At 54.0% G+C, this 68,889-nt stretch overlaps 2 protein-coding genes and 1 long non-coding RNA gene across 6 annotated transcripts in view; 2 read left to right on the top strand and 1 right to left on the bottom strand.

Moving 5' to 3' along the window:
* The window catches only part of LOC143651573 (uncharacterized), an 11,932-nt gene extending 5,454 nt beyond the window's left edge, over positions 1–6,478 (top strand). For both annotated transcript variants that reach the window (XR_013160048.1, XR_013160047.1), the window contains exons 2-3: positions 5,606–5,685; positions 5,789–6,478. This is a non-coding gene — a long non-coding RNA (uncharacterized LOC143651573). The remainder of the gene's footprint in view (positions 1–5,605; positions 5,686–5,788) is intronic.
* A 21,861-nt stretch (positions 6,479–28,339) lies between these two features.
* Positions 28,340–41,492, top strand: C12H15orf39 (chromosome 12 C15orf39 homolog). Of its 3 annotated transcripts, none has more exons than XM_077123747.1 (3): positions 28,340–28,506; positions 32,803–35,628; positions 37,937–41,492. In XM_077123747.1, the coding sequence occupies exons 2-3, from the start codon at positions 32,853–32,855 to the stop codon at positions 38,302–38,304; spliced, it is 3,144 nt and encodes a 1,047-aa protein (XP_076979862.1). In that variant the 5' UTR covers positions 28,340–28,506; positions 32,803–32,852; the 3' UTR covers positions 38,305–41,492. The 3 variants fall into 3 exon arrangements, 2 of the variants coding, with proteins under 2 accessions (XP_076979862.1, XP_076979863.1); XM_077123748.1 differs by lacking the exon at positions 28,340–28,506 and adding an exon at positions 28,829–28,870; XR_013160547.1 differs by lacking the exon at positions 28,340–28,506 and having other exon boundaries at positions 35,522–35,680; positions 37,937–38,050.
* Positions 41,493–47,082: 5,590 nt separating this feature from the next.
* On the bottom strand, positions 47,083–49,014 carry LOC143651572 (uncharacterized). The gene is made up of 4 exons (XM_077122354.1): positions 48,790–49,014; positions 48,342–48,448; positions 48,008–48,113; positions 47,083–47,456 (listed from the first exon to the last, which is right to left on the bottom strand). The coding sequence occupies exons 1-3, from the start codon at positions 48,995–48,997 to the stop codon at positions 48,033–48,035; spliced, it is 396 nt and encodes a 131-aa protein (XP_076978469.1). The 5' UTR covers positions 48,998–49,014; the 3' UTR covers positions 47,083–47,456; positions 48,008–48,032.
* Between the last annotated feature and the right edge of the window lie 19,875 nt (positions 49,015–68,889).

The raw sequence follows: 68,889 nt of genomic DNA, 5'->3' as shown, positions 1-68,889 counted from the left end.
ATTTACCTCTAGTCTATGTCCAAATTCCTTCTCCTTATAAGGACATCAGTCATACTGGATTAGGGCCCACCTAATGCAGTTTGGCCTCATCTTAACTAATAAAATCTAGAAAGAGCCTATTTACAAATAAGCTCACGCTCATAGGCATGGGAGTTAGGACTTAAACCTGCCTTTCTGGGGGACACAATTCAATCCATAATACAGAGTTAATTGAGGAACTTGTCCAAGGCACTGAGAACAGGTGTGGAGCTGGGATTTGCGCCTAGTCTTACCCACAGCTCAACCTGTGAGTCTGGGCTCGGCCACAGGCACTGTGAGGCCTGGCCCCATTTAGGAACCATTTAGGTGGTTCCTAAATGATTCTGGAACCACCGGCTGTGTAACTTGGCCTCAGTTTCCCCATCTTCACAGTGGGGTGGTGAGGGTCCTCCCGGCACTGACAGTCCTTAATCACAAAGCACTACGTGCTGGGGACTGGCAAGGAAGCCACCAGCTTGGGTGCGACCTGTCTCCAGGTCAGCAGAGGGAATGTCACACCCCAGGGAGATGTCATGGGCTGCAGAGGCAAGGGCTGTGGGCTGAAGTCCTGAAACCACCTCTGCCACGGCCTTTCCCTGGGCCTTTAGGCCAGTTACTTGCCAACGCTGGGTCTCAGTGCCCTCAGCTCACATATAAAATGAGCACTGCCATCCAGAAGATCAGAGGAGAGAGTGTAAAAGGTAGTGTACACTCACAGGGTAAAGTGTATGACTGCATGAATTGTGTCTCTCAGGTCCCAGTGATATGGTGACCAGGGCATCTTAGCAGCATCAATGTCTGAGAACTGCCTAATTTGCATATTTATCAGAAGTAACAGCCAGATTCCTGGGGGTTGTGGAGCCAACATATACACTAATCTTTTCAAGATCAATACCTACAGTTTAGCTCATTGGCATATCGCCAATCATAGTGAAGAAACGAATGGCAGCACCCCCAGGGGAACCAGTTGCACAAAGACTTATACACTGTAAAGTATAAGAACCTTGAGCTTTCTTACCTTGAGGTACCTTCTTCCATCAGCACCCCTAAAGTCTGAGTAAAGGGCAAGTCTCTGGCAGGAGGCTCTGGGTATTGCTCTGGACAGAGCCTTAAGATCAGATGTGAATCATTTAGGCAGCTGCCAACCCTGGGGACAGTGAGCACATACACACAAGCCAGGAGACAGTAGATCACCGCAGCGTCTCCTACAGTGTAAGCTACTACAGCCTTTTACTCCTGTTCGAAGGAATGTATATGTGGGTGCGTTTCGGTTTGCTAAAGCTGCTGAATGCAATATACCAGAAATGGGTCAGCTTTTTCAATAGAGTTTTATTAGGTTACAAATTTACAGTCCTAAAACCATGAAAATGTCCAAATTAAGGCATCAAGAGGAGGGTACCTTCCCTGAGGAAAGGCTGCTGGCATCCGGGATTCCTCTGTCACATGGGAAGGCACATGGCGACATTTGCTGGTCCTTTGCTCCTGATTCTGGTTTCAATGGCTGTCTCCAAATGTCTCTGGGTGTTTCTCTCTCTCCTCCAAAGGCTTTTCTCTGGATTTCATCTCTTAGCTTCTTTGAGCTCTCTGAGTCTCATCTATCTTTTATCCTCTCATAAAAGACACCAGCAAGGTGATTAAGACTCATCTTGAATGGGCTGGGTCCCATCTCCATGGAAACAACCTAATCAAAAGGTCCCACTCACAATAGGTCTGCACCCACAAGACTGGAATAAAAGAACCTGGCCTTTTCTGGGGTACATAACAGATTCAAATGAGTGCAGGGTAGATTCATAGAAACTTTTGTCTAAATAGATTGAATAATTCTATAGCGGCTACTTTTATGTTGAGTAGTCTTATAATAAATATCAGTAATTTGGAAATGCCACCCAGAGCTTGATGCCAGGATTAAGTTGCTGACCCTCTATTTGGGAGATGCAAGCCCAGGGCAGTGAGGGTGAAGAGGAACGGAAGTCAGGTAAGGAAGGACATCATGTGAGGAGAGGCCAGGTGCCTCCCTGCTGGCGGCAGCTTCACAACAAGTCTTGGGGGGCCAGACAGCTCACCCACTGGGCATGTTCCTTTGCACGGGGTGTGTGCAGGAGGCTTGCAAGGAGGCACCACACCTTGGAGTAGCCCAAGGAGAGAGGAAGGAGGGAGAACTTATCTGCCATGTTCCTTCCCATCTCCTGTTCCCCAGTGATCAGGTTTCACCCTAGGGGAGCTAACTCACCCTTACTTTGGGTTTCATTACCAAGCAACTCAGCGAACAGATCCAGGCCTTTTGCTGAGGTGTTTTCTCCAGTTCTAAAAGTGGACGAGTGCCCACAGTGCTGGTGGAGTGCCAACCTAGAGATGAAAAGCACATTGCCGAGGGGACCTGAGCAGGCACAGTAGCTCTGCGTCCCCAGTTGGTTTCCATCCCTTCGCTGGTTTCCGCAAATAGCTTTGAAGCCGATGAAATGAGTGTGATGAGTTCGCTGATGGTTGACACGCCCAGGTCTCCTCATCTGTGAAATGAGGGAGCTGACTGAAGGATGCCCCCTCCCAGCAGCCTTTTCCCCAGTTCTGACTGTTTCTAGGGGAGGAAGGACAGCAGGGGCGTAGCACAGCCCACTCCCCCTCCACTGTCCAGGGACACACACACACACCCACGCAGCTCTCAGCACAGCACACAAGAGTGAAAAGCTCTTGTTCAATTCACATTCCCCGGTACCCCCTACCATGTAACAGGGACACAGAAGTAAACTAGACCCTGTCTCTACTGCTCAGTTGCTCACAATAAAAATAGTAGTAGGAGCCACCCTTAACGGCCCTCTTTTATTAAGGCCCCGCTTTGTGTCTGACATGTATGCATATATATCTACACGTACGTCCTGTTTAATCCTCACCACTCCCTTGAAAGTATGCATCACTTTCCCATTTCACAGATAGGGAAACTGCAGCTCAAATATGCCCTGGGGTTTGCCCAAGATCACCAAGCAGTACCAAGAGCCTAGTTTTAACTCAACCAGTCCAGGGTTTAAATTTCTGTAAGGAAACCAATTGAAGAACATGCCAGGAGGGGCGCCCACTGTTCTTTCATCTGGCGGGTTTTATCAATATGCTAGAAGGTGGTTTGTGTGCAGCACAAACGCACAGCTCAGGCCAAGACTCCTGTCTGGGTATTTGCATGTGCAGGTGAGCGGTCCCCTGGGACAGCGATGTCCCCCTCCCCTTTCTGCAGTACATCCCGAGAGCCCACTGAGGAGCTGGCCTCCCAGCAGGGGGGTCTCTCACCTGGACAGAGCTTGGGGACATGCACAGTGGGGGACTGAAGTTGTGTCAACAGGCTGTGGTGTCCTCTCATCCGTGGCCCACACTCTGCAGCCCTCCGGCCTGATGAGACGCCCCCCTACCCCCACCCCACCGCCGCAGCCAGCCTAGCACATCTGGCCACGCCTAGGAAACGGCCCTCTCGAGCCCATTCCAGCCTGGCGTGGGCTTCGTGCGGTGAGAATGGTCCCTTTCAAATTCCCTTTACTGGAAAATTGATGCCTGGGACACCACGGTCATTCCCCTCAAGGGAACAAACAACCATGCTTGATAAGCGGAAGTAGTTTTTAAGCCAGAACGCTACTGCTCTAAATTTGCTAAAACTGGGTCAATATTTGACTTCAATCCCCAAGACAAATATCAGCAAGGGGGAAACTTCTGCAGTTGTGGGTGCAAAATGAGGACGGACTCCATGTTGAACAGATGGACAAGGAATCGGGTGTTTGAAATTGTTATTTTTTACTTGTTTGGAAGCAGAAGAAAAATCTTCGGAAAGCACTGTTACAAAAAAGAAAGGAGAAAGAGAGAGGAAGGAAGGAAGGAAAGAAGAAAGAAAAACAAGGCCCAGTGCAAATGGAAAATGGAAGAGATGATGCAGATGGTTGACAGTAAATGTTCTATATCATGGCTATATTTTTTTGTTTAACAAGTTTTTGCCAGCTTGTCCTGTTCTGTGGCTGCCACCCCAGGTGGGGCAGAGAGGGAAATTTCTCTCTGAGGAGGGAAGTTTGTGAGATTCTTTGGCCTGTAAGCCATTCTTCTCTCACTTGGTTCCCACATACATTCGGGGTAGGCTGTATGGGCCCGTCCTGCCTCCTTGTTTCCCTGGGACAGGTTCTTCACTGTCCTCTCCTCTCCCTTACCTCTAACACCTGGGCCCTACCTGGCCTCCTCACCCCCACCCTGTGACCATTGCCACCCTCCATCCCCGAGAGGGCCTGAGCACGGGTCTGGGGAGGGCCAGAGCCGAGTGTGTGTCCCCCACGGTGTCAGGGTAAGGTATGGTACTGGCCGCCCCACACTGGCCTGCCTAGGTCCCTCCACGTCCAGTGCAGTGACTCTGCAAGGACGAGCCTCTCCCCATGCTCATCCCGGTACCCAGTGCATCCTGGCTTGGAAGTTGGGAGGTGGGCTGGGATGCGGGCCTGTGGGAAGGGAAGAAGCCTGGCTTGACCTCCTGGGCCATCTATCTGGTGGTTGGCAGAAGGGAAACCTGACAGTGTGCCGAGACTCAGGGTTTGGCCCGGGGCACCTGTGAGGGTCTGCACTAGCCTTGTTAGAATCCCCAGGCCCAGGGAGCATGACATTAAATAACAAATACAAAAGCACCAGGACAAATCGAGAGACAGTTTGCCGAAAAAAGGAAAAAGCTCTTCTGCTTTTTTAAAAAGAGACCCTGCAATTTCATTTTTTGCACTGGGCTCTACAAATTCTGTAACCAAGCCTGCAGGGAGAGTTGGGATTCTGCCAGCTCTCTCTGGCTCCCAGTCCCATGTTCAGTGATGCCAGGTAGCTTGAAATGGTCATGGTAAGAGTGTTCACGGCACAGAAATTGGGCAAATGCTACAGAACAGGATTTTTTTGTCGTTAAGATCTGGTTGTTAAATATTTACCAGCATGCCATTGCAAGGAGAATTCAATCATTGTTGGAAACCTCTTGTTATTTTTACTGTGTAAACCAAGAAGGCCCAAACTATGAGAGGAGCAGTGCAGGGTGATGGAAGGAAAACTAAGTGCCAGGCCTTGTTTCAGGCGTGAGGGTACAGGCTCACAGCGGCGACAAGACTCACCACAGCCCAGCTGCCCAGCTACCATGTGAACCCAAAATCCTGGCTCCTCTCCCAGCAAGTGGACAGAAGGGTGTTTTAAGCCACATGTCCCCTGTCTCTGGACAGTGTCCAGCGTAGGGTTCTGAACCTCAGGAAGGACCTGGGGAGAGGAGGGTCAGGTGGAACAGGCAAGAAGGACCGAGAGCACCCGATCCTGCACCTTTGTCCTCTCCCAGGATCTTCCCAGCCTGAGGCAGAAGCCTAGGCAAATGGGCCGCAGGACAGGATGTTCCAGCTACTCACACAGGCAGCAGCCACAACTAGATCAGAGGCACAAATATTTACTGAGCCCGGGGGGGCCTCCCAGACATGCTGGCAGGGTTGGGGGAGCAAACGTGTGGGGCCTCTCCCTCTGGGTTCAGGGAATCCTGGGGACGGAGAAGCACGCGGTAACTCAGCCTCTTTCTCACCATTGTCTGTGCGCTCACACCCTCACACCTTCCCAGCCACAGGCGCAATGGGGAGCTGACCCTCACTTCGCACAGAAGGAAATTGAGGCCTACTGCTGGAAGGGACCATGCTGAAGGTCAGAGGGCTGGGGAACGGGAGAACCAGAAGCGGGAGGCAGGGCTGGAGTCCCTGCCCCCAATGCTGATGGTCTAAGATTGTACGTCTTGTCTGCCGCTCAGCTCTGGAGGATGTCCGTGGACCCACGCTGGCCTCGATAAAGTCGCTGCTCCTTTCCTGGCCCCTGAGCCCTCTTCTTTGGCCAGATCTCCTGTACTTGGACTTCCTACAGCTCCCCTGAGCTGTTAGCTTCCCAGGGGTCCCGCCCCTGTCTTCCTACCTCACAGCCCTCTCCAAATCCTGCCCTTCCTGTTTCCTACCTCAAGCCTGCCCTTTCATCCAGGAAGCCATCCTGGACTGCTCCTGCTCAGAGGCTTCTCGCCCTCTCAGGAGTGGGAGCTGGAGAGACTGGGAAGCAGGGGCCAGGGGCCTAGTTGCAGTTCTGTCACCAGCTCCCTGGGGGAGCTCTGTCTGGGCCTCACCTGTCCTTAGCCTGCCTGCCTCGGCAGAGAACTGAGAACATCCCCTAAAAGCCTGAATGGGAAAGCCATGGCAGGGACACAAGCAGGCTGCTGGGGTTCTTGTCACCATCAGCATTGCCACAACCTTGGGCTTAGTTCAAACTCTTTGTCTTCCAGCCACTCACCGGCTTCACTCCCACTGGGGCATGGAGGCCTGTGGCTGGCCTGAGAGCTCAGCTGGGGTAGTTTTTGTAAGCACTGGCACCCCTGATTTCCCCCACCGGCCTCAGTAGGTCCCACGCCTGTGTGTCCGGTGGGAAAGGGCCCTGGGCTGGGAAGGACAGTAGAAGCAGGAAGGGAGCTCCCATGGAATCTGATTCTGGGTAATGCTGGTTTGTTTGTTAAGCAGACTTTTGGGGGTCCAAAGAAATGCCCCCACAGTACCAAAATCAGACTGTCCTAGCAATCCATCCTACAGAAACTCCAAGAGGACACTGAGACCCAGAGTGATGCCGTGGCTTGCCACTACCGCGGTGCTGATGCCAGGATAGGAGAGCTCTTGTCTTGAAGTTGCGTGGGTATAGCAAGCTTCGGGTTTCCATTAGTTCGAATGCGATTTTGAGTTGCTTTGGGGGCTCCGATACAAATCTTGGGAGCTCAGGCCCCTTCAAAGTCACCCCTTGACACCGCCACTGCTCCGAATTTTAGACCGTCTAGGAGAGAAACAAGACCAGCCCCCGAGGGCGCCAAGCGACCCCCTGGCGCTCTGACCGGAGCCTTTGGAAACTCAATGCCCACCGAGCACAGAGCAGAGAGCTCCCGGGGGTAGGTAGGGGGAGGGCTCCGTGAGGGCGGGGCGCGCGGGGCGGGGCCTAGGAGGCCGTGGCTCCGCCCCCGCGGTCTCCCCAGCTCACGCTCAGGTAAACAAGCGGCCGGCGGCGCCTAGGGGCTTTTCCTGCAATCCCGGCCCGGAGTTACATCACGGATCCCGGGAGCTTCCCGCCCCGGCGGCCAGGTCCCGGGCGGCTCTCGCCCGCCCGCCGTCTGTGTCCGAAGAGCAGAGGGCTGGCGAGGCGCCGGGCGGGGAGGCCTCCACGTTTTCTCCCTAGGACCCCGGGAGTTCAGCCCATTAGGGCACCTCAGTTTCCCCACCTGTGAAACGAAGGAGCTGTAGTAGGGTCCCGTTCATCTCAGCTAAGAGAAAGAAGAGAGGTATCCTGAGGCCAGGGCGAGGGGCGGCGAGGGCGCGGTCCCTGAGATGCGCTGTGACTAACAGCTGGACTTTGTATTTTCAGTAGGTGCAGGCAAAACCCTGCACAGACTCTCCCCTCGAGGGAGGGACCCTTGGCGACCACTCACCCAGCAGCCCCAGAGGAGGGGCAGCCTGGTAGAATCCTAGTGTCCCCCTCCCCCCGACATGCTGCGGGTCTTCAGTCCAATTAATCTACCCTCTGGGTGCAATGGAAAAAGAAAGAAAGAAAAAAAAAGTCCCTGCCTGCTACCTTCACAGCGAGGTTGTGCTAGCACTTTGGAAAAGGTACTGGGTTGCACAACCCGGAGGGAGATGTCTGCTCAGCATCAGCAGCTTCTATCTCGGAGTCCAAAACAGTCATCCTGAAAAGATTGCCTGAGGAGGTAGTGAGCATGCCAGTTGGGGAACATTCAAGCACAGTCTGGGCAGAATCCAGTTGAGAAGGCACTGGAGAGACGCCTGTGGGATCTGCAGGGACCAGCTGGTCCTGGGACTCAGCAATTTGATGATTCTAGCATGCTAGATCTGTGCTGTTCAATACGTAGCCCCTGGACATGAGCCCTTGAAATGTGATTAGTCCAAATTGATATGTGCAGTAAGTGCAAAATACACACAGGATTTCAAAGACTTGGCATGAAACAAAAGACTGTAAAATGTCTAATAAGTCTGTATGTCGATTACGTATTGACATGAGAATATTTTGGATAATTGAGTTAGATGAAATATATTATTACATAATTTCATGTGGCTACCAAACCTTTAAAATAACATGTGCCTTATATTTTTATTGGACTGCACTGCTTAAATGTCAGATGACCTTGTACCTTTGGGTTTTTACCAGGTAACATCAACACGTCTCTAACTGAATGCTCTGTGTCGCGTCCCAAGCAGCTTGGACAGGCAGGGATGGAGGAGCAGGAGGCCCAGTGCCAGCACTCAGGGAGCTGCCAAGCCCCACTTGGTTCTGCCCCAGCTCCTGCAGTGCTGCCTTCATATCTCTGCAGGGCAGTCAGGCCAGCAGAAAGCTGGGCAGAGTTTTCTGGGGCCTGCCAGGGCTGTGGGAACCCAGGGAAGGAGATTTTTGGGCCAAGGGTTCAGAGGACAGTGTGTCCAGTGGCCAGGAACCATGGCAGGCCCTTGAGAGCCATTCCCATGGCCCGGACCACAGACCAGCGTTTCAGCTGCCCAGTCCCAGGCCTCACTGCCCAGCACCTCCCACCCATCTCTTAGTGGTGGCAGAGCCCTCTGCCAGCCCTGCCTGCACCACCTGGCTGAGGGTTGAGCAGGCTCCCCGGCTTTCCTCTCCTCTCTGTCACCCCCTCCCCCCCAGCCTCCACTCCTTCTCCTGTCTGGTTGAAAGGTTTTCAGGGATACAGGGTGGAATCTGGGAAAGAAAAATACCCCCGGCTTCAGAGAAACAAACAAACAAACTTCTGTGGCTGGTATTTCTGATTAACAGTCCACCCTGCAATTGGGAGAGACAGTCCTGGTTGGTATGACCGAGGTTTAACCCATGCAGCTAAGAGGAATGTGACAGCTTTACAGCCTGGTAAAACTGACCAGACCTGTATGTAGTAACGCAACCTTATCTAACATTCCTTTTTCTTCCTATGTAAATGCACATGTGAAAATACCTAACATGCTCATATGTTTTGTGTGCATGTGTGTGCCAGGCACAGTGCTAGGAACTTACATATAAACTCATTGAGTCCTCACAACAACCCTATAAGATAAGGACTATTACTTCCCATGTTTCACGGGTGAGAAAATGAAGACACAGAGAAGTTAAGTAAACTTGCGTAAGGTCACACAGCTAGAAGGTGGTAGAGCTGGGATCAAAACCCAAATGGTTGAACTTCAGTGTTTGTGCTCCAAATCATTACACTGCTTCTCTCAGGAGGCTGGAGGAATCCATTGTGTTTTGTTTTCCTTTACTGGTTCTCTTGCTAACCAGCTAACCTGTGACACAGTTTGTGACACATGCTAACGATCCAAAATGTGTCTGCAGTGGCTTTATCACATCAAAAATGACAGTGGCAAAGTGCTCGAACTCATGGGGAAGAAATAAAAAATCCCAGAAGAATAAACCTACTATTGTTTTTCTATTTGTCTTTGTGGGTGGCAAGAGAAGACTGTCCAAGAAGTAGGTGTAGCTTAAAAACTCACCTGCAGCTCCAGGTTGAGGCCTGGGTTGTTAGGTGTCCAGGTTGTGTGAGTCACTTGGGTGGGTTCAGCAATGAGAGATATATCTGATCTGCAGGGGTGGGGAACTAAATTGCTACTGATGAGTATGAAAGAACAAACATTTCAGATAAGGGAGAGAGAGGAACCTAAGATGGCAGCAAACTGTGCTCTCAGTGGGGTCTGGCAGGATAGGAAACAGCTGATTTTTTTTTTTTTTTTTTTTAAGAAAAGATGTTCATCGTTTAATGATACTTGTTTCTTGTGCTGACCTGGGATGTCACTTCTGACTTTGAATCAGAGCCTAACATCCCAGCTACTGGGTACCAGTGGGTGTTGAGGGGTAAGGAGCCAGGGGGCATCTAGCCTGGAGAGGACTCAGCCTGAGGCCACAGTCACAGGGCAGGTTGCTGTGAGGGAAACTAGCACCAGCTGCAGGAAGAAACATGAGCCTCCCCAAGATCCTTGGAGTTATTGAAGCGACCCTGGGTTCCTGCCAGTCGTAGGTCAGGCGATGCACAAAAGGTGTCCCACCAAAGGGGGTGAATCGTGCCTGAAAGGCATCCTGGCGCAAGGCTCTGGTTGCCCAGGGAGGTGTCTTGCAGCAGCCACTTGGGTTGCATGCACAGGGTGGCCCCAAACTGCTGCTCTGGACCCTCTTGAGTCACAGAAAGCCCCCTGGGGCCTCTCAGGGCCTTCATCCTGACTTCTGACAGCCTCCCACCTCAATCTGGTGCCACCCTAGGCGGATCTCCTCTGGGCAGCTTCCTTCCTCAGGTGCATCCAGTCATGAGACCTCAAAGGCATAGAGAGTACCTGCTGTGAATCCAGAGACTTCCGACGGGGGGTGCTGAGTTATATGCTATGAGCAGTTCAGCCCCTGAGCTTAATAATAATGGACTTAAAAAAATATTTTAGAAGGATTCATTAATGTATCCATCCATTCTTTCCTATTATTTAAAGGCATTGGTTTTCTAACTTAGTTGTCACAATGTACTATAGCAGTAGCCTTTTAAATGTAGCCTTACCACAGTAAGCAAGCAGTGAAGTGGAGCTCTTAGTCTCACAGAGCAATATGCAAATGGGAAGTCTGCACCCAGGTATGAATAAGCTTTCATCCATCACCCTAGACTTGGAGGCACCGTGCCCAGGTGTCACAGAAGATTTAAATTCTAAAGGAAGTAGTAAAATACCTGTGATAAGGAACTAATAAAGTTCTCCAGACCCCTGTTACTTGTTCCCAGGGTGATTATCTTTCTTTGTCTCTAACATATATAAAAGCCAATTGAAAAATCACTACCTGGAAGCAGATTTGGGAAGTTTCCCCTGGCCCTCCCACCAGCATAAATAAACCTCTTTTTTCCTCCTCAACCCCTTCAGGTTGTCTGCACATTTAAGCTGGGCTGAGCAACAAGCCCAGATCTGGGGGTGGGCGAGGTGGGGGGTGGGCATCTACAATACCTTTAGGTATTTTTATTCCTGAATTACAGGTGAGAAACTGAGGGAGTAGGGGTGGCTGGGCGTGAACCCCCTACTGGATCCTATTGGTCTTCCAGGTAGGTCGTGGGGCTGTGACAGCCTGGCGTTAGGAACTAGGGATGGAGGTGGAAGATGACGCCAACTGGGCAGGCCTGTGGGCCACAGATTCTCTAGGAACCACACCTAGAAGGAGAAGGGATTGTGAAAGAGAAGGCAGGTAGGGCTCGGATTAAAGACGGAGCCCTCCCGGCCTTGCAGAAGCAGGAGTCTGGGCAGGTAGGTGTTAGTTGGAGAGAGCTGGTCCTACAGGGGAGGTCCCCAGGCAGAACGTGATGGGACAACCTTGGGGCTAGGGTTGGGCGGCTCCACACCTCATCCTCCTCTGGGCTGAGAAGGAGGAAGGGAGTCCAGCTGGGTGAACTGGGCACTCAGCTGTCCCCGGGGCCTGTCCAGGAGCAGTGGTCCAGAAGGGAGGGCCAGCCCTGTCCCTGGGCAGGCAGCGGTGTGGGTGAGCAAGCGAGCACTATGCCAGTTGCTTTTCATTCAAGAACGCCCTCCTTCCTCGCCCCCCATTTTAGAGGGGAGGGTACTGGGGCAGCCATGTCCAGTGTCAGGCCCAAGGTTACACAGTCTGGGGTGCAGGATGCAAATTGCCTTTGCTAGTTTGATGGAGGAACTGGGTATAAATCCCAAAGCAGTGAGTGCCAGGGGCAGGGCTGGGGGCTGCAGTAGGAGAGCAAAATTGGAGGGGGAGGGAGGGGAGAGCGGTGACTGATTGGACACCTCCCCTGTAACACCCACCTTCTCAGCACCTCCTTAGTCTGGGCCAGGAAAGAGTGACTGTGTCCTCGGTAGGGCCCTCCTATAGCTAACGGATCCTGTGGGCACACACAGAAGTTGCCTACATCCTGGCATAAGAGGCCTGGCACTATGCAGGGCACTGTGAATGAATGAATGAGTGAATGAATGAATAGGGTAGCAGGAAAAGCCACGTTTGGATGCTGCGTGTCTTGGGGGCCTGTGTCTGTCCGTGCACATGTGTGCTGTGGTGTGGTCCCATGTGGCAGTACATCTGTTTTTCCTCCTAGCTCCTCTAAATTCCTAGAATCCTTCCCGACCAGGAGGCGCCATTCAATGTGTAGGGTTAGGAGCATAGGATTGAGAGAGAGAAACTCTGGGCGGGGTTAACACCTGGGTCTTCTCCTTCCTGAAAGTCCGATCTTGAACAAGCTACTTCACCTTAGTTTCTTTCTGATAAACCAGGCACTGGTAACTGGTAGCCAGAGGAAGAGTCAACTGGACGGAAGCCACAGACCTGGGGTGGGGCTGGAGAGTTGGAAAGGATAGGGGGAGGGGGTTAGAGGAGGTGAAGTCTTCCAGTTTAGTGCTGGCTGGGAGAGTCCATAAATGCCCCAGGCAGGCCTATATTGAAGGAATTCTTCTGGTTGTCCCAAGCCAGAGTCTCCCCCCGCCCCACCTCCAACATGTGCACCCATGGACCCCCAGGCTGCACAGCCTAGCTCGGGTCCTCCCCAATCTTCGTTTTTTGTATTCACAATCTCACCTAAACTCTCTGACTACCCTAAGAGGTGGGTAATAATATCCCCATTTTATACAGGTCTAAACAGTTTCAGAGAGGTGGTGTAATTCTCCTAAGGCCACACAGCTAAGAAGTAGCAGAGGCAGAATTTGTACCCAGAAGGATCTAGCTCTAACTTTAGCCCCCAGGTCTTCCAGCCTTGAGTGCGACCCTGCCCCCAACCCTCTGGCTGCTCAGGAAGGGCCCTCGTGGTGCTCTCTGAGGCCAGTCTCAACTTGCCACAGGGTGGGGAACCCAGCACCCAGGCAGAAGCACAGTGATAGACCTGGCTCCCCAGGCAGTGGATCTCAGCCAGAGCCCTGAGAGGTGGGGCTAGCACTTTACTCCGGTTGTCTCTGGAGCACAGGGTCAGCCAGTCAGGAGCCCCTTGAAGTCCATAGAGATGCTGGGGAGCAGGAAGGCTGCAGGAGTAGGTTAGAGGTGAGCTGGCCCTGGGGCTGGTAATGGAGCGCAGACTTGGCTGTGGCCTCCACACAGGGCATAAGCCTCCACCAGCCTTTCATATCCCAAGCACAGTTCCTCCTCTTGGTTTCCCCAGCATTCCCTATCACCTCCCATAGTCCCCAAAGCCCAGATGAACAGAAGACCCAGCCTTCCCAGATACCCTAAAATGCCTCTAGGGCCCCTTTGCCTTTAAGGCGTCATATTGCCCCTTCTGGGGACAGAGACCCTGTCACAGGTGAGGGCAAGCAGACCACAGCCCTCCATCTGGCCCGGTCAGCATCTCCCGCAGCACATAGTGCGCTGGGAGGTGGGTCACAGGAAGCCCTGGTGGGCTTCTGAAGAGTACAGCTCAGAAGTGCACACTGTGGGCCAGGAGGCCGGAGCCAGGGGGCAGCAGGCACCCCTTTGATTGTCTACTGGAGCCAAAGAGCCTTGGCATTTCTGAGTCCCTCCCCCAGATAGCACAACCCCATCTCAAGGCCTTTTATCCCCTTTAGGATTGTTTTGGGGTGCTTCCTGGTTGTTGCCTTGGAATTGGGGTAGGATGGGGCTGGGAGTTGAGACTAGGATGGGCTGGGACTGGGATGAAGAAAGGCTGGGATGGGGGCTGGGGTGCAACTGGGTGTAGGGGTTGGAGGCTTGAAAGTGGCAGGGTTGTATCAGAAGAATCTGCCTGTCCATTTGCCTCTCCTGTGAGCCTTTGGGAGGGAGGGAGGGGTGGGCAGGGGAGGTGGTTTTGGCTCTCTGGTCTCTCCCTCCAGGACTCTCAGGACTTCCTTCCAGAGAAGAAAAAGCAGATTTCAACCTGACACATTCTCCTGGTCTGGCCTGAGAATGGGTCTGAGGAAGGAGAAGGAACACAGGTTCATTGAGGTCCCAGCCCCTAATCCAGCCCAATCCAGGTGCTTTTGAACACTCAGAACTGATGCCCACCACAAACCTGGGGGCAGGACCATCATCCCAGCTCATAATCAAGGACCCTGGAGCACCAAGAGACACTATAGCCATGAGCAGCAATTGGAATTTGGGTTAGTGCTCCCTATTCACCAAAGCTTCCCCAAGAGGAAAAAGCTTACCCCAAGGAAGAAACGCTACTCGAGGCTTCAGGTGCCAGGACAGTGAGGGAACAGTTTCCGAGCAGTGGGATTTTTCTGGACTGAACTAGAGACTCACTTGGGAGACGAGCCCTATCCTGGCCAGGCCCCTCCCACCCTGAAGCTCAGTTTGCTGCGGAGTATCTGCTTCTCTTCTGCTGCTGGGGCTTCCAGACTCATGGCTGACAACAGCTGGAAGTTGGCCCCAGGCTTCTGTCTGTCTGTAGGCCTTGGCTTGGGGGTGGGGCTGACTTCTACCTGTCTGGCTGCCACGCATCTCTGGCCCTGCGAGTTCACACGAGTTACCCGGCCTGACACGTTCCTTCCATGAAGCCTGAGCCGTGCCCTTGTGGGACTTCCACTCTCCACGCCCCCCATCGAGACCCCTCTCCCTAGGCAAGCACTGCTCAATACCTGGGGAAGGGAAGGCGGAGGCAAGATGCTTACCTACCTACCTTCCCACCCCCGTGGCGGGGAGCTTCTGCTACCTGCTTCCCCCCCTACAACATTTACTGCTCCCCACACACCAGGCCTCTTGTAATCCTCTTTGGAACCCAGGGCTGTTACTATTATTGCCTGTTAAAGATGATGTTCTAATTTGCTAGCTGCCATTTTGCAATATACCAGAAACAGAATGGCTTTTATCTCTGCTTTAATCTTTGTTATTTCTCTTCTGCTATTTGCTTTGGGGTTAGTTTGCTGTTCTTTCTCAGGTTCCTCCAGGTTTGCTATTAAGTCCTCAATTTTTGCTCTTGTTTTTTAATATAGGCATTTAAGGCAATAAATTTCCCTCTCAGCACAGCCTTTGCCACATCCCATAAATTCTGATAAGTTGTATTCTCATTTTCATTCATCTCCAGAAAGCTACTGATTTCTCTAGCAATTTCTTCTTTGACCCACTGGTTGTTTAGAGTGTGTTATTTAATCTCCACATATTTGTGAATGTTCTCATTCTTTGGTGGTTATTGAGATCCAGTTTCATCCCATTGTGATCAGAGAAAGTGCTTTGAATAATTTCAATATTTTTAAATTTATAAAGACCTGTTTTGTGCCCCAGCATATGCTCTCTCCTGGAGAAAGTTCCATGAGCAGTAGAGAAGAATGCATAACCTTGTGCTATGGGGTGCAATAACCTATATATGTCTGTTAGGTCGAATTCATTTATCAAGTTATTTAACTTCTCTATTTTCTTGTTGATCTTCTGTCTGGTTGTTCTATCTATAGAGGAGAGTAGTGTATTGAAGTCTCCCACTATTATTGTTGAAACATCTATCACTTCCTCCAGTTTTGCCAATGTCTGTCTCATGTACTTTGGAGCTCCTTGATTGGGAGCATAAACATTTATGATTGTCATATCTTCTTGGTGAATTGACCCTTTAATTAGTATATAGTGTCCTTCTTTGCCTCTTATGATATCTTTACATTTAAAGTCTATTATATCCGATATCAGTATAGCTACTTCTGCTTTCTTTTGGTTACAACTTTTGTGGAAAATCTTTTTCCATCCTTTCACTTTCAATCGATTTGTATCCTTATGTCTAAGATGAGTCTCTTGTAAGCAGCATATGGCTGGGTTATACTTCTTAATCCATTCTGCCAATCTGTATCTTTTAATTGGTAAATTTAGCCCATTAACATTCAAAATTATTACTGAAGAGGTGTTTCTTGAATCTACCATCTTATCTTTTTAATTTTATCTGTCAGATCTATATATTTTCCCTCTTTCTCTTCAATTCTGTGCCCTCCTCCAGACCTCCCTCTCCTATTTTTTTTTTTTTCAGCCAGCAGAACTCCTTTTAGTATTTCTTGTAGGACCAGTCTCTTGTTGACAAATTCTTTCAGGACTTCTTTGTCTATGAAAACTTTAAACTCTCCCTCAATTTTGAAGGACAATTTGACTGAGTACAGAATTCTTAGCTGGAAGTCTTCTCTTTAGGGATCTTGAATATATCATGGGATTTTGATTGAAATGTGGCTTTTCTAGGGTAGATACATCCTTTCAAACCAGCACATCTATATCACTTATTCTATCTTCTGTCTCTTCAAATCTGGTGTTGTATACCTGTAGTATGTTTTATATTTGGTCAATAGAGTCTTCAATCTCTGTGATTTCCACTATTTTTGTGATCTATTTTATGTCATTTGCTATCCCAGTTATTTTATTAAGTAGAATTGTATGAGCATCTTTGATTAGTTGTTCCAATGTCTGTGTCTCCTCTGGTGTTTTAATTTGGTCATATCTACATCTGTCTTCATTGTGATATACTTAGTGATCTTCTGCTGTCTTCGTCGCATGTATGTATCTTAGTTGATTTACTTGGGAGTTGATTTCTTTCAGTAATCTAAGACCTTGTGTTTGCAGGATGGTTGTACCACAGGGAGCAGGGCATGGGGCGGAGCCCTCGGTGTGGTGATTCGTTTCATGGCAAGTATGGGTGCAGATTGGGGATGCTGGTGAACGTGGTCACCCAGCGGCCAGGGAGGATGTAGCTGTGCGGGTGCACCGGTCTGGGGGGCATAACCCTGGTGTGCGCTGGTCTAAGGCATGGGGCCCTTTGTGCACATGCATAGAGCTGTGGCAGCAGGTCGGTATTACGCCTTTGTGGACTGGGGGCTGATGTGAGCCGGCTGCGAAGGTCGGCACTTTCTCAGAGCTGGGAAGTGAGACTGAGGGCTGTGCACATACGCGGCTGAGGGCTGTGAGAATGCGCGGTTTTAGGACTGCTGTAAAGTGCGATTCCCAGAGCTGAATGACAAGACTGGGGACCCGTAAGCATGCGTCGGCCTGGGAGTGCCGTAAAGGGATGCGCTGACCTCAGGGAGGGCGTGGTGAGGATGTGCAACACTATGGGCAGGGGGGTGGGGATAGCCTAGGTATGGAGTTTAGTACATGCAACCTTTATGCACTTGTAACAACCTGCAGGGAACAGGGACAGGGAGGTAGTGCTCAGGAGGGGAGCAGGAGAGGTGGGTTGGGCTGCACTTGGAGTGGGGTGTGGGGCAGGTAAGTGCACTGGGATTTGGTGGGGTGAGGGCACCTGTTGCACGGGGAATGGGAGAGGGTGATGGGGGTTCAGGTGTGTGGGGTATGGGGTGAGTTATCAGTCACAGGGCTCTGCTGGTGAGAGTAGTGCGCCCAAGGAACACTGCCTGGCTTACTTACTAGTCCTGTGCTCCAGTCTGTGCACTCCCGCAGGCTCAGTGGCTCCGCGCCTCCATCCCAGGCCCCAGCTTTCTGGCTCTCAGTTCCTCGGCCTCCAAAACCGGGGCTGCCGCATGTGGCGCAGAGGGCTCTCCCAGGTCAGCCGTACTCTCGAATTGCTGCCTCAGTCCTTTTGTCCCTTCTCCAACATTTCCGTGGCGCAGGGCTAATCTCGAGCCACTCTAATCGACCATCTTCCCAGAAGTCCAGAATGGTTTTTAAAAGCAGGAATGTTTTAAGTTGCAAGTCCACAGTTCTTAGGCCATGAAAATGTCCCAACTAAAGCAAGGTTATAGAAATGTCCAATTTAAGTCAGGGAAAGATAACTTGGTTCAGGAAGGCCAATGACATTCAGGGTTTCTCTCTCAAATGGAAAGGCACATGGTGAACATGGCGTCGTCTGCTGGCTTTCTCTCATGGCTGCTTGTTTCATGAAGCTCCCCCAGAGGCATTTTCCTTCTTCTCTGAAGGTCTCTGGATGCACAGGCTCTGTAGCTCTTTCCAAAATGGTTCCCACTTTAAAGGCTCCAGTAAGCAACCCCACCTTGAATGGGTGGAGACACATCTCCACGGAGGTGTAATCAAAAGTTAGCATCCACAACTAGGTGGGTCACGTCTCCGTGGATAATTTTAAAACTCCCACCCAGCAATACTGAATGAGGATTAAAGGACAAGGCTTTTCTGGGGTCCACAAATTCAAACCAGCACAGATGGGAAACTGAGTTCAGTAAGAGGAAGGGACCAGGAAGTGCAAGTCTCGCCCCCACCCCCTACTCCAGAACCACCCCACACACTCCCAGGCAGCACCTAACCACCCAAGAGTAAAAGACTGACCCTGGGGACTGACGGGTCTACCATGTAATTGTCATAAAATCGTTGAAAAATTACCTGAGAGATGATTGCAGATTGAAAGCAGATTTAGCACAACTGTAGTTTGGATGCTCCATGAAATTTATTTGCTTATTTAATTGCAAGTGGTCAGTACAACCAAACGGAATAACAGGGTCCAGGCACTCAACACATTTAAAGGTGGAGGATACCAGGGTTTCTAAAGCCCATCAGCTGAGGGTGACACAAGGTAGGTGAGTACCTTTAACAAGAGGTCTCGGGAGCTGTCTGAGGGGTATTAGCGGAGGGTCAGAAGCCATCAGTGGGAGGTGCTGACGGAGGAGCAAACCTCCCGGCCCAGTACAGGGCACTGGCGCTGGGAGTTGTCAGTCTGCCCACCGAGTGGCATGTGCACTGGGTTTTTATGCACCACAGATCTGACCATGGATATCCTTAGCAAGGGAATGTCCCTCTAGCAGGCATCAGGCCAGTTTGTGTCATATTCTCACATACATGTCTGGTTATCACTTGTTAATGAAAACATGTCTTTCTCAATTTATGTACATTCTGTTATGGTCAACAAGCTTAAAATATTTGGGGGATTTAATATCATTAATATCATTTTAGTGCACAACAGGGTCTCTAAAGGGCGAAGCTGGGGAGAGTCTGGGGCAAAAACAGGATGACCTCTGATTGTGGCCCCAAGGCAGCCTGAGTGACCCAACCTCCTTTCTCTACCCCTGGCTGCACCAAAGCTGCCTCTGGGACATCAGGGAAACTCTCTTCCCCGTGCTAATTTGACCCTGTCTTAGTTTGCAAGTTGTCGGAACGTGATACACCAGAACTGGAACAGCTTTTAAAAAGGGGAATTTAATACGTTACAACTTTATAGTTCTAAGCCTATAAAAATGTCCAAATTAAGGCCTCCAGATAAAGGTACCTTAATTCAAGGAAGGCTGATGGGTCAAGAACTCCTCTGTCAGCTGGGCAGTGATGTGGCTGTCATCTGCTGGTCCCTTGCTCCTGAGTTCTGTTGCCTTCAGCCTCTGTTCCTGTGGGGGTTCCTCACTTTGCTTCTCCAGGGCTGGCCTTCATCTCTTGGCTTCCCTTGGCTCTCTCCAGGTTCTGGCTTGCTTAACATCTCATGGTGATGTCTACTGGGCTCCAAGCATTCTCCAAACATCTGTTTCTCTGTTCTCCACATGTCAGCATTTGTGTCAGCCCTGCTCTGAAATTTCTGTTGGTTCTGTCATTTCTGTAGGCTCTCTCTCTGTCGGCTCTGGGGCTTCTGTCATTTCTGGCTCTTTCCAAAATGTTTCCTCTTTTAAAGGATTCCAGAAAACTAATCAATACCCACCTGGAGTGGACGGAGTCATATTACCGTCTAATCAAAAGGTTACACCCACACTGAGCGTGCCACACCTTCATGGAAATAATCTAATCAAACATTTCTGCCCTACAGTATTGGATTGGGTTTTAAAAGAAACAGCTGCTTCCACAAGACTGACTCAGGATTAAAGCATGGCTTTTCTGGGGTGCATAATATTTTCAAAACAGCACAGACCCCAACTGGGCTTTGCATCCTTCCCTAGGAGATCTTGAGGATTTGGCCGACCTCCGACACTTCCCCCAATCCCACTCAGCCAGGCGTCTCTGCACAAGCAGAGATGGTTGAGGAAAGTGTGTGGGTGCTGAGACAAGGTCCCAGGTGTTGCTAGAGAGAAGCCTTGTCCTGGATGGGGATCCTCTGCTCCATGGCCCCATGTCCCATTTCTGAGGGGTTTTTCAGTCTTACTGCCCATGCTGGGAAGTCCAGTGGGTACTGAGAGGGCACCTGTGGGTGCAAGGAGACAGACTGGGGCCTTGCCAGCCCAGACCCTTGGCTTGCCTAGGCTTGCCCAGACTCTGGGCCCTGAGGTCATGGAGACCTCTAGAACCTCTTCCCTGGAGAGCTGTTCAGAGGCAGACAGGCCTGCAGAGGTGCTAATTACCGAGCTAACTGGAGCTGAGCATGCCACAGATGAGCTGGCTGACAGGGGGAAGGGACCACACAAGGGAAGGGGGAATGTTGACAGGAGGTAAGGAGAGAGGCCAAGGCCCAGGTCTGGAGCAGAGCCGGTGTGTTTGCTCAGGAGTTGCTGATTTATTAGGGCTGACCAGCCACCCTGAAATGTGTGCTGGTCTCCTTCACACCTCTGTCCTGGCCCTGGTTTTCTGTTTGTGAACATACTTGTGTTCTGAGCCACTGCTTGTTGGGAGAGTTTCATTGAGCACTTGTGGGGCAGAGGGCTCGACTTTGAGAGCACAACCAAAAAGGAGGGAGTGCACAGTCCCGTCGTAGGGACACCAGGCCTGCTGTGGCCCAGGCACCACTGGGGACAGCCTGTGAGAGCAGAGGTGAGGTCACTGAGCTGAGCCATCTGGGAGGGTTCTGGGCCTCACTCCCTCACCAGCCCTGGCTCTTTCTAAATGTTGGACTGGGCCCTGCCCTTCCGGGAACAGCTTCTGTGTGGCCTCACGAGGGGGCTGGAGCACGCAGGGAGGTGGGGGTGAGATATAGGTGATATATCCCACATAGGGGATGAGATTGTCTGACCCCGAGACCAAGGACTGGAGGGTTAGTGAGCCCCCACCTTGCTGCAACCAGGAAAGGGCTAGCACCCTCACCCCCGCACCCCAGACTCCCCTCTTCCCAACCCACCCTTCCAGCAGAAGTCGTTCTCAGCACTCTGGAGCTGGGAGAGACTTTGGCTGCCTAAGGCCAAACTGCAGCCTTCAGCAGGGCAGCACGTGGCTGTCACTCACATGCCACAGGTGGCTGCCTATGTATTTGGGGCCCACCCCAACTCCAGCCCTACCAGCTCCGCACAACTCCTGACCACATTCTGTCCTACCCGGTGTTCAGGCCTTTGCCAAGTATGCCCTTTCTGCTCTTTTTCAGCAAGTCAAGTCCTCTCCACCTGGCAGGCTCCAGTTCTGTCTGCAGCCCAGATTTCTCAGGACCTTCAACAGCACCTGCCACTCCCCAGCCCCTAATCCTCCAGACCACCTCCAAGGTCCGGGCACCAGAACTGGGGGTTATCTCAAAAGAAAGCCGGGAGGCTAACTCTCCTACTGGAGGCTTGACCCCACCCTCCCAAGCCCCTCTGAGAAGTAAGTGAGATGACGGGTATGAAAGGACTTTGGTAGAAATGGTACTTTAATTAACTGGGACAATAATTGCTCCGATTTTCTGGGTCCCTAGTTCTGAGCCAGGCATCGTGCTGGGGACTTTCCAAGTGTATCTTCCTACAGCAACCCTCCAGGACTGGAAGTTTTATCTTCCCCTCTTTTCAATGAGGAAAAGGTGCAGAGAGGCCAAGCAACTCATCCAAGGTCACACAGCTCCTCAGTGGCAGTCTGGGGACTCTAAAGTCACTGTCCCTCACGATGGGAGAGAGGTTGTTATTTTTTTGCCAGCCTATTTCCTTCCCCCTTTCCCCTCCCTCTCTGCCTGTTATCTTCTGCCTGGTGAGTTTGCATCATTACTAGGGCTCAGGGGACCAATTAGGGGACCACCCCCCACCCCCACTGGAGCAGACTGAGGCAATCCCTACCCCAAGGGGGCCACCCAGAGCCAACGGTTTAATTAGCCATCACTGCTCTTCCTGAAACTCTGACCCGCTGGTGGCGACACTAGCCCAGGCTGGCTTTGTGGCAGGAGGCAGCGCTGGCATCCATCCTGCCTGGAGGGAGGTGTGGCTGGGCCCCTGTCCTACTGCAGCTCCCTCCATCCGCCTTAGCATTACTTCCTTTAATCCATTAAATGGATTAATAAAATAAATGGATTAAGTCCCTTAATCCACTAAATGGATTAAGTGATTTAATCAATTAATGGCTTAAATAAGTTAGAGTTGATATTAGTAAAGCATTTAAAAACAGTTCCCCATATACAGTCAAGGCTATATGAGTGTTTGTTAAATCAAAAAAAATAATTCAGGTCAGCAGGGATGGGGGAACAAGGAGCAGGATGGGGGACGCATTGCCTGACATGGGGGCTGTCAACATCTGCAAGGCTTGCAATCCTGCCCCTTTGCAATGTGGCTGAGCACGGAGCAGGAGGATGGGACTGCACAGCTATCGAGAGAAGGTTGTCTGCCAGGTGCCTTTCACAGTACCCTGATGAGGCAGGAATTACCATCTCATTCTATAGATGAGGCAACTGAGGCTCAGCGAGGCAGTTGACGTGTCCGAGACGATGCAATCATTAAGAGGCAGGGCAGGGGCAGGTCACAGTGGCTCAGCAGGCAGAATGCTCACCTGCCAGGCCAGAGGACCCGGGTTCGATTCCCAGTGCCTGCCCATGTAAAAAAAGAGGCAAGGCAGGATTTAAACCTAGTCCTATGGGTGGGACTCCAAAGCCTAAGCCCTGGGCGCTGGGAAATCTGACTCCTGTTTCCTACCCCCAGGCCACGGGGTGGCAGTTTAGTAAGGCCACAGGGCTGCACTCCAGTCCCAGAGGGGGAGAAGTGCTCTTCTCTGCTCCCACTGAGCCTCCGGGAACCCCAGTGCAGGTGTTTGGACCCTGAGACTTCTTTTGTGGGGAAGGGTGGCGAGTGTAGTCTGAGCTCACAGAGCTGAGGCTTGGGCCCCCCGACTCCGGGGAGCACAGGCCTTCTGATCGTGACCCTGGCCTCTGCTGGCTTGGCTGTGAGCCTCCCTCCGCACCGGCCACCGTGCCAGCCCTGAGCCACAGCCGAGCCCTCCTCAGACGCGGTTGCCTGGTAACCAATCCTATGTGACGGAAACCCAGCGGGCCACAAACAAGGGGCAGTCCCAATCACCTGGCCTGGACCCCACAGCTCCAGCCAGGCTTGGGAAGGCTTCAAGGGACAGACCACCTGGCTCGCCCACAGTAGGAGAAGAGGGTGCCCCCAGCACTAGGGGGAGGTGGGAGACGGACTGGCAGGCTGAGGAGGAGCTGGGCAGACAGACACCCCACTCCCCAAGACCTTTGAACCGGCTTCTATTGGCTTCCAATAGAAGCCAATGGCCTGACCGAGGCAAGGACGGGTGGTGACAGACGACTGGGCTGGAGTCAGGCCGTGGACATGGCCCGCCCAAGCCCAAACCACCATCCTGGAAACAGCTGTGATTGCTCCGCCCAGGGCACAGAGGCCGGGGGAGGGGATCCCCAGAGAGAGGCCCTGGATGGGGAGAGGAAAGGAGGTGATTACGGAGGCTGGCAGAAGTCCAGGCCCTGGATAGAGGGAACAACCTCTTGCAACACTGAAGGGGGAATGCATCAGCCTCCCCCCTTTCCACAAGGGGTCCCCCTCCTCTTCTCACATCCCCAGCCCCAGGCTGGGAGCCTCCTAGGAAGGGGCTGCAGACAGCATGAGGCATGCAGGTGGAGTTCAGCCAGGTGTTTTTCCGTCCTAGGGCTGGGGGAGGGCTGATGGGGAGGGAGAGGCAGTGTCAGAACAAGAAGGAAGCCCGGTGTGCAGACTGGACAGGGTTTTGGGAGACCTGGGTTCTAGACCCGCCTGTCTCAGATCCTGGGCATGTGGTTGCTCTCTTCTAGGCCTCAGTTTCCTTATGTTGAACTTGGGGCTGGGAGTAAGCTGTTGCTAGCCTAGGTTTGGTATCATGGCTTCTAAGAGGCTGAGGAGGGGTGTGGGGGAGTTTTAGAGGAGGTTCTGGCAGCCGGGGCTCCTTTCAGGGCCTCGTCTCTGAGCCGAGCTGGGTTTTTCTGCCTCCCTTCCCCTTCAGATGTGCTAGAGTCCTCCTTCACCTCATAGCCACAGATTGGGCTCAACCCTGTGCTGGGCTGGAGTCCCAGGGCTCAGGCAGACCCTGCCCTGCCCTGAAGGGGGCCCCTCCCTGGGCTGGTAGGGGAGGCAGGCTTGTAACCAAGAGGTCGAGGCTAAGATGGAGGCAATGAGAATGCTGTGGGGCCTCAGAAGAGATGCCAAATCCAGCCTGGAAGTCAGGGAAGGCTTCCTAGAGGAGGGGGCCTGAGCTGAGTCCTAGAGGGCAAAAGGAGTTAGAAAAGAGTCAGGCAAGCAGTCAGGGCTGAGGGAGAGCATATTCCAAAGTGTGGAGGTGTGATCCAACAAGGAACTTTGGCCAGAGCTGGGGGCCTCATTGGCAGGCCGGTCAGGAAGGGACAGTCAGGAGACAGGGAGGAGCTAGGCTCTTGAGGAGGGGGAATTGGAACCTGAGGGCTGGAGAATAATGGGAGGCTCTAAGCTGGGGTGTTATGGTGGGTCGGCTTTGGGCATTAGGTAAACTTCTGGGGAGGTAGGTAGGGAATGTTCTCCATTGCTTCCAGCAACAAGCCAGACCCATATGTGGCTGGGTTCTAGCATAACCAGAACGAGGGGCATTATTGACCCGTCCCTGATTCCTCTACTCCCACTCCCAGCAGCTCTATTCCTCAGGCCTCTCTCTGGACCCACCCATACACAATCACTCGTACACTGGGGCACAATGGTCTGTTGTACATCTGTCTCTCTCAGTGGACTGGGAGACAGCTCCTGGGTCCCACTCACCATTGTACCCCCAATGTCAGGATAAGGCCGGGGAGTCTGCAAAATTTGGTGGGCAAAAGGATGGGAAGGAGGAAAGGAAGGTGAAGGCACCCTGACTAATAATTAATCAGAGTGTCCCCCACCCCCAAATTGTGCATGGACTTTTTTTTCTAGCGAATTGGCTGGCAAATGCAGTCATCCAGAGCTTCCCAGTGAAAACCTATACCCCTTTCTTGCCGTTTGGCATGTCCCTCTGAGCTACTCTTATTTTTCTGGAAGTGGGGGTGGGGACCCTCCTGAGTTTGGAGACTACTCCTTGCTCACTCGCCCTGGCAGGGCCCCAGGCTACTGCCAACCCCAGGCTTCCCCTTCAGAGCGGAGCTCAGGTTTGCCTGCACACCTTTGGAAAGAGCTTCAGCTCACCTTGATCAGATACCCTGGACCTGCATCTCCTCCCCCATAACCCCCAGGTCCTAGCTGACCCTGATCCCCTAGGGTGCTCTGAGCCCAGGCTAATGACCTCACGGCCTAACCCTCAGGCTCTCCTCACTGCAACGGCAGAGGGTTCTTCACAGCAGCTATGCCCGAGCCTTCCTGGGGAAGGGCTTGGGTCACAATTCCTGTGCGTGTGTGTTTGGGGGGTGGGGGATCCCAGTTCCTTCATTTCCTGGCTACACAAACAAATAAACTGGTTGAGGGCTTACTATATACCTAGCTGTGTACCGCAACTGACATAGCTAACTCATTGGATCTTTACACGATCACACGAGCCCTGACATATGTTCTAACCATGTCCATTTACTAATGAACAAACTGAGAGGCTAAGGGGCTTGCCTAAGTTCACACGACTTAGTAGGACAGACCTCAGTTTGTCTTTCAAACTCTTGTCTCATAGGGCTGTTGCAAGAATTAAATGAGACGATGCCTAGAAGTGGCTGGCATAGGGTCAGGCTCCTGGTAGGAGTTCCCGAAACACTGATTCCTTGCCCTGCCCACCCCCTAACACTGAGCTACTCCTCTGTGGGGTGAGTGAAGGGGGATAAGGAAGTAGAGACAGCAGAGTGCAGCAGCAGCAGTCCGGGGGACTCCCCGGAGAAGGCAGTGTCTATAGCCAGGATGGAAAAGACTGGGGAGGCACTGCTGTGAGTCTTAGGGAAGGTGCCACACTTTTGTTTCTCTGCCTGTAAAGCTACTGCCAGCGTCACCTCTGCTTCCTCTGGGGTGAGAGAGAGCTCCTCCGAGGAAGGAAAGAGATTTGTAAATAGCAGGTGTGGCCTCATTAGAGGGAGTGACATCGTTATTAATAACCACATTGGTTATGAGCTGAGGTTCGGGGAGCTGACCTTTCACCTTGCCTTCCCAGGGAGCCAGGAGAAGCAATCCATGCCGGGGTGGGACGGTGGAGGGTGTGTGTGGTGTGGAGCCCGCACAGACCTCATGCCCTGAATGGGTTTGGGCGCGTTCGTGTGAAACCTCCCTTCCAGGCTTTTCTACCAGTACATTTCTTTGTTAACTCCACCCAGGAAGCCCACGGAAAGACAGACTGAGCCCCTCTGGACAGGTTTGCTCACATGGTTCCTTCTAGCTGCAGTACCTTCCTTCCTCTCCAAGAGTACAGCACTAATAAAAACAGGGCAGACACGTTGTATCAATTGATAACCTTCTCTCTCCACAGCCTAGGACCCCAGGGGTAGAGAGGAAAAGGGCAAGGCTTTTGGCACTCACAGTCAGCCAACAGCTTTTTACTGTTTACTACTCATTTCCCACATTGATGTTTTTTGAATCACCACAGTCTGAAAGGCAGATCTTACAGTTCCCATGTTGCATATGAGGAAATTGAAGCTCAGAGAGCTACAGAGTGGTTTCCAAGTCCCCATATCCTGTGTCCTTTCTTTTATAGTCCAGTGATGTAGGAAGCGAATGGACAAGAAGCTGATTGGGGGGGGGCTTCTGTCTTGTGAAGTGTCCCTGAATCAAAACAAGACTCAGTGGGGCCACAGAATTGGACACTGGCCATTAGGGGCTCATCTAGGGTGCATCCAGGCCTGTGTGGGCTCCACTGGAGATCAGAGGGCTTAAAGAGACCACTGGGTCACCTGAGCACACCACCTGAGAGTCCTGGCCCCCAAAAGCTGAGAATACTGCCCTCCTCCTACCCTACGCTGCCCCTTCCCCCATAGCAGGGAATGGGGAGTGGCTGCTGTGCTGGTTTAGAGGGAAGGCAGGGGAGGGCATAGTTGGTGAGGGGTGAGAGAGGGGAAAGGCACATCTTTGGGCCTCTGTATCCACTGTGATCATGCACTTTCCTGAAGCTAAGGTGTGGCAGTAGAAAGATCCTCAGGCTGGGAGCCAGGAGACCTGGGTCTTGGTTCCAGCCTGATGTGTGACCTTGGAGAAGTTCTAGACCTCTCTGAAGCTCTGTTCTGGACTCCATTTCTAAAGTAATTCCAGCTCTGAACAAGATGCTACCCTCCCCCATGAAGGTCCCGCCTCTCCCTTCCCCCAGGTGACATCGATTTCCTTCTCCTGTTCCTATCTGCCATGTGTAGCCCCTCCCCCTCAGCTGCAGCTGCTCCAGCTGCTTCTGAATTCTTGGAACCTGTAGCCAGTCTTGCTTTGCCCTCTGACCTTTGGGGTCTGAGCAGGTGGATACACTATCTGGCCTGAATAGTTTTACCCCATGAGTTTGATCTGAACTTTAGCATTTCCACCTGCTCTCTGCCCTCCCCAACTCCCCACCTATGTTTAGTCCTCTAGCAGCCCAGGAACTGTGGGCGACCAGGTTTCTTCAGAGACCTCACAGTGCAGAAGAGATTCTCATCCAAAATCAGATGGCCCAGTGTGGGACACACAGACACAGCCCTTCCATCCTTCTAGTCCCTCTCTCTGTGCACTTATCTACTCTGGCTGGAAATGCTACACACCCCCACCACCTCCCGGGCTACACATCCTCAGGCCTGTATAACTGAGGGGGACTTACCAAAAATGTTCAGAGATAGCTACCGCAGCCTTAGCAAACTCCTAACATCCTCCCGCAATGGGTGGGAGGATCACTTCTTTCTCAGAGAGCTGTGATGCCCTGAAGGTGGTTGAGATACACTTGTCTGGAATTTGACCTCACTGGCTAAACCTAATAATAGGACAGAACTAAGAATCCCTTCTCCAGGTGCCTGATGCAACTAGCACAAGCCAAGGGACAAAAGGCACCACTGTGTAGCAGATATTTCCATACCACTTCTTAGCCTTACACCATCACCCCTATGAAGAGATACAATTCCAGTCCTACAGATAAGGAAACCCAAGCTCAGCGAGGTCAAGTGGCATTGTACAAGGTCACATAGTTAGTAAAATGGCAATGAATGAATGATCTCCGGGAGTAGCTGAATGAAGGCATCTGACCGGCCCTCTGGGCACCGTTTCCCCGAGTGCGGCGAGTACAGATGGTGCGCAGTGCCCGCGGTCAGGTCCCCGGAGGGCTGGCCCCACGCAGACCCTCCGCACCCCTGGGCCCCAGGAGCGCAGGCTTCCAGAGGCGCAGCCGGGTTCTGCCCCCACCCCGCGGCCCGCCCCGCCCCCGCCCCGCCCCCAGCTCGCCCCGCCCGGGACCGCAGACGGCGCCCGGCGGCGGCGCGAACGGCAGCGAGGAGGGTGGCTCCAGGCTCGGCGCTCACCGCGACTTCCCGCGCAGAGCCCGGCCCGACAAGAGCCCGTAATCTCGGCGGCGCCAAAGGATGCAGCTCCGGCCCCGGCTCCGGGTAGCAGCAGCGGGAAGCTGGGCTTCCTGCAGGTAGGAGTTCGTCCCCTCCGCGGGCGCGGAAACTTGGGCCGAGTTTGCGGGCGGCGCGTGGAGAAGAGGTGGGTGGTGCTGTCCCAGGGCGCCCCTGCTGGCGGGCAAGGGGATGGAGCGCGTCGGGCCTGGGCCGAGGTGCTGCAGCTCTGGTTGATCCGGCCCCCCGGAGGGCGGACCACGGGACTGGGATCACGCAGCTCCTGCGACCTTCCCCAGACTATGAGGCTCCCGGGGCCTGACAGCGCCTCGGGGTTCGGGCGGGACGCGGGCGCCTGATCCAGCAGCGGCGCGGGGCGGGCGAGAAAGAGCGCAAGCCCAGCCCCCGCGCCTCCGGCCGGGCCCGCTCACGTGGACTGCCAGGGTGGGAATGGCGAATGGCGCGCGGTGGTGGCGGGGGGGGGTTGCCCGAGCCTGGGGGCGGCGGGTTCTGAGGCGCCGCGGGGCCCTGGACGCGCCCTGCTGGGAACGGGACGGCCCTGCAGTTTCCTCGCCACTGCTTGACTCACCCTCTGGCCGCAGCCCAGGCTGGCGGGCTCGCCTCGAGGCGCTAGCTGCCTGGATTCTGCTGCCGGGCTGCCAGCCGGCCTGCGGGCGTCAGTCGGCGGGACCCAGTACGCTGCTCTGTCTGCGTGTACACGTGCGCCCGCAGCCCGGGGCCCGCACGAGGTGAAAGCGCAGTACTGGAGGGTCGTGTGTGCAGAAGTGGGTCATGCACGTACGTGTAGGCATGAGTTTGCATGCGTGGCGGCTGCCTCTGTGTCAGCCTGCCAGGGTGCACGTGCGCTCCTGTGTCGCAGGACTGGGCGTGGGGGTACCCGGAAGCCTGCGAGGTCAGGTACGGGGAGGTAGTCGCAAAGCCAGGTCGACTGTTCTCTGAGACCAGAGTAGGAGGGCCAGGGAGGAGGAAGGGGAAGGCAGATCCCGTGAACCTTCCCCTTCCACTAGTGGCCCATTTTCCTTCTCTAGAGACTGGAAGCTGCCCTAGGTTGAGGTGATGTAGCCTCTGGAGGGCCAAGGGCCTCACCTAGGGGGAAATAAGAACACTGCAGAGGGGGCTTGATCCAGCTCTCCAGCGAGTCTAGATGTTGCTGGCCACAGCTGGGCAGGAAGGTCACTCTTCTTTCTGGTCTTTACTCGTCTTGAGGTCCCTAGGAGGTGAAAGCTGGAATTGGGCCACAGAGCTATTTACGTCCCTTGCTGGGTAGGGCAAGGATGGCACAGTGGTGGTGGGCTCTCCTGCCTTGGGCCCTGGTGAGGGTTGGAGTTGGGTTGAGAGGAGCAGCAGAGCTGGTCTGCCAAAGGATGGTATGACCAGCTCCTCTGGGTCCCTTTCTGCTCCCTGCTACCTCCGGCCTCTCCTGTATTGTGTCAGGGAAGGAGGCACCTACATCTTGGTTTACTTCTTTGAATAGAGAAGGGCTCCACTTGGCAATGTATCCTTTACTCTCCATCCTCTACTCCTCATAGCCTAATGCTGGCTCCCTGTAGCCCCCAACCCTCCCACAAGGACTCTTGAGGCAGAGTCCCTCCCTATCTGGGTCTCAGAAAGTCTCCAGGGCAAAGGGCACGCGATGGGCGGAGCCCAGGGGAGAAGGGCTCCCGAGGCTGGGGTAGATAGGGGAGTAGACTCCAGGGAGTATGTTCGGGGAGGTGAGATTGGAGCCAGCACTTAATTAATCCAGAGCTCCTCCCGGGGCAAAACCGTGCAACCCCTGTTTGCCCAGCTGCAGAAGGGTAGCCTTCTGGAGCAGGGTGGGGGCCTTTCTCTGGGATGGAGGTCTCTGTCACCACAGGGCACTGCTAATGGTATTGTTGCCTGTACCCTACTGCCCCTCCCCACATCTTCTTAGAGCATCCCCTGCTGTACACTGGCTCAAGGTGTCCATTCTGGCCAGGAGATGGGTCAACTTTCTGAGTCTCCTGCCTGACTTCCTGGGTACAGTCATTGGCCTCCATCCTACCCTTGGCTTTTCCTGTCCCCAAAATGTGCACATCCAACTCTGAGCCCCTGGCCGTCTGTCATTGGCTACCAGCCACAAAGAAGGGAGGAGAAGCCTGGGAGAGGGAGACTGATTCTTGCTGGTTGATGTCGTAAAGTTATGACATCTGACCCTTGACCTAGTCGAAGCAAGAGTGAGCTGATTCAGCCTTCCTAAGCAGCCTGGGGTTTCAGGGAGCACAGATAAGCAGACACACACTCCCCAACCAACCTGCAAGTCCCTGATGCTGTGCTACCCTCCTGTGCCTTGGAATGCCATTTGTGGCCTAAGGGCTGGGGATGGGCCCAGGCTTTCTCCCCTACCCCTTGTGGGGCCTTCCTTCTGGTGCCACAGCACCATCTGCTGGACAATCGTGGCCTTACAGCTGGAGGAGCAAAGCTGGGATAGGAGGGGGTGTGGCTTGTAAGACGGACCCACCCAAGCTTTTCTCCTGGGTACTGCCCTCCAGAGCAAAGTTCACTAAGTGCTGGCTTCCAGGCCTGGGAACCTGAGTTTGGGGTCTAGTCCTGCCATTTTTATAAGACTAGCAGGTGAGAATGTGAGACCTGGAGCATCACAAGACAAATCTGAATTTAGAGACAATCCTCAGATTCTGCAGAGTGGCGGCAGAGTAACATCTTGAGATCTTGATGACATCTTTGAATAGCAGCTTGTAGTATGAGACAAGAGACCTGGTTTTCCATTCCGTGTCCTTCATGTATGACTTAGGAGCCTCCGATGGGTCTCCTCATCTGTACAGGCAGGGGAGGGAGACCTAAGCCAAGTTATCTACAGACTGCTGTGCAAAGTTAGAAACCCCGAGGAAGGGCTTTTGGGAGTCGTGGGGGCGGGGGAGGAGTTGAACAGGAGGGGCTTCTAGAGTGAGGGTAGGGATTATGTGTAAGTTTGCTGCACAAGAATTCATTAAACAATGTTCTATGAGAACCTGTGTTCTCAGAGAGAAAAAAGTTGGAGACTTCTGTATTATACAACTCGTGCATTCATTCATTCATAAGTCTTAATTGAGCATCTACTTAGTGCTAGGCTCTTGAATGTAACAGTGAGCCAACAAGAGCAGCAGCTCTTCTGGCTTACTTGTGGCTTGTGTTTTGTTTGTTTTTTAACTTTTTTATTGTATAATATAACATATATATGAAGCAAAGAAAGAAAAAAGCAATAGTTTTCAAAGCACTCTTCAATAAGTAGTTGTAGACAGACTCCAGAGTTTGTCATGGGCTACTGTATTAGCTAGGGTTCGTAGAGAAACAGAATCAGCAGGACGGATCTGTAAATATAAAATTTATAAAAGTGTCTTATGTAACTGCGGCAATGTAGAGTCCAGGGGCAGGCCACGAGTTGGCAGCTCCAGTGAAGATCCTCAGTAAACTCTCGGGAAAGTCTGTCTGGCTGAAGCAGGAAGAATGATTATCTCTTCTGAATCCTCCTTAAAAGCCTTCCTGTGATTAGATAAAGCATCACTCATTGCAGAAGGCATTCCCCTTAGGATGCCGCCAACGTGATCATGATTTAAGTCCATGAAATGTCCTCATAGCAATAGACAAGCAAGTGCTTGCCTGCCCAGACAACCAGGCACTACCACCTGGCCAAGCTGACACATGAACCTGACCATGACAGCTACCATACCGTTCTCTCAGATTTTTCCTTCTTGCTGCTCCAGAATATAGGAAGCTAGAAGGAATAAATATTTTTTTTATCATCACAATCGACTTTTTTTTATTTTTTGTGAAAAATAGTATATATACAAAAAAACAATAAATTTCAAAGCACAGCACCACTATTAGTTGTAGAACAGAGTCCAGAACCTGGCATGGGCCACAACTCCACAATCCCAGGTCCCTACTTCCAGCTACTCCAAGACACTGGAGACCAAAAGAAATATCAATTTAATGATTCAGCAGTCATACTCACTTGCCAATCCCACCCTCTCTGTATAACTCCACCATCACCTTCAATCCTTCTGTCCCATCCCTCAGGGAAATCTGGGCCATGGCCACCCCAACCCTTCCATGCTGGAAGGGGCTGTCAACAATATGGGATAGGGAGATGGAATCAGCTGATGCTCTGGAGAGGCTGGTTCCCCCCCAGGACCCAGGACCCAGGACCCATCTGGACCAGGGACCCATCTGGAGGTTGCAGGCCTCTTGAAAGTTACCCTAGTGCATGGAACTCCGCAGAAGCCCATGTAGTTCCCCAGGTGTTCTTCACAATTGGCTGGAATGGTTTTGGTTGGGGTTTGGCAAGTTATGATGCAACCTGTGTTTTGACAGTAACCCCTTCTCTCCCTCTGTCTCAGGTCAGCAGCCAAGTAGCAGGGGCCCAGGAGGGCTTGAAGTTTTCTCAGTGATGGCGGAGAAGCGGCCCCTGGAGACCCTGGGCCCTGTGATGTATGGCAAGCTCCCCCGCCTGGAGGCAGACTCAGGGCCCGGACACAGCCTGGCCCCCTCTGCTGGCAACCAGGACCACTGCAGCTACAAGGGGGCCTACTTCTCCTGCCCCATGGGGGGTGCTCCCAAGGCAGGGTCTGAGCGGCTGGCCTCCTGGACTCCGTATCCTTCCTTATACCCCACCAGCATGGCAGGATCACCTCTTCGGACAGACAACTTGTTGACCAACTGCCTGCTCTACCGCCCGCCAGCAGGAGGTTCAGGGAAAGTGCAAGATTCCAGCCCTGTTGAGCTCCTGCCCTTCAGTCCACGGGCTCATTCCTACCCAGGCCCGCCACTAGCAGCACCCAAACCTGTTTACCGCAGCCCTCTGTGCTATGGGCTCTCGACCTGCCTGGGAGAAGGGGCAGTGAAGAGGCCACTGGACGTTGACTGGTCACTGATGACCGCGCCCCTGCTGCCTGCAACTGACCCATCCTGTTCTCTGGCCCCAGATCCTAACAAAGGCCAGCCCTTGGATTCTTCCTTCTTGCGTGGGATGCCAGCTGGGGGGTCGGGCAAAGACCCCTCGGCGAGCTTCTCCCCATGCCAGGCATTCTTGGACAAGTATCGGACTATCCACAGTACAGGTTTTCTGACCTCTAAGTATGCAGGTCCTAACTCTGGGGACCCCAAGCAGGCAATGCCCGAGAGTCCCCCCAGTCCTTGGACCCAGTTGGCCCAGCCATTGGGACCAGCCTGCCAGGAAGCAGTGCCCACCCCCTACCCACTGCTGCACCCTCCGCAGTCCTTGCCTTGCCCTCCAGCCTGTCGCCACCCAGAGAAGCAGGGTACCTACAGCTCAGGGTTCCTGCTGCAGCCTCTGGGGGCCCACAAGGGGGCAGGGTATCCAGCTAGTGGGCTGGGCAGCCCCTACCTGAGGCAGCAGACCCCCCAGACACCCTATGTGCCCCCGGTGGGACTGGACACTTACCCCTACCCTTCTACACCCCTCCCGGCACCCTCACCAGGCCTCAAGCTGGAGTCACCTCTCACTGCTCGGTGCCCGCTGGACTTTGCCCCCCAAGCACTGGGCTTCCCTCATGCCCGGGATGACCTCTCTCTCTACAGAACGTCCCCGGGGCTTGGAGGAATGCCACCTTCTCAGGACAGCATGCAGGCTGTGCCACTGCCGGGCGCCTTCCAGATGGCCTGTCAGCCCCTGCCTGCCAACCAGCCATGCTCGCAGCCCACTCGGCCGGCAGAGGAGCCGGTGCAGGAAGCTGAAGATGAAACGTGGCTGCCTAGCTGCAGGAAAGAGCAGCCCCGGCACCTGCCCGACAAGCACCCCGGGGCGCCCATTGTCATCCGAGACAGTCCAGTTCCCCGCACCCCACCTGCACTCCCACCCTGTGCCCAGGAGCACCAGTCCCTTCTGCAAAAGGAGGACGCAAGGCCACCCAGCTCTCCACCTATGCCTATAATCGACAATGTCTTCAGCCTGGCACCCTACCGTGACTATCTGGATGTGCAGGTGCCGGAAGCCACGTCTGAGCCAGCCCCAGCTACCAGTGAGAGCCAAGGCAAAGACTGTAGGGGGCCCCTGCCTCTTCAGGAGGCTCCCTCAAGATCACGCTGTTCACGGAGGGAGGAGATGGCCCTGGACTTGAGTGTGAAAAAGCCCATGGCAGAGGCTTCCCCCATCAAGGTCTCTAGTCCTGTGATGCATGCCAAGCCCACCGTAGCCATGGATGTGCCAGGTGTGGGACACACCGTTTCAGACGTGCCAGATGTGGGGAACATAGTCTCAGATGTACAAGGCCTGAAAAAGATAGGCCCAGAAACACCAGGGCTGTCTGGGGTGCCAGTAACTACAGAGGCCACACCGAGGACCAACTTCCACAGCTCTGTGGCCTTCATGTTCCGAAAATTCAAGATCCTCAGGCCGGCACCTTTGCCTGCAGCTGTGGTGTCATCCACGCCCACTACAGCTCCTGTCCCAGCACAGCCTGCACCCAGCTCTCCATCTGTGCCCATTGGACTGCAGATTCTCACCCAGCCCTTGCCCATAGCATGTTTCAACTTGGCAATGCCCAGTCCTCCAGCCTTAGCCGTGGCCTCCCCTACCCCTGCTCCTTCCCCTGTTCCAGCCCCAGCCCCAGCCCCAGCCCCAGCCCCAGCCCCAGCCCCAGCCCCACCCCCACCTCCGACTCCTGCTCCAATTTCAGGTCCTGCTCCAGATTCTACTCCAGCCCCAGTGGACTCCCCTGAGCAACACTTTGCAGGGCTGCACGCATCCCTGTGTGATGCCATTTCGGGCTCAGTGGCCCACTCTCCACCTGAGAAGCTGCGGGAGTGGCTTGAGACAGCTGGGCCTTGGGGCCGAGCCGCTTGGCGGGACTGCCAGGACGTGCAGGGGCTACTGGGCAAGCTGCTGTCACAGCTGCAGAGCTTTTTGTGCACACAGCAGTGCCCCTTCCCCCACGTGGTACGGGCTGGTGCCATCTTCGTGCCCATCCACCTGGTGAAGGAACGGCTGTTCCCACGGCTGCCCCCTGCGTCCGTGGACCACGTGCTGCAGGAGCACCGTGTGGAGCTGCGGCCTACCACACTGTCAGAGGAGCGGGCGCTGCGGGACCGTGCCCTGCACGGCTGCACCTCCCGCATGCTCAAGCTGCTGGCCCTGCGCCAGCTGCCCAGCATCTACCCTGACCTGCTGGGCCTGCAGTGGCGCGACTGTGTGCGCCGCCAGCTGGGTGAGCATGGGGCGGCCCCAGTAGCCACCGGAGCTGTGTGAGCGAGTGACAGGTGTGTGACTGTGTGAGTGGGTTCTGGGAGTCGGGTGGTGGTGGGGGCATTAATTCCTGGGTCTCTAGAAAGGGTAGAGGCCCAATACCTCATGCCAGGGGAGCAGACTGGTCTTCCGTGGTGGGCTCTGTGGACCCCCACCTCTCTGCACTTGCCAGGCACCCTGACAGCCTTGTAGTTGCCTTCGTCGGCCTCTGAACATGAGAACTGCTCTGACTTCTTGGAAACACTTTCTTGGTGCGGTGCCCTCCTGAATTCCCTCCTCATGCTCTGCTTGTGCCTTCCCTTCCTTGGGTGCTTTCTGGGGGCTCTGGGCAGGCCCTGTTCGCTTTCTTTTTTTTTAGAGAATTAGAGAATATTTTACTAGTTTCTGTAACCAAACCCACGTAGATAAGACCTTACATGTTTAATGCTGTGCATTACCCCCGTACGAATGTTTCTAGACCATTATGGCTGTTAATTTCTGTACAGTGCCAACTCAACGCAGTACAACTGGGATACTTTTTCCAAAGTTGACAGCACAAAAATGCAAACTATATGTGTGTGTGTGTATATATATATATATATATATATACATATATACATATTTTTATATAAAAAAACCAATAGCAGTATGTTATGCATCAATAGCAGCAACAGCTTTTCCAGGTTCTGCAGTTATCTGAACAAAATTATAGACCCTGTTTTCTTTTTTTTTTTGACATCGGAAGGCACCGGGAATCAAACCCCGGGTCTCCGGCGTGGCAGGTGGGAACTCTGCCACTGAGCCACCGTGGCCCGCCCAACCCTATTTTCTTTTGAAGATTGGTTATCCCCTGTGTCTGTGTCCAGCTGTCCTCCCCTCCGTCTTCTGAGCTCTGGCCTGAAATAACCATGTGCCCCACTGGACTTCTGTACATGTGTGTCTCTCAGACACCTAACTCATCCCAAACCATACTCCTGCGCTTTCCCCCAAGCTCCCGTCCCATGCCGGTCTTCCATCTCATTGTGGGGAATGCCATTCACTCAGCTCCTCACACTGCAGGCCGGAGAAGCCCCCGCCCTCCCATCCTGAACGCTTTGCCTTCTGAGCGTATTTTTTTTAGCCCTCTTAGGCCTTTATATACACAGAAGCATTCCCAAAAGTCAAGTAGCCAGTTGCTTTTCTTCCCCTAAATCATGCCTGTGTTACTCTCCAGCTTGCTGTGTGTTCCGGAGTATTCTCTGCATCGGTCCAGGCAGCTTGGCCTTGCTCTTGGGAGCTGCTGTGTAGAGCTGCCTGGTGTCAGTCCAGTGTGGTCCCCGTCCTCCCTCTTCAGTACACCTGCCACTGATACCTGGACCCCTCCTTCTGCCACTCCTTGCCCCCCCCAGTTTTCCCACCACCAGGCCTTTGACCTTTTGCCGGGTTGTTTCTCTGCAGGAAATGCTCATGGATGGAGATAAATGCTTATCTCCATCCTGGCATTCTTGCCCTGGGCTCTTACCTGGTCAAGACTCAGGTGGAGATGGGGCAGGGACCCAAGGCAGTGTAGATTTGGAGCTTGGGGTGGAGTCTGGGACCAGCACTTCTGATCCCTGAACACTTATGAGGTGCCTTACTGGGGAGCATAGAGAACGTTCAATTCCTGAGTAAGAAATAGCATGGATGGGGGGCCAGTTCCTTGTGTGGTTGGGTCAGGGCCAGCTTACGTGGGTGGTGGGTGCAGACACTGTAAGGCCCCCTCTTGCTCTGGCCAAGCCTGCAAGAGTCTGAGGTCTGGTAAGGAAGTGACTACCATTTTGTCTGGAGTTGGATGCCCCGTCCTCATTCCTCCCTCTGCTGTGGGTCCCCCACCTTTTCTGTCTCTTACGGGTTCCTGTGTTCACTGACAGCCTCCCTTGCAAGTAGGTGCATTCCTTGTTGGGAGTCCCTGGCCTTGCCTACATCCTCCCTCCAGGCATTTCAGGCACCTCAGGGGATGCAGAGAGATGATGGCTGCTTTGTGTATGGCAGGATCCTCTTGCTCCCTGCCTCGGAGCATGGATAGCCTCTCTTGAATGGTTTCTCCTTCCTTACTGCCCTCATCAGGTAGAGAGCCCTGTTGTCACCTAACAGGAAACACATCCTTTTGGCTTGGACATTCTGGCCAGCGGGCCATGTGGGGAAGGCCTTGGCTGTGTCCCTGCTGGGGCATTCCTGGCCCTGGGCAGATGGCAGCCCTGGTGTGGGTGGCCTGGAGACGTGGAACCTGAGGGTGTATGGGTCGGCAGCCTCACTGGGTGTTTGTTTTCCAGGTGACTTTGACACGGAAGCTGGAGCTTTGCCCCGCTCAGAATCAGCCACAGCCAGAGATGAACCAGAGAGCCTGGCCCTGGCTCAGAAGTCACCAGCCCCCAAGGCCAGGAAGCCAGGGAGGAAGCCACCAACCCCTGGACCGGAGAAAGCTGAGACGGCCACTGAGGGAGGGTCCCATGGGGCCTCCCCCAGCCCCGCTCCCAGTGCCAGCCCACCCGGCCCCACGCTGAGGGCACGTTTCCGCAGCCTGCTGGAGACCGCCTGGCTCAATGGCCTGGCACTGCCCACTTGGGGCCACAAGACCTCAGGACCGGACCGGCCCCCACCCCGCCCACAGCTGTTGGGGGGCCAGGACCACCACCTGTAGCATTGGCCACCACTGCTGTCTGGGGCTCACTCTCTAGCGTTGGGGTGGCCATGCCCTTGGTGTTTTCCACGCTCACCCTGTAGCCCCCCAAGGCTGGGCTCAGAACCCCTGAGCTTCTAACGTAGGATCTTTCCTGTTTCTTCTTAAGAGAAAACATGTAGGCTCTGGAGCCCGACAGACTTGGTCTTGAGTCTTGGCTCCTCTGCTCTTTGCTGTGTGACTTGGGCAAGTCACTCCACCTCTCTGGAGCCCTAGATTCCGCATTTGTCAAATAGGACAACACAACCTACCTCACAGGTTTGTGGGGATGACGCCTGCTGCACACCCAGTCCGCTGTGGCCTCTGTTCCCTCCCCAGGCCGGGCCTTCCTCTCAGCTGGGGCCTGGAATATGAGGCTGAGGCCTGCAGAACCTTCCTGCAGAGTCTTTTTGCGTCCTAGGACTTGATTATCTCCTAGTGGGACATTGTACAGTGTAGGTCACTCACATGTAAACACTTTCTGGAGTCACCGCCCCTGAGTTTGGGGTTGGGGCCTCAGCCACAGCCTGGAGCTCCCTGCGGGAGGGGTGGCTGCCCCTTGCCCCCCATCCCCACTACCGATACAGGGACACGCTAGGTCTGGGCCTGCCCTTCCCGCCAGCTATGGGGTCTCAGGCCTGCCCCAGGTTGAAACCAGCAACTTCCCTGAGCTCACCCCAGCCTCCTGCATTATTCCATGGAAGTTGTGTGCTCTTTGGAAGCCCAGTGGCCACAGGGACTCGGGGACTGGAGGGCTCAGTCTCAGGAGGTCTCTGAAGATGTGGACTGGGGACACTGGTACTTCCCAAACTGGAGCTCTGTCACCCAGGCCTGTGGCAGGCTCCCTCCCAGCAGTCTGCCCAACTGAGCCAGAGGCTGGCAAGCTGGGCTCTTTGGCCTATTTAATGTTTTGTAAGAAGGCCTTGGGCCCTGGAGGCAGGCCATTAAAGCTTTTGGGTTGTTTTTGAAACTAGGGCCTGGGCTTTTATGTACTGGGGTGGGAGCTTTGGGTGGTGGGTTAATACCATCACTGTCCAGCTCTTTGCTCACAGCCTGCGGTTCTCCCTCCTTGCAACCCAGGGAGGGTACTGGGGGTTTCCAGCATAATTGTCCCCCATCCCACCCCTGACCCCAGCTCCAGGCATGTATGCCCTTGTCACGTACCCCCTGGGTGGCAGCTTCTCTGTCCAGGAAAAGCCCCTCCCTCCTGGGACTTCTGTGGGTCTGCAGTCCACCGCCCAGTGAGAAATACTGATCCCCAGACCCTGCGCATGCCCCCTTTCCTGGAGCCAAGGGTGGGCCAGCGCAGGTCTAGGTAGAACTGTCATCTCCTAGCTCAGCTTAGCTAGGTGGGGGGTGAGGGCACCTGGGTACATCCCCTGGAGATACAACCCCCCTGCTGGGCTCTATATCTGCAGAGGTCCTTGGGGCTGCTGAGACAGCTTCCTGAAGGTGGTTTCTCAATCCATCTTGTCCTTCAAACTGGTCCACTGACGGGCACTGCTATGTTCTCTGTCTCATCCCACTCAACAGCCAGGGCCCGGCTTCGCTGGAGTGGCCCCGCTGCCACCCCCCCTCCCTGTGCACTCTGCTCATGCGCATCTCAGGCATTTCCTGGCCTGTGGTGGGGAGGGGCCAGGAGCCAGGTAGCTGCAGCACAGGGGGTTACTGCAGTGAAAGGGGAGCTGTGGGAGCTCTGGGGAGGGAGGGCCTGGCCTGCCCAGAGGGTGGGGGCATCCTGGGGTCCCAGAAGAGGTGGTTCCTGAACTGGGCCTTGAAGGCGAGCAGGAAAGCAAGCGTAAACATGAGTGGTCCAAATAAAGTGAGCAGCAAGCATATACAAAGGCTGGGAGGTAAGTGAAGAGGGAGTAACTTGTGGCTAGAGTGCCACAAGCTAGAAAAGGCAGGGGTGCGTGGCCAGGAGGTGGGGCTGGAGACCCAACACGTTTATCAACTCATTAAATCCCCCAGCCTGGTCCATGTATACAGAAAACAAAGCTTGAGTCACTTGAGGCTCCTCTGGGGAGTCCTCCAAGTCCTGGCCTCCCCTGGGCCCTGGTCAGCTGGTCAGTGCCTCTGCAGCATCTTAAGGACCCCTGAACTTGCCCGATTCTGTCCACACCGGCTGCCCTGGTACCATACAAGGCGTGTATAGCGGTGTATCTTGCCAGCAGTTATGGGGCAGAATCTGAGGTCTAGGGGTGGACAGAGTCCATTCAGCTGCAGAGGCCAGGTTGGAGTGATTTAGGGCTAGTCCCGCTGGAGGGAGGTGGCATTCCCCATGAGACGGCTCTGTCTTGGAAGTCCTGGTCTGGGGGCCACCTGCCCTCCCCTGAGACCTCTCATTTAAGGAAGGGGACGCAGCCCTGGCTACCACTGACGATGCTTCACAAAGCCTGCTCCATTCTTTGGTAGGGGCGGTGGTGGGCAAGAGCAGAGGGCAAGGAGGGTGTGTGTAGGGGGCGGGGCGGGGCATGCTGAGCAGGCTGGGTCTCCCCCAGGCCATTAAGGAAACGGGAGCCGCACCCACGTCTGCCTTGTTGAATGTGACTCTTCTGGCCCCGCAGTCCCCTGTGACCGGCTGAGGCTCCTGGGCTGTGCAGGGCACAGAACAGAACTGCTGTTGACCTGTTTCCCGGGCCCCGCCACGGGCAGCCTTGGGCAGAGCCTGGGAATCTGGTTTAACCAAACCCCCAAGGTGATTTCTGAGTCAGGTCTCCAGGAATCACACCTTGAGTAGCACTGGCCACCCGCATGCCCTTCCTGAGGTTACAGATGGAGAAACCGAGGCTCAGGAACTTGCTGATGGGTCACATCAAGTCAAGAGCTGTGTCAAGACCCAGAGTCACTTCTGTGACTCAGCCAGCCAGGCAGGCCATGGCCCCTCTCCCTGGCCCTCCTCGGCCCCTCTTGGCCCGACTCAGACCTGCCTTTCAGTCCCAGGTGGCCTGGCCGAGCTAATAAGAGGAAGTAGCTCAGCTGGGGCCCTGCTTCCTCAGTGCCCCACCTGGCCGCTCAGCCCAGTACGAAAGGCTAAGAGGCCGGGCCAGCTGGCTTTACTGAGGGGAGTTAAGCCTGCAAGGATGTGAGAGCGGCCAGAAGGGGACAGCTCTGTCGTGTGAACAGTTTTCTTGGGGAGGAGTTTGGCCCCCAGAGCTGGGCCACGTTGAGATGAGGTTATCGAGATGCCCCTCCCCCTGGTATCCTCCGGGTGCCTCCCCAGGTTGTCTCCCCCAACCCACCCCCCCCCGGAGAAAGTGGGAGCAGCCCACCTCTGATGTAACAGCATGCCTTCTCTGACCCCACAGTTCTGGAGATGGGAGAGCTGCCTCCACCAGCCCATGGGCCCGGCCACCCCAACGGGACCTGCTACCCCTTCAGGCCCATCCCCTACAGAGGGAAAGCCTGCAGGAGTGGGTGAGTGTGAGGAGCACTGCAGGGGCACCCGGCCCGTGGGCACTGGACCTGGCTGCTGGCTGCAGTTCTCCTTGCTCTCTGGACGTCTTTCTTGGGCAGCTGTCCCAGCCTCTATCCCCTGGCACCCTACGAGGAGAAGCCCTTCTGGACCCCCTCTGCTTCCAGAGGAGAAAATGGCCTCAGGGCAGACAAAGGAGTTCTGCTTGGCTGGACAAGAACACCTGGACTGAACTAAGGTTGGCGGGCAAAGGGGTTTCCTGGGCACACTGGCTGCTGCCTCTGTAGGAACCCCAACCCTGGGCCTGTTGCCCACTCAGAGGCACCTGCGTGGGTGGAGCTGCCCATACCACCTGCACCAGGTGCCTGAGCCTGGTCTGCTCATGGTGCCCCCAGGACTCCTCCCCTGTCCTTGAGGGACCTGGCCCCCAGGCTCATTTCTCCTTGGGGCTGTGGGAACCTGAGCTCCTGGGTCAAAGGGACTGAGGGTTCAGTTTGGGGTCCCATAGATCAGGAGCTTGGGTTTTCTGCCAGCCACTTGTCTATGGAGGCCTTGCCTCTTTCTCCTTCATTGTCCTAAGCCAGATCCCAGCTCCCACCTGCCTGGAGTAGACAGGAGATGGCCTCTATACAGGGAGACCTGGGCTCTCCAACAGACCTGGAGCCCTGCCTTCCTTTCCACGAAGCTTGGTACCTCCCCTGGGTGGGAGAACCAGGGTAGTCCTGCTGGGTTTTCATTGTCACCCCCTAGCTTGCCACTTCCTGGCCTTGTGACCATGCCAGGACTCCAGCTGCCAGAGGCCAGGCCTTTCTCCAGCCCTGCCCACTACCACCCTGAACATCTCCAAGTCCAGCAGGCAGCAAGAGTCTCCAGTGTCAAGAGAGCTGGTCCATCAGGAGATCTGTTGGGTGCTTCCCAAGCCTGCCTTCCAGTCCAGTGAGCATCCCAGGCACCCAGCTTCTGGGAGTCCAGTACAGGTTGGAGCCACCTTCTACACCCATGAGTGCCTCAGGCCCTTGGCTACCAGTTCCTGTCCCACCTGAAGCTGGCTTAGATCCAGCTCTGCTGATCTCCTGGGCACCTCTGGCCCCAAGCCCCTGGCAGCCGGGTTTCCTTCAGCATGTTCTAGGGCTGGTGGGGGGCCTCCCTGATCTCAGCTGCTGTCCCACTCGATGCTAGACTGGCTTTCCATGCAGCCCCATGTGGTAGCCTTGTTTCCTTGTGGTCCCCAAGCCCACCTCCCTGATATGGGCCCTGAGCCCCTAGCAGGGCACACACTTCAGAGGAGGTAGCCGAGGCTTCTGCACCAGTTCCTCTGATGCTGGCCTCCTCACAGGACTTCTCTGAAGTGTGGGGCCCTAGACCTCAGGGGGGTGCATCTTGGTCCTCTTCCTGCCACTATGGGGGACTCAGTGTCCATTAAAGCTCCTGAATGCTGGGGACCCCAGCCCACAGCCTCAGACCAGCCCAGACCTGCAGCCCCTTTCTTCCTGGCTGCTGCCCTTCCACAGCCTAGTCACTTAGGCCAACTGGGAGAGGTATAACGAAGAGGGAGCTCTTCTCAAGCAGGGAGGCAACTTGGCACCAGGCCCCAGCTCCCTGGGCTGAGCTGGGCAGCAGAGGCATAACCTAGGCCCCCTGGACAGAGGGGCTCCCAAGTCCTGCTACGTTCCAGCCCGGGGGCCTAGCCTCGGTCACCCTCCCTGGCTGCTGGGGTCCCTCCCCCAACTCCTCAGGGGTTATGCAGACCACCCCAGAAGGCCACAGCCAGTGGGGAGCAGTGCCTGGTGTTTCTTCACCCCCTTTTCTGGTGCCTACTTGGGCGGGAGGGTCTGTGGACATGGGTGGGACTATGAGCCCTTCCCCTACTCCCTGGGTAAGTGGGCTCCCAGCTTAGGAGTCTGATGGTAAAGATTGAGCCACGCCGCCGTGTAGGCAGTTCTGAGTAGTCCAGACCTCTCCTCAAGCAGGGTCCATCTTTCCAGCTGGCGGGCAGGCCCAAAGCCCTGGTGACACCTGGGTGGGCTGTGACTCTTGTCCACGAGGGGCGTCTGGCTCCAGCCTGGGCCTGGAACTTGGGTACCTTGGAATTGGAGGCCATACCTAGCAGGGCAGACACCCATGCCCCCAGTGCACCCCCCCATACACCCCCTACAGTTGCATCTTAACGTGCATTAGAAACAAACTATTTGTATTTCTAGGAAGCCAGGCCTGGAAGTCAGCGGGTACCTGAACTGAGGAGAAAAGTTCCTGATCAGGAAGCCCTCAAGTTTTGTGTCCACTGGACATGACCCAGCACCCAGGGAAGGGCTGTTCCCTCTCTCTACCTGTTTGCCCTCTCTGTTCAGCAGAGCAGGGGTAGTTGCATCTCACAGGGACCAAAAGCAGAACATGGCTCCAAGTCCCACAGGGCAGTGGATGGGCTACCTTCCAGGGAGAAGCCCAGGAACAGTAGCTGTGCATACTCGGGGCAGGGTAGGAGTCACAGAGAAAGCCACCAGCTTCCTTGAGGGCAAGGAAATAGAAGACACAACAGGGACAGGAGCCTAGGACCTTCTGTCTTTTGCCTTCTCTGTCCCAGGCCAGGCTTCTTTCTACTGAGCCCGTCCCTCAGATGGCACTGTTCTCCTTGCCGTCGGTGTGGCCTCCTCACCGAGCTGGCAGAAGCCAACAGAGCTCAGGTTTGTCAGGAATGGCGAGTAGGTAGTGCAACAGTCTGGTGGAGGGGCTGCCTGGAGGAGGCCTGCCAGGTGATAGACCTGTTTCCTGACTCCCCCCTACCCACCCCGGGCTGGCATGAGACAGGGTCCCTCCCTCCAGCACACCCCTCTGTACTGTCCACCTCTTCTGTAGGAAGGGCATGGACGGAGCCCCTTCCCTCATCTTTTGTAGGTGCCGAGCCAAGGTTTCCATGAGTGCTTTAGAGGTGGGCCTTCTGGCCCTGGGGGAACCACTGGCCCAAGGTAGCCTCAGTGTGGGTTGTTTCCTGCACTGCCACCTCCCCAAAATGGGTCTGCATGTCCAGTCTCATGGGGGTACAGTGGGGGGAAAGATGCAGAGTTCCTACCCTCCAGTTTAAAGTCTAGTAAAGCACCCACCAAAAGGAAATAGTGGGTGAGAACGCTGGCTCTGGAGTATGACACTGGGTTTTTAGTCCCAACCCTGTCATTTTGTGACCTTGGGCAAGTCCCTTCGCCTCTGTGCCTTCCTTTCCCCAGCTGTAAAATGGGAAGAATAGCACCTATTTCACAGGCGTTTGACTGTTGGCATGGACTGTGTTCTGGAAGAAGTGGCAGGCAGAGTGATCAAGGCACCACTGCAGCCGGCCCTGGGTCTGCATTCCAGGTGCTGGCTGAGATGCTCATCTCCCTGGGCCCCTGTTGATTCATCTGGAGAATGGGCTGCTTGGCTCCAGGGTTGCTGTGATCAGGCAGGTCTGTGCAATGCTGGTGGGGCCTCCTGGGAGGGGGTTGAGATGGTCCGAGGGCAGTGTGTCTGATCGCCCCATCTTGCCCACAGCAAAGACTCACTCTTATGTCTGGGGGAGTTGGGTTCCCCAGCCCCTGGGGAACAGCCCCTTAGTCATCCTGCAGACTCTGGCGGTGGCCATACAGCTTGCTGGCTATCTGGCTAGATCACCTTTCCAGGTGGACCCTTTCTCCTTACCTTTGCAGGTACCATCATGCCACCTCCGGGGGTGGGGGGGCATGGTCTGCCCCTGTGCCCCTATCTGGTAACCCCCTCCCCAGGGTATGTGCTACCTCCCTAAGGCCCACAGTGTTCCCTGGGTGTGTCTGAGCTGTGTCTTCACCCAAGGCTCACAACAGCGGGTTCGTGGGGGTGGGGGTGGGGGTGGGATGATGGAGGTGGGTCGAGGGCCAGGAAACCAAAACCTGGAGAAGGGAAGGGTCTCACGGAGGTCATCCAGCTATCCATGCTCATCCCTCCTAGCTTTCTCCTGTAGCACCAGTAGGGGCTCCCGTGGCAGCAGAGCCCTCCTTCTACATGGCTGCACTGACGGGGCGCCTCAAGCATCATGAGACTGGGGAGAGCTTCCAGGGACCCCTCTTACTCCCTGGCCCTGTAGTCAGAAGTTGAAGGTGCTTGGAGGGTAGGAGCTGACACAGGATATGTGACCAAATCAGGTGGGTTTTTGGGGTTCTGGGTGGAGCCTTGGGGGCACCCTCCAGGGTGTAAGTGAGGGGCTTATCTGTCCCAGGAGTGCAGGCGAGCCCACCCCCAGCTGCGGGCACCTGCTGCCCAGTCACCTTCCTGCTGGCCCTTTCGCCATCTTGGTACCGGCCACATATGTGGTCCAGGAAGGCCGCGGTCTGGGCCCACCGAGCCCCCTTTGCAGGTGGGGGAGGCTTTGGGACAAGACTCTCCTTGACCCTTCCTTCCTATCAGGTCATGGGTTCAAAAACCACCCCCAGGTGCCCCAGCTGCCACCAAATCTCCTTCTCAGCCTGGTGGGTGCCAGAGATGTTGGATCTCTCCAGGCCAAGGCCTTTGCCTACCCAGGAGTCTTCCAGGGGACTGCCAAGCCTACTGCCTCCTGCACCCCTGCACCCCCCAGGCAGGTGAGGGGCCTCGGCGCCACACCTCCCCAGCCAGGGCTGCCAGCCCCCGCCTCCCCTGGCAAACTCCCACACACCTGGAGCAGCCGGGCCTCGCCTGGTCCACTGCCGCCGGCACCCTCTGGGCTAGGACTGTTCACGGCAGTCCCCGTTCCCGCCCAGAGCCCCAGCCAGTCTTCTCACCCTGCAGCCTTCTATGGGGTCTTGTCTGGCTCTCCCATCTCCTCACACCGGAGGACTGTCTGTTTAGAAATGTTATTTTTTTATGCCGATTTGTTTCTTGGAGCGTACTTTTTCTGGCCCCCAAATGGATCAGTGTTCCTCTTTACCTCTTCCTGTAACTCCACTAAAGTCCCATGCACAGGCCAGGTGTCAGGGTGCCACTGCCCCAGCCCTCCTGAGGGAGACAGCCCTGTTCCCCTTCCTGCCGCCCCGTGGGGAGCCCCTGGCCCAGGGAGGGAGAGAAGCCCCTCGTCTGTGGGGATGGAGGTCTGCAGGCCTGACCTGAGCGTCAGCCAGCCCACTCTGCTCGCTGGAGACAGTGGGTACAGGGTGCAGGGTTGGACGCTTGCCCCATCCTCCCCCAGCTCTAACCCTGTGCCCCCAGGGGTGAACACTTGGTTTTCCTTCATTCCTTCTCCCAAAGCATGGCTCATCACTGTAGGCCAAGGAGGCAGCACCAGGGGCAGCAGAGGCTGAGGGAATTCCCCCAACCTAAATCCTCATTCTGCCACATTCTAGTTGTGTGTGCAGGAGGGGGATGGGCTCTTGGCTTCAACTGCCTCCTTGATTACTGTGAGTGCAAGAAACGTTAGGAAGGGACCGGGCACAGTCCCAGAGAACACAGAAATGGTAGCTAGTGTCTTCCCAGGTTTTATGCAATTTAGGGGAGGTGGGGGGAACTTGGGGTTAAAGCTCAGCTGGTCTCTCTGGTGTGGTTGACAAGGTGTTTCTTTCCCCCATTCCACGTCTGTCCTGACCCCGAGAGTCCAGTCCTTGGGTGTCCTAGGAGGGAAGAGGCCATCTTTGCTGTGTGACTTCAAACTGGTGCCTTGCCTTCTCTGGCTCTGAGTTCCTGGGAAAGTCAAGGTGCTGGGGCTCCGGATTCACTCCTCGGGGTTGAGACACCGTCTGGGGAAGACCTGGGGGAAGGTGGGGAGGAGGAGAGGTTTGGAGTCTGGGTTTCAGTGGAGGGAGTAGCAGTGTAAGGGGGACCCGGGGATGAAGAAAGAGGAGAAAAGCCTCCTGGCCCCAGGGGCCAGAGGGGGAAGGAAGTCCAAGAGATAGGAGAAAACTGTGGCCGGGATCCAGATATGTCCCCCACCTCTTCCAGGGCTTGGAGGTGCCACTGACTGGGCCCTTGTGTGGTGGGAAGTAGGACCCTCCCCATTTCTCTGTCCCAGTTCTTCTAACCACACGTGGTCCTAAGTTCAGCCTGGGTCGACCCGTGGATTATTTCTGGGGGTTGCAAGAAGGCAGCAGGGGATGGGTTGGGGTAAGTGCTTGGAGGACTGTGTTGAGCAGCCTCTGGGTCCCTCCCCGAGGCAGAGGGGATGAGCTTTTCCGCATATTGACGTCATCACCCAGGCTCTGCCTGGAAAATGTCTGCAAGGGGCCTTGGCCTGCAGCAGGGCAGATCCCAGCCACAGAGTAAAGGCCCCAGTGGGATCAGGCAGGCCCAACCCCCACTCACCTCTCTAGAGAGGGTCCTCTGTGCTTCACTGTGCATTACAACTCTGGGGGTGGGATTTCAGGACTCCCAGATTGAACCCTGGGCAGCAGGCCTTCCACTTTAGCACCTGGGCCAAGAAGGGTGGGGTCACTGGGGTCAGGCCTGGGCCCCTGGCTGGAAAACCCTCAGCTCCATGTGGTCAGTAGAGAGACTCTAGGTTCAGGTGAGGAATGAGGGGCTCAGGGCCCAGCTGACTTCTCAGCTTGACTGAGAGACTGAGAGGCTCAGGGCCCAGCCTGCCCACCCTGCCCCACCTCACCCCAGAAAGGAGCCCCTGGGACAGGCAGCCACTCACCAGGGCAAGGGAAATTGTGAACAGCAGGAGGCTCAGGACAATGAGAGCCACAACATAGCGGAGGATGGAGGTGTCAGACTGGCCTGAGGCATCAGAACTTGGGGGGTCTGGAGCAGAGAGCAGGAAGACTATGGCTAAGGTGGCTCCCAATTGCCAAGTCACAGCCCACCGACCTCTAAGAAGGCAGAGCCAGGCCTGCAGGGAACTTCCAGGCCCAGGGTTCAGGCCCAGAAGTTACCACAGGAATGGAGAACTGGAGCTGGGGCCACTGTGGAGGTCCTCCTGGAGAAGGCAGGGCCAGGGCTGGGCCCTAAGGGCAGTCAGCTGGGGGCAGAGGTCCAGGAGGAAAGGAGGCAGACAGCTGAAGGGAGCCAAGCTCCCTGCAAGCTGAAGGGAGTCCAAGGGAGGAGGCAGATCATCAGAGGACACAGAGGGAAGAGGCACTGACCGAGTTCTGAGATGACCATCTCTACTGAGAGGCTCTCGGCTTCCCACAGGACATGCAGTCCTTGGCGCACAAAGTTCTGCACCAGGGCCTCGGATGGCGCGACCTTGAAGAAGATGGCGTCCGCTTTGGCCATCAGCGGGTCCAGCCTGGCAGGAGGGTCATCACAGGCTTCAGGGGGCTGGACAGCTGGGGGACTGGCAGGGGTCATCTCTTCTGGCTCCCTGACCCCACCCCCAGAGTCTCCAACCCAGGGTCCCCCAGAGCCACTCTGGACTCACAGGAACTCTTCCACCACCACTTGGCTGAAGTTCTGCAGAGGTCTGAGGATGGTGGTCAGCTAGGGGTCAGGAGAGGATGGGTGAGGTCCCAGCTTAACTCAAGCTCTCCCTGGACCCCTCCCCAAGGCCTCCAGCCTTCTGCTCCTCCCTCCCCTCCATCCAACCACCTCACCCCTCTTGTCAGTTGTCCCTGAAGCTCCTGGAACTCAGGACTGGTTTTGTCCTTCAAGGCCTTGGTGAACGGCTGGTCCCGTATCTCCAGCAGCACCTCATACAGCACCAGCTCCGCCTTCTCCCCTAGAGTGATGAGGTGGAAAGTGGCATCAGCCTGGGCCCCACCTGTCCTGGGAGCCCGGGAATAGGGCCAAGCCCTCCCCAAACTAATGTTCTGTGCCAGCTGTTGGCAAACTATAGTCTACAAGCCAAATCTACCCCCCACCCTGTCTGTTTCTGTACAGCCCATGAGCTAAGAGTGGCTTTTACATTTTCAGATGGTTGAAACGTCAATAGAATATTTTGTGACACATGGATATTACAATATACAAATTTCTGTGTCCGAGGATGAAGATTTATTGGAACACAGCTCGTTCGTTCACGTGTCTGTAGCTGCCTTCACGCTACAGCAGCAGGGTGGAGTGGCTGTGACAGAGACCAAATGGCCACAAAGCCTAAAAGACTGACCATTTAGCCCTTTACAGAAAAAGCATTCTGGCTCCTGCTCTCATCTATCTAATAACAACACCTACCCTGCTCACCCCGAGCGTTGTGTAAATATAATCTAACAGGGTTTTTTTTATTATTATTATTTTTTTTTTACTTTTATTTTTTAATGCAATTTTATTGAGATATATTATATATTCACATACCATATAATCATTCAAATTGTACAATCAGTGGTTCACAGTATCATCATATAGCTGTGTAACTTAGGCTTTTGTAGGTTTCATTTTTTTACTGTTCCCTGTTTTGGTGGGAGGTGTAAGAAAATTGCCTCCTGGATAAATGTGGTTTTGAGCTTTCCAGCCTCTGAAGAACAGTAGATGTATTAGAAGTTGAAGATGTATACTCAGTGCACATCAGATGGATATTTGAGTTTCTCCATTTTTCAAATTAAAAATAATGATGTTATGAAATTATTTTGTATTTCTCTTTGTACACACACACACATACCATTTTCTACTGCATATATATATGTATATGTATACATCTAAGAGAGGAAGTACTGGGTGGTATGTTATGTACACTCCAAACTATTTTATAGTGTTTATGCCATTGTGTATTGCTCTCTCCCAATATTGGGGAATTCCAGCTGCTCCATGTCCTTGCTAACGTGTGCTATTGTTGGGCATTTTGCTTTTTTCACTCTTCTGATGGGTGGGTGGTAGTATCTTATTGTGTTTTAATCTGTATTTTCTGAAGGACTAATGATATTGAGTATCTTTTTCTATGTTTATTGCCATTTGTATATTCACTTTTGTGATGTGTTTGTTCAAGTCATTATTTAAAAATTATGCCGTGTATCTTTCTCTTATCAATTTGTATATATATGAATCAGGATATATTCTAGATATAAGCATTTTTCCAGTTATATGAGTTATAAATATCTGTTTCCACTCAATGCCCTTTTCTCTTTCTTAATTGTACCCTGTGATAAATAAAAATTACTTATTTAAAAAAAAAAAGAAAATCACCTCCTGGGAGGGCAGATTGTAGGGATTTATGGAGGTAAATGGTGTAGTCCTTGTTAAGAGGATGCGATTGTATAAAGATATAATGTTTACAATATGACTGTGTGATTGCTAAACCTTGTGTCTGATGCTCCTTCTATGCAGGCTGTGGACAGATGAGTAAAAAAAATGTGAATTAAAATAAAGAAATAGATAATGAGGGGGCAAAGGGTAAAATAAATTGGGTAGATGGAAATACTAGTGGTAGGGGTAAAGGGTACGGTATATATGAGTTTTTTCTTTTTCTTATTTCTTTTCCCGGAGTGATTTCTGAAAAATGATGAATACACAACCATGTGATGATATTGTGAGCCATCGATCATGCACTGTGTATGGAATGTGTGTGTGTGAAGATTTCTCTATAAAAATATTTTTTTTTAAAGAGGGTGGGTGGAGCTCTACTGTCTGCAGAGAGGACGTGGGAGTCCCTCTGTGTTTGCAGGGCTGAAGGGAGAGCTGCCGCACAGGTTGGCGCTGGCTCCCTGGGTGGGGGAAGAGAAAAGGACTACAGCCCAGACTAACCCCGACTCTGCACCCTGGGGCTGCTCACACCTGGGGAAGAGCTAGGCATGGGAAGCAAGGGCAGAGCCCATGGAAGGCAGTGCTGGTCCCTCTCAAGGGCCGTCGGAGCTGGGGTGGGGCTGGAGGCTGGTGCTGTAAGTGGACCAGCACCTTTTGTGGTCGAGAAGCTCCCAAGACCCGCTCCAGGCAGCCGCAGCCGCAGCTGACATGGACTGATCGGGCCCTGAACCCTCCTGGGCTGGTGTTGGACTGACACCCCTTTGGGATTGCACCAGCCTGAGTATGTCTCCGTCCTGGGGAGACCCCAAGGGGAGACGCCCGGCTTCCTGTGGACTTGGCCTGGGGGTTGGGCTGAGCGCTTTCACCTCCTGACGCGGTGGGACAGAACTTGTCGCTGATGTAAGGATTAAATGTGGTCCCAGACAGTGAGCAACTTGATTGGATCATGCTTCTCTCCGCTCCCAGCTTCTCACTTCTGTCCAGCTCCCTATCTGAGGCTCTATATCCATTTCCCCACCGTGGCCTAAGCACACGAGTGTTGGTTGTGGAAATGAAATTCTGCCCACTCTCCAGAAGGGGAACAGTGAGTCCTAGAGAGGAAAACAGGCTGCTAGCCCAGAGACACACAGGGATCGCAGCCCTGACTCACCATTAGCCGTGATGCTGGATTTCTGGAGGGTGGCGTCCATCACATTTTGAGCCAGGTAATTGGCCAGGCCTCGGAGGTCGGTAGGGACGGGGTTCTGGAACTTGTACTCCATGTAAACACCCACCCACTGGTCCACATTTCTAGAGCAAGTGCAGGGGTCACGGGGTCTTTGCCAGCATGTTCCTAGAAGTGGGCATCCAGCCCCCACTGCCACCCCTCGGGCCTGGGACGCCCTCCCTCCTACGGCAGCGCTCTACCTGGCTGGGTGAAACTAGGGCAAAGTCCTCTCCTTGGCAGGGGCGGGTGGGGGACAAGGGAGGGAGGCGGGGAGGAGGGGAGGAGGGGCCAGCCTCTCCCTAAGGAGGAGCAGGGCAGGGTGGGCACCAGCAAGCAGGAGGGAGAAGCTGACTCACCTGAAGAGGAGCAGGGGACCTTCCTGGGGGTGCTCCTTATAGAATCCTGACACCAGGGGGGTGACCTGTGGACGGTCCTGGAGGTTGGGGTGGGCATGGGGGCTGTCCCTCCTGCGACCCAGGGGGGCAAGGTGGGGTTGGGACCGGGGCGAGGCAGTTAAGGAGGCCCTCACTCTCGGGAGCTGGCCCTCCGCTTGCACGCCCCTGAGAGCGAGGACCTCCTCAAATGCTGCATTCCAGGCGCCCCCCTAGCCTCACCCTGGTGCCCGTCCTGGGTGAGCCAGTCTGGGCTTCTGAGTTCAGTGGAGGTTCCGGAGCCTGGCTCTGCTCCTCGTGGACAGAAACTCCCATGGGCAGATCTGCCCCCTCCCCAAGCCCCCGGCCAGGCATCAGCCCCAGAATAGGGGCCCATAGTACAGGACTGGACCCTCTCCAAACCTGCCTCCCCCAACAGTGCATGGCTGGGGGCTGCCACTCCAACCCCACCCCAAACCATGGAGGCCTCACCAGTCGGAGGGTCTGCTCTTCCAGGAGGACAAAGGGGGCAGAGCCAGGCAGGAGGAGCTGTGGCAGGAAGGGCCTCATGGCTGTGAAGCTGACGGTGATGGTCTCCAAGGCCAAGTCGGTCAGGGTGGCCCCTGCAGAGCCAGGGGTGGGACTTCAGGAGACCCCAGGAGTCTCCTCACCCACCTCGCCCTGAAGAGCCAGGGCAGGCAAGGAGGCGCTGGGGCCGTGGGCGGCGGGGAGGCAGGGGCTGGGACCCACCATCACAGGTGAGGCTGTTCCCATCCAAGGTCAGGTTCCCCAGCCTCTGTCTTGCAGCCTTCACCTTGCAGTACAGTACCCAGAGGACTTCGTGGGCAGAGGGGCCCAGGGCACGGTCCCCGAACACAAGGGAGGCATTCACGGCCACAGAGCCAGACCTGTGGACAGCTCCCGGTCCTCGCCAGGGGCCCTGTGGGGGCAGGGAGGGCTTCCTGGGCCAAGCGGGGGTCTGGCTGGTGCTGGAAGGACAGAGTCGGCGCCATGAAGGGTGGAAGTCCACTGGGAAAACCACTGATTGCCCAGTGGAGGCACAGAGTGGAGCCCTCCTGTGCGACTCGTTCCCTTTTAGGCCTCAGTTGCCTCCTCAGTAAAATGGAGATAATGATCCCTTTCCTGGAGGATTGTTGTGAGGACTGAGTGACACAGCAAGCAGAGCACAGAGGAGGTGCCCTTGGACACCCCGACAAGACAGATCAGATAGGAACACTGCGCCCCACCCAGATACAGCAGGGGGCAGAGATTACCCAGCCTGGCTGCAGCTGGCTATGAGCTCTCACAAAGCTAGTCTGGGCCAGTCTGAGAAAAATATCCTTGGGTATATCACAAGGAGCAGAGGCTCTGGAAAGAGAAGGTGATGGGCTTGGGAGAGTCTTGCAAGCCGGTGAGAGATGAACCAATCAGCAAGTTCTGAGCAGGCAGCCCTATCAGGAAGCTTAAGGAGCTTATGGGGAGAGATTTGGGAAAAAGCAGGCTCAAAATCTAGGATCACTTTCCTTTGTCCTTCCCTTGAGCTCCTATTTTGTGCTGTAACACTCTGGGGTTGGGGAGACAAAACTTCTGTTCAGGCCCAGGGCAGGGAAGCCATAGAGGGTAGATCTGAGTTCCTTAGGAGGGAAAACTTTCTAACTCTCTGGGGAGCATGGCCTGGATAGATAGTGAGCTCCCCATCACTGAGAATATTCAAACATCTAAATTCCTGCCCTGGGACTCAAGGTCCACCCTGAACTCACAACTCAAGTGGGGCTGCTATGATTGGACCTCAGTCTTTTTCATGTGACTGCAGGGCCGGTATCCACTGGCAAGTCCGGCTTTGGATCTCCCCTGGCATCCTATTCCCACAAAGGCTCAGAACCAGAAAGGGCCCCACTCCCAGGGGATTTGCATCCATTTACATGTCGTTTACATGCCCCTGTCCCGGGGGAAGCACATTAATGCTCCTGCTACCCCTGTCCTCCCCACCTTCCGCAGATGATGCCTGGCATCCCTGCCAAATCCTGCAGCCAGAATCAAGGCTCAGAGCAAGCAAAAGGTCACCTAAGGTCACACAGCACAGCCAGTAGCAGAACCAGATATTGGTCTCTGGCCTGCTTCTGGACATGATAGGGTCAAGTCAGGGCTGGCAGCCTGGGAGAGTTGTGGCCCGAGAAGGTACAGACCGACTGGCAGGTCACTCACCTGAACACCAGGACACCGAGGCCCTTAAAGCTGGAGAAGGCCGTGTGGTAGATGGGCTCGAGCTAAGGAGCAGGGAGAGGCATGTGAGAGCCATCATGGGCGCTGCCCAACACTTCTCTGCACCCGCCACCTACCCTGGCCCACCCCTCATCATCTCTGGCCTGGATCCTGCCATGACCTCCTCACAGATCGGCTGGACTGCCTCGGGCCTGTTCCCTACCAGCAACCAGAGATAACCTGCCAATCACCCCCTACTGAGCACCCCAGAGGAGCTTCAACCCCACGGTGATTCCTGCTTCCCCCACTGTTCAGGGAGGAGCAAGCACACAGCTTCCCTAGGCTCTTCCCTCTTTGCTATCTGTTTCCTTGAAAATTACTCTCCCGTGGTCCCTGCTCTCATACCCACACCCTTGCACCCCAGTCCAGATTCCCACTTCTCTTAACTTGGATGACGGCCCCATCCTCCTTCCCTCCCTCCCGTCCTCCCTCTCCCACCCCCTGCCCCAAGCTGTTCTTCACGCAGCTCCTCTCGCCCATGACTCTCTGCCTCTGCCCCCTATAACCACATTTTCACCTCAGGGTCATTGCACATGCTGTTCCCTCTGCCTAGAAAGCCCTTCCCCGTTTCATCTGGCTACCTCTTCCTTACCCCGTTCAAATTCCCCTTACCTGAGAAGTAAGTTGCTCTTCGGTTAACCCCTACCCCTGGCGATCTAAACTAAACCCTCCTCTTGGCTTCTTCTGTATTTCTTTACATACCTTACCATGATTATAATTCCATCTGGATTGTTTGGTCTTTTGTTTTCTGTTTGTCTCCTCCCCCAGGCTACAGGCTCCCCGAGGGCAGGAGATGTGTTTGCTTTGCACGCTGCTGTGTCCCAGCACTTAACACAGTGCCTGGTAGAGTAGGCACTCAATGAATTGTATGAACACATGAATTAGTTGAATGAATGAATGAATGAATGAGCTAATGGACAGAGACTCAAGCTCAAGACGGAACCCCCGCCCTGGACGACAGGCCAGAAATGAAGCTTCCTGGCCAGGGCATCCTCTCTGCCCGAGGCTCCATGCCTGAGGCAGAAGCTGGGTTTGGTTTTGGCTGTAGGAACTCCATTCTCTGCCTACTTTGCCAGGCTTTGAGGACCTGCTGGTCCCTGCTGGTGTCTTGGGCAGCCATCTAGCTGCACAGTGAGATTCTTCTCTAGTTTCCTGGTAGGCAGGGTCTAAACCTCTGGAAAAGCTTTCTCTCCACATCCACTCCCCAGAAGTATTTCTGCCTGGGTCCTCCCCTCCTGCTGGGAGCTCCTCAGGGGACAGGGTCTCAGTTTTCTACTTCTTAGGTTCCTACCTCCCATGCTCCTCCCCCACCCTCGGAGAAGAAATGGTGGGTGCTCATTCATTCATTCATTCATTCATTACTTCCAGAGTCCCTGTGTGTGGCCCGGCTCTGTGCCCCACTGCTCTCAGTAGGGAGCCTGTTGTCTGGTAGGAGAGATAGGTTGGGATAGGATAGTGTGGGCAAGGCAGCGGACAGTGGGAGGATGCTGGCTGTACTGGGGCAGGGGGCTTGGTTATTAGAGGAGGCCTGCCCAAGGAGATAGAGGTGAGCTGCTCCAGCATGAAAGACCGGTGTATGCCAAGGCATGACAGGGCCTGGCATGCCCAGAATATAAGTGGGGGCAGGCTGGGGTCAGTGCTTGTCCATTGAGCACCTGAGCTGGTGGAGATGGTGCCCTCACCTGCTGTCGGATGTTCTCACTCCACAGCCGGTGCTCCGGGGAAGCAGGGTTCCAGAGTGCAGCCGAGAAGGCTTCACTGGTGATTCTGAAGGTCACAAAGTGGGTCACGTGACTGGGTCCTAGCAAGGGAGCTGCTGAGTCCTGCAAGGAGACAGCCTGGCCGAGATAGGTGGGGCTAGCACCCCCAGAGGTGGGAGACGCTGGGACACCTGGGGAGCCAGAGGCAGATGGGGCCAAAGAAAGGCTGGAGGAGCATCCGAAGAAGAGGGTAGCCATGGGATCTGAGCAGGGAGGGACCTCCGACCCAGGCTGGAGTGTCCACGGTGGTGTGGCTGACTTGGTTACCATCAGGGATGGCGTAGGATGGGCAGATGGGAAACTGGAGACATTGATTAGCAGTGGTGAATGTGCTGGTGCAGCTGGTGCTGGAGGCAGGGAGGAGTATGGGAGCAACACTGGTGACAGGGGTGGTGGTGGCGGTGATGACTGTGAAGATGGTGCTGTTGAGGGCAATGACAACACTAGAAGATCACCGGCCTCTTGGCCCCCTCTGGGAGCCACAGTGTCACTAGACAATCCTGAGCCCATTAGGAGGCCTCCAGCTGGTTGCTGGTCTGGTCTTGGGGAGACAGATGTCCTCAGCATTGCAGAGACAGGAGTATGGATTGACCCAGACAATTCAGGGGACTTACTGGATGCTTGCCCAACTGTGAGATGCCCTGGACCAGGAGAAGCTGGTGACGGTAATGTGGCAGCAATCTCTGGAGGCCCAGGGATGACCATCTCCTCTGCAGGTCCAGTAGTTGCCAAATGGGCAGGTTGGGTCAAGTGGGGTGCCAAGGGCAAGGCCAAGGCGAGAGGAGGATCCTGGTTCCCAGATGCCTCTGGGGAAAGGGCTGCTGCCCTCATCCTAGGAGCCCACCCTGCCTTCTCAGTCAAGGGAGAGGCTCCCACAGAGGCTGCTGCCAAGAGGGGATTTACCAGCGAGAGGTGCACCTTCTCGCTGTCACTTTTCAAAGCAGATGTGTCAGGGACTAAGTGAAAAACGTGCAGGGCAGACGCCGAGACCACCAGGAAAGCTGCAAACCAGGAAAGGGCTGTTGAGCCAGTCGCCTAGTGGGCTGGGATTATGAGACAGCCCCTCAGACACCTTGCCTTCCCCACCATCTGACCCCAAACCACTGAGCTACCAGGCAAGTCACCTCCTCTCTGATCCTAGCCTACCAGTGCTGGCGGATATGGGGAGGATAAAGGTCATATATTAAGGTTCACCCTCCTCTCCTCCCATCCCACTCCCTTCATTGCAACATCACCCCAGAGGGAAGTCTTCTCAGCCCCACCCAGCTCACAGGGACAATACTCTCTTCAGGCCTGGGGCTCTTGACTGGTCTGGTCAGATGACCCATGAGACCCAGGGCTTGAGGATGCAGGGAAGTGCTGTTGGTCCTCCATGAATGGAAGAAGCTATTTCCCATCTCTTTCCCTGAACCCAAGAGGCTTCCTGAGGATAGGATGGGAAAATGGGGTTGAGAGGTAGAGGAAGCTGGGGTTAGGGGGTTCTATGAAAGCCTTAGGGGTTAAAACCATACCCACCTACAAGTGTACACTGAGTTCCATGGGTGCCTGCTCTATGCAAGCTACCTCAAGTTTGAGGGTGAGCACTAACCCTAGGGAGCCCCAAGCCTAGGGGACTGAAAGAGGACCTGGCCCTGCCTCAGGATTCCCCAGGCTGGCTGAGGCTCAGACTTGCATGAAGACAAAGGAGGTCAGCCCTGGTGTGGAAGCCACAGGAGTTCACTGAGGGGACCCCAGGCCAGTCCACTCCCTTACCAGGCAGGAGAATCCCAGCAGCTGGAAACCATTGCTTGCCCATGTTGGAGGTTCCTGCTCAAGCTTCCGAGGCTCCAGAGATACACTGCTCGATCCCCCTTTAAGAAAGGACCTGTTGCCCATCTGTGAGTGGAGGTTAGCTGACAGCCTCCAGCTATTCCCTGGTCTGCTTCTGCAGCTCAGGAACAAGCCCTGGCCTCCTTGACTTGCCAAATGACCACCAGCAAAGTGGCCTCCCTTCTCTTGGGGCTCCAGACCATCTGCTGAATGGCTACGTTAAGTGCCTACCCCAGAGCTCTGGAGGTAAGGGGCCTGAGAACATATTGGGGAGGAGTTGAAAGTCCTGTTCAGTCTCCAAAGCAATGTGGGGCACTCTTCATGGAAGTTTCAATGGTGGTGATGATCCTGCTGATGAGGAAAAGGCGTTCGTAGTGGTGACAGGGGATTGAGTGTCTACTGGTGACAGCAGTAGTCCTGGTAGAGTTGGGAGGTTGGTGGAGGTGCAGGAGGTGGTGGGGGTTCTGTTTGTGCTCAGGTGGGATGGGGCTAGGTGGAGTGGTCGTGAGCGGTGATATGAAAAACCCACTTCACCCTGTGCCCCAGCTCCTATCCCAGCTTAGTTCCTACTTCCAGTTCAACAAGCTGAGCCGGGGCTTTGGAGGAGGGCAAGTCAGCAGATAGCAACCCCCTCCCTGCCCCATATCTGATCCATGCTGGATCCTGGGCAGAGATCTAGGCTGGGTGTTGGTTAGCGTATGGGTGGGTGGGCTTTGGGGAGAGGGGGAGCCAACCTAGCATGGTGTGGTGTGGTCTCTAACAAGTGCCTCCTCTCAGTGGTGGGGTCTCCAGGAGCTTCCTCCTGGTTCTCGCTGCAGCCAGGAACTGCAGCCCCCTCCCACCCCTGCTTTCCAACTTGCCCTTTTCCCCCTCCCCTGCCACAGACACGAGAGCAGGGCTGGAGGAGCCTTGAGAAGCTTAGAGCTGCTGCGGAGCGGGAAGAGCAGAGGGCTGGTGCCTCCCTGAGGCTCCGGTCTCAAACCCAGCTACATACCCTCACCTCCCTGGGCCCCAGGAAGTTCTCAGCTCTTTCAAATCCTCTCCCACCGAGGGTCCTCGTCTCTATGTGACCCAGCAATGAAGGCCAGAGGCTCTCCCCGGGTCACTGGTTGCTGATAAGGCCCCAGAGTCCCTCTCTACTTAGGAGAGAGTCCCTAGGAGCCCTTCACAGCAGGAAATCAGCCTCAACCAGACTCCGGCCCTTCCCTGCTGGCCCCGTAACACCCCCCAGCTCCTTCCCCCTGGACATAGCCGTTCCTTCCCCACTCTCCCAATCTCCTCCCCTACCCAGTTGGAGATGTTTTCTAAAAAAATAAAAATCCTCCATCCCCTCCTGAAGAACCATACACACCTACGAGCCCGGCCCGTCCTTCCCACCATTTCACACTTAAACTCGGTCTGCTTTGTCAGCCTGTATTGCTCAGACCGCGGACCAGGTGGCTGCTATCTGGCCCCTACACACTCCCCTGGCCAGTGGGGCTGCCGCCTGCCCTTCCAAGTGCCAGGAGGGGAGGCTTTGGCAACTTCTACCTTCCATCCTGTTTTCGTTGCCCCCATTCTTCCACAAGCCCCCCCCCCTGAGGACCATGTCCCATCCCCAGTCCAGCCTCTCTTGCCTGTGTTCCCAGGCTGTCCACGTCTTACTTGATGGACCTGTTGTTGCCAAGAAGTCTCTGCCTCTGGAACTGGCGGTGCCCACGGAGGAGGGGATGAGAGCAGCACCGGCGCCCTCTGCCCCTGCCCAGCCAGCCCCCTCTCCTGGGCACCCTCAGGGAGGGCCGGGAAGATCTGGTTTCTGATGGCTCCGATCCAAGGGCTGTGGCGGCCCACACCCAGGACATTGGGCCCTCATCTCCTGCCCACTCCAGCACGCTCCAGGCCAGCTTGGACTGGAGCCAAGGCTGGGGGCGGGGCTGTGGTCAACCCAGACCATGGGTTCTTACTGCTGAGGCCAGCCTAGCAGCCATGGTAAAGGCACATGGAACATCATGAGGGATGAGGGACAGAAACTGGCCTGCTGGCCGCCCTGCGTCATCAGGGATCCGGCTCCAGGAATGGGCTGGGCGTTACAGGGAGCCAAGGGCAGGCTCACTTTCCCCACCAGAAACTCAAGAACTGGAAATCAGGTCTCAGCCTGTGGCCAGAGTCAGGGCTCAGCGTGCGACCAGGCTCAGGGCTCATCCTATGGCGGGACAAATGCTCAGTGTGGACCAGGGATGACAAGGCTGGAATTAGAACTCCAGCGGGTGCGTGATCTGGGCCCTCTCACGCTGCTGTCCCATGCACCAGCCGACCTTCTCATTAAACACACCCATCCCCGCGCCTGAAATAAATTGGATGGAATCCTCATCTCAGATCAAGGATTTCAACCAAGAAACTTAAAAAAAGACCCACGACCTCCGGATCAGGGAGTCCAGCGCCGAGGGTTGGGCCACCTGCCTTTGCTGGTGGCCTGGCTTCAGCGTTCTCAGCCAGGGTGCCCCCCGACCCCAGCCATGACAGTCCTGTCCCCTCCTCTGAGCGCCACAGCCCCTCCAGAGCCTCGGTCTAGAGCTCGCTTTTATTCCGGCTTTTCTAAGGTACAGTCCTGCCTCCTGCAGTGCGGGGCAGGGGGGCTGGGGGCCTGTCTCCACCAAGTGGGCCTCCTCCTCCTCTGCAGCCCCCTGCTCAGGCAGTGGCTCCCCACCCTCTCCGGGGCTGTGTTCCGCTCAGCTCTCTGGACAGTAAGCGGGCAGCTACACTGGGGTCCTCCCTGATCCTGAGGAGGGGAGGGCGTAGGGAGATCCTGAGGGTCCTTGAGAGTAGACAGCAGTGGGCAAAGTGGGACCCCAGGCGAGGACGAAGCAGAGTTGGGTCATCCCAGGGCTGAGCCAGACGGACATTTGCCTAGATACACGGACAGTGGATGCACAGCTTTGCCTAGGTAACCTCCAGAAGTAAAGCAGGGACTGGGGGTAGGGCAAGGCTGGGTCTGCCCCTCTCTGGCTCTCTCTTCCTGGCTCCCACCCAAGCTCTGGGTGCAGGAGGGGTGGGCTGCTGGGCTGCAGAGCCTTGTGGGACCTTTGGCAAGTTCTGCAGGATGCAGACGTGAGTTTCCCCATCTCTCAAGCAGAGACTCCCTTGTTCGTGGGGAAGAAGTTCCTGCGATGGTCTGAGGGCTCAGGGGGCTTGACCAGGCTGAACTGGGGATGCCCAGGAGGACAGGGAGAAGAGAGTGGGGGCAGCCTGTGACCCTGTAGTTCCTCACTGAATTCTGAATTCTCCATGTGGAATCTGAGGCCTCTGTCCCCCTCTCCTGCTTGCCTTGGTGACCTCAGTCCTCCCACCCCCACCCCGCCTCTGCCGACTGCTCCAACCTGGTTCCTCTCCTCCCCCCGGGCCCTGCGGTGCTAGCTGAGGTCACACACCGGCTCTGAGGAGGGACAGGCGAGGCAAAGTGAGCAAGGAGATCAAGAACTTTCCCGCCTCATTGGGTTTTCAAGGATGAGGGTGTTCCAGGTGGAAAGAACAGCGTGCGCGAAGGCCCATGGGCAAGTCAGGTCCGGCGCCCGCGACAGGGTCCAGGGGCTGTGAGGGAGGAGAGGGCAGCTGGCTGGACCGGGAATGCTCGTGCCCCCATGCCGGTCCCCTCCTGCCACCTTCCGGAGTCCTCCAGTTCTCTGAGGCTGGGCCGCAGCCAAGGTGCCTTCAGAACCCGGGGAAGGGCTCATGCTTACAGCCCTGCCCACTTCCTCATCACCCAGGCACCTGGGACACCGCCCCTTACCTTCCAGGCAGGCCATCAGCGTAGGAATCATTCTCTGAGTCCCTGTCTGGAGCAAGGGCAGGTGGGCGTCTGTGCTGAATTAGGCAGGACAGACCACCCTTTCCTCTCCTGGCCTGGCTCAAGCCCTGCCTCTCCCCTGCCCAACCTTAGCACCACCTGCAGCCTGTCCCTCCTCCCCAGGAATGACGGTTCCCCAGGTGGCTGCCCCAAGCCCGAGACCTTCCCTCTATTTCCAGAGGCGCTCCCTCCCTGATCAGGGGACTAGTGCCCAATGCTGCCCCTCCCTGGGCTTCTCTGCCCAGGCCGGCGTCTGCCCTGGTGGAGCCCCTGGCTGTAGCCTCCCCTCATCAGGGCAGCCTGTGGGGGGTGTTGAATGATTATTTAAAAACAAACAAACCAGAAATCATGACTTACATAGGTAAAAAATGAAGCATGTTAAAGATCTTATTTACCTCATTCATCATGTGAGAACCAGGCAAATGTTATTGGTTCAAAGGAGAAGTCAAGAAAGCATAAATTTATATGGAGTAAAGGAAGGTTGAAATGAGTTCATAAGTAGCTGAAAAACTGGCTTTTTCCACTGTGAATGGGAGGAGTCAATTGAACCTCTCCTGGACAATTTATTTGCATGACTATAGGCAAAAAATATTTGGCATTGCTATCTGTCATATGCAATTGGCAGAGTTGTAAAATAGCTCATGGGCAATGAAAAGCCAGAATCACATAACTCAGAAGGCTGTGCCATGATCAAACAATGCAGTTTCCCATTGAAGACACCCAGTAATTTTTTTTTCTTATTCTAAATTTCCTTACAGGGTCTGGCTCTCTGAGCTGTGGGGCAGAGGAAGAGGGACTTAGTAAGTGCTAGAGGGTCAGGGAAGGCTTCCTGGAGGAGGGCTGAAGGGCAGGCTAGGAGAGGGCAGGGCACTAGCAGAGATCACTAGCTGCCCTCCAATGCCCCCCCTCCTCCCCATTCTTCACTAGGAATAGCATCCCTGATTTTTAGCTGGGCACACGGTGGTCCTGAATCAAGACTACACGTGCCAGCCCTCTTGGCAGGTGGGTGTGACCATGTAGCTCAGTTCTGTACAATAAGATGTAAGTGTCATGAGGGACAGCTACAGCTATGTGTCCCCAAAAGGAAAGGGTGTTACCCCTGGCCCTTCTCCTTCCTGCAGGCTGGAATGTAGAACCCAGGCAGCCCTCTCAGACCATGAGTGGCAAGAAAGGTAAGGTCAGGTCCTAGGCGTCCTTGTGAAGTCATGTAACCAGTTGCAGACTGTCCACCACAAGGCTTGTTTTGGTGTGAGAGAGAAATAAACTGCTGCTTTCTTCAAATCACTATTCTTTGGAGTTTTCTGTTCTTCACAGCCTCGCTCAACTCTGACTGCTGCACGTTGGGTAGAAGCCATGCCTGATCCCTCTGCCTTGGCAGCACCAGCTCAGCCTGCGTGGGCAGGGCTCATGAGGCACAGGCAGCAGGCATTCAACATGAAAGGGGTCCCCTTTCAGCCAGGCCCCCAAGGAAGAAACTGGAAAAGCTGCAATTTTTACTTTTAACCATTCTTGTGGGTATGGACCCATCGTAAGTAACCTTTTGTATGAGGTTACTTTGGTCAAGTGTGGCCCACATGAACCAGGTTAGGTTTTAATTCGGATTAATGGAATCCTTTATAAGTAGAGTGATAGTCAAACAGAAATAAAAGCTACAAAGAGGGAGCTGAAAGTCAGTGGAATTGGGAAGAGAAAGGAGAAGTCGGGAGAGGCCACCATGTGCATTATTATGTGACGGAAACAAAAAGCCAAGGATCAAGGGTCACCAGCAGCCAGCCTCAGAACGTCACAGTCTTCTGGGAGAAAGTATTGCCTTGACGATGCCTTGATTTTGGACTTGGAGCCTCAAAACCTTGAGCCAACAAATTTCCATTGTTTAAGCCAACCCCCTGCATGGTGTGTGCTTTGGCAGCCAGGAAACTGGAACAGATGCTAAAATTTGAAAACCATGACAGTAGCATTTGAACAGTATGGGGTGATGGTAATGATGAGGACTGTGGAACAGGCTGGATTTTAACTTCCCTAGAAATCTTTTTTTTTTTTAATTTTTATTTTTTATTAATTAAAAAAAGTTACAAGAAGCACAAACATTCTCAACACATGCACTCACCAATTCACAATATCATCTTCCCTAGAAATCTTGAAGAAAGAGAATGACAGGCTTAAGTCTGCCCCCTTAGAGTATGTTTTATAAACCAGGAAGCTTCTATAACAGGATTTAAAGCAATCCTTTTCTGCAGCTGAAGAGCAGTAGGGGCTGAAAACCAGAGACAGAATTTAATCATCAGGATGACAGAACTGCAAAGGAAATGGAATGATCAACTGTAATAGTTTCCAATACCAAATTCTGGGCCCTTATAAAAAAAAATAGTGGGATAAATCCTGATATCTGGTATGGGGAAAGTTGAGTGGCTAAAAACCTTGACCTTCCAGTTTCTTCTGAATGGTCTGGACTAGAAGTAGCCTCCTCCCCTTGCTTTATCAAGAACAGCCTCCTTGTGCCTGGAGTCCAGTAAAGGTTTTACCTCCGGTGGATGCCTTACATGATGATGATGTGTGTTCTCTTCACTGCCTTCCTGGACTAATATGTAGGGTCAGTTCTCAACACAGTCCAGGATAAGTACAGCATTGCACTGGGTAGAACAGCTTACTCACCAAAGGAGTTGCAAGACCTGACTAACATGTACTGGCAGAATCTGGGGGAGGAGCTATAGGAGAAGAAGTGAGGGTATTGGACCACAGGTAGAATAAAAGGCTGAGTACATGAGAATTTGTTGATCTGAGAGCACTCTCCTATGACTCAGAAGTTAATGTCTTGGCAATGACCCCTGGAGCTCTAATACATTGCTAGAATGGTTTCTTAAACTTAGACATGACCATGGCTGCAGTAAATTATGTGCATGTTATATAACTGCCTTCGCAAAGTATTGAGGAAGGAGTCAGAAGGATCTGAAAGTTAGGAATGCTGGAAGCAGAGAACCCATTACATGGCTACGTTTCCTTAGAGGGCTCAGAAGCACTAAGTTAATAAGGGCACTGGTGAAGAGGGTACCGAATTTTTGACAGAATCAATGGCACTATCCTCTGTAAGCCAGGAGGACAGGAGGAGATGCTGCCAAGAAACTAGTTTTCTTAGTGTCAGTGGGAATGTTGGGATTCCAGAAGATCAAAGGACAGGTAGGACACTTTCCCAGAGACAAGGGGGATGTTATTAACTTAATTGGCAGCAAGGCTCTGGAGTGTTAGCTGGGATGCCATGACCTGGAGGGATTTGTGGTGGTGGCTAAAAACTATGGTATTCTTGGGATGATTCATATGGACAGTTGTCTAGAGTATTTCTTGACTTGTGCAATCAGAAAAAAAAAAGAGAAGAACCCCAAACAGACCAAAACAACGAGAGCTGGCAAGCAGAAGCTGCAATAGAAAATTGCAATCCCTTACCCATTTTTTCAAATGGACACAATTCTGAAAACTATAGCTGACTGGTAGTACCAGTGGTTGGGTGTCCTTGAGAAAAGATCCTGCAACATCACCTCAAGTATATTCAATAACTATTACCTCAATCCTCCTCCAAAGGGATCTGCCATCTACCAGAGCAGTTGCATCTGATGAAAAGGTACTACCCGAGCCTTTGAGGGCTGTTTTAGGATCAGAGCTTACACCGATGCCATGAAATCCAAAATGCATCAGGACTCCTTCAGTAGAGTTGGGACATGTGGAAGCCACTTGAAAAAAGGTCCAGCCAAAGTCAATTTCGTGGTGACCCCAGTGAACCACAGGCACCTGTTGTCCTTTCCCTGGTTCCTAAGTACATAACTGCCATGAATACACTTAGAAGCTAACAGAGCCCTTACATTTATTCCCTGGCCTGTGAACGAGTCATTATAGTAGGAAGAGGCCAAATGGAAGTCTCTGAAACAGCCCTCTTTCCCACTGATGGATAGTCAATCAGAAGCAATGCAGGATTCCAGGTTGAATTTCAGAAATGATCCCCACCCTCAAAGACTTAAAAGATGCAGATGCCCATCAGATTCCCATTTAATTCACCTGCCATACCCCTGCAAAAATCACATGAATCATGGGGGATAATGTTGGATGACCCAAAACAACCAAATTGCACTCCAATTACAAGCTGCTAAAACAGTTGTGGTAGCTGGCAGGAATAGATCCATTTAGCCTCTGGCGGTTTTTATGCAACTATTGACCTAGTGAATGTATCCTTTTCAATCCCTGCTATTAGGTAAGATCAAAAGCAGTTTGTATTTGCATGAGAAGCAATACGGATTCACCATTTGCCCTAAAGCAATGTGAACTCTCCTACTCTCAGTCACATAGTCTTCAGAGACTTTAATTGTCTTTGACACTGTGCAAAATATCAGAGTGGTCCATTATTTTGATAATATTAGGCTAATCAGACATGAAAAATGTCTTAGCTTTCCAGGGATGCTGTAACAAATACTACAGACTGGTTGGCTTCAACAACAATGAATTGTCTCACAGTTTTGGAGGTTGGAAGTCCCAAATCAAGGTGTTGGCAGGCTGCGCTTCTCTCTGAAATCTAGGGTTCTGGCGGTGGCTTGCTGGCAGTTCACAACTCAGTCTCTGCCATCTGTCTCCTGTCTCCCACTCAGGTAGGTGTCTGTGTCTCTGTCTATTTTATATTCCTACGAGAAATGTGCTAGAGATCCAGTTTTGTCCGCATCTTCACCAGCATTTGGTACTGTCACTATTTTTTATTTTAGCTGTCCCAATAGGTGTATAGTTAAAGCAGGATAAAATAGGACAACCTCAAATAGGAAACCCTGGTTTCCTATCCAGCTCTGAAAGAGTTAACAGACAATCGCAAATCCCTAGTTTCCTATCCACCTCTCAGAAGAGTCAATGAACAACTGCTAGTCCCTTGTTTCTTATCTAGCTCCAAAGGAATTAATTCAATCTGCAAACATCATGGAACAAAAATTTCCCCTAAAGCACCCAAACCTCCTAAAAACCATAAAAGCTCATGAACTCATGGGCTGAAGTGAACTCTTAGTTAATAGCAGAAAGCCTGGGGCTGTAAAGATTGTTAAATGTCTGCCCAAAGATAAATTTTGGATATATGATAGGCTGGCCACAAGCATCAATAATTATCTCTTTCTGCAGCAATGCTAGCCCTGTAAGCACCTGGTTAATTCAAACCATGTAAAGGTTACTATGGAAATCTGCTACCAGCAAAAACCTTCCTATAAAGCAAGCTAACCCACTCCCACTGTTGGGTTTGGTCTGTTGGGTTTGTTTCTTCCTTGAACACGTCTGCGTTAAACTTCTTTAACATGTACACTCTTTCTCTTTAATAAACTTTACTAGTTATTCCTACTGGTCCTCTTGTCTCTAAAAAGTTCTTTTTGTGCCAAGACTAACGAAGCTGGAACATGGCTTAGTAGGCACCACTGACAGCTGGGCCCCGGTTACGTATTCTGGTGAGCCAGCCAGGAGAGGGTTCCAAGAGATTCAGGAGAGCAGCATCTTCCACGTAAAACATCAGCCCTCGCTTCTTATCTTCCTTGTACTTGCCTCTAATACACTCATCCCAGCTTTCCTCACTGCCTTTTGTGTGCCAGCCGGCGTTTGGCTCCCCCCACACTATATGAATGAACTCTCCTACCATCTCTCTCTTACTGCTCATGGCACCCGACTCCAGACAGAGACTCATAAGAAATCTTTGCACCTTTTATCCTCTTCTTCCCAACTCCCTACTCCTGACTCACAGCATCTTTTTCTCTGGTTCCTTCACTGTTCAGTCTCTTCCCTCCCCAGTTTCTATTGGGTTTCTTAACTTTCCTTTTCAGCTGGCCAGGGATGGAGATCCCTGCCCTGCTCTGTCCTGTTTCTTCGCTGCTCCCCTGCTGCCATTCTTCAAGCCCTCATCTCACACCTTTCTCTTTGTGATTGGCCTCTTGGCCACACTAGATAAGCTCTTCTGCTCACCCTGCACCTCATCCATTTCCCACTCCCTAAGGAGAAATAGGCCTAAGCCAAATGAGACCTCTGCCTCTGCAACTCCTTTGCCTGTGGTGGTTCCTTGACGTGACTCTGAAGGACGGGTTTTGCACAGCACCAGCTTCTCACTCAAGTCTGGTCTGGGGGAGATTTTTAGACCAGTCTGGGTACCATGGGGCCTGGTTCCGCCACTGGCCTTGAAAACCAACTCCATGTTTTCTGTCCTTCCCTCCTGGTCTTTCTAACAGACTTTCTAATAGACTCTCTCCCACCTCTCTCCCACCTCCTCCTTTGCAGGTGCTACCCCTCACTAGGCTGACCATCTGATCGCTCCTCCCCAAGTTCAAGAAAAAGAGGCAGAGGTTCAACTCAGGGCCGCGGAGGGGAAAGGGGCTCACCAGCCCTCGGGGTCCAGCTTGGGAATTAAGAGGTAAAACCAGACACCCCGCCTCCTAAGTCTAAAGTTTTCTCCCCCAGGGGTGGGGGGCAAGAAGGTGTTGTGAGGGTGCTACTCAGATGTAGGAGACAGAACACTGGCCTCAGTGAGTATCCCTCCTTCTCTGTTCCTTCAGGATAAGGGCAGTGCATCTGCTGACCACCCAGGTGAAAAGGTAAAATGATCTTGATTGTAATGTTGCTTGGCGTCAGTATACCTTAGAATGTGAGGAGCAGTGGCCTCAAAATGGCACTCTAAGCTTTTTATTTATTTATTTTTTTAACATGGGCAGGCACCGGGAATCGAACCCGGGTCCTCTGGCATGGCAGGGGAGCATTCTTGCCTGCAGAGCCACCATGGCCCACCCGGCAATCTAAGCTTTAACATCACTCTCCAGTTAGATCTTTCTTGTGAAAAGGAAGGAAAATGG

The sequence above is a fragment of the Tamandua tetradactyla genome, chromosome 12 (genome assembly GCF_023851605.1).
Source record: "Tamandua tetradactyla isolate mTamTet1 chromosome 12, mTamTet1.pri, whole genome shotgun sequence".
NCBI classification, from domain to species: domain Eukaryota; kingdom Metazoa; phylum Chordata; class Mammalia; order Pilosa; family Myrmecophagidae; genus Tamandua; species Tamandua tetradactyla.
This window is presented reverse-complemented; position numbering and strand designations above follow the sequence as displayed.

What these genes read in the sequence shown, in the direction of transcription:
- LOC143651572 (XM_077122354.1), bottom strand. Translation starts at nt 48,997, where the DNA reads ATGACCCCTGCCAGTCCCCCAGCTGTCCAGCCCCCTGAAGCCTGTGAT. An exon ending in GATGGTCATCTCAGAACTCG is followed by an intron (nt 48,449 to 48,789) that starts GTCAGTGCCTCT and finishes TCTCTGCTCCAG; the next exon opens with ACCCCCCAAGTTCTGATGCC. An exon ending in TCACAATTTCCCTTGCCCTG is followed by an intron (nt 48,114 to 48,341) that starts GTGAGTGGCTGC and finishes TTCTTGGCCCAG; the next exon opens with GTGCTAAAGTGGAAGGCCTG.
- C12H15orf39 (XM_077123747.1), top strand. Translation starts at nt 32,853, where the DNA reads ATGGCGGAGAAGCGGCCCCTGGAGACCCTGGGCCCTGTGATGTATGGC. An exon ending in CTGTGTGCGCCGCCAGCTGG is followed by an intron (nt 35,629 to 37,936) that starts GTGAGCATGGGG and finishes TTTGTTTTCCAG; the next exon opens with GTGACTTTGACACGGAAGCT.